At 37.1% G+C, this 72,089-nt stretch overlaps 2 protein-coding genes across 2 annotated transcripts; one reads left to right on the forward strand and one right to left on the reverse strand.

Annotated features, from left to right (window-relative positions):
• Nucleotides 1–217: 217 nt before the first annotated feature.
• Nucleotides 218–3,649, reverse strand: LOC149814725 (phosphatidylinositol 4-kinase gamma 4-like). The gene is made up of 2 exons (XM_089989180.1): nt 1,483–3,649; nt 218–1,063 (listed from the first exon to the last, which is right to left on the reverse strand). Exons 1-2 carry the CDS (start codon nt 2,851–2,853, stop codon nt 674–676), a joined length of 1,761 nt encoding a protein of 586 aa, XP_089845306.1. The 5' UTR covers nt 2,854–3,649; the 3' UTR covers nt 218–673.
• Nucleotides 3,650–22,183: 18,534 nt separating this feature from the next.
• On the forward strand, nt 22,184–58,876 carry LOC149814726 (SGNH hydrolase-type esterase superfamily protein). Its single transcript, XM_089989669.1, has 5 exons — nt 22,184–22,488; nt 55,930–56,057; nt 56,470–56,709; nt 57,640–57,895; nt 58,464–58,876. Exons 1-5 carry the CDS (start codon nt 22,191–22,193, stop codon nt 58,709–58,711), a joined length of 1,170 nt encoding a protein of 389 aa, XP_089845795.1. The 5' UTR covers nt 22,184–22,190; the 3' UTR covers nt 58,712–58,876.
• Nucleotides 58,877–72,089: the final 13,213 nt, after the last annotated feature.

The following is a 72,089-nucleotide window of genomic DNA, read 5'->3' on the forward strand; positions in this document are numbered from 1 at the left end:
TTTAGAAAGTCTTGTTTCTAGTTTCTAGTTTCAGTTTCTCAACACGTTTCTCGTTTCTGTTTCCCTTTCAGACAACCTTGTTCACAACTCACAAGACATGCGCATATAAGCATGAAACATAACATAGAATAAGCACAAAAATTCATTCTAACATGTAGTGAATAGCCACATCCAACCGTGCATTGCCTCCAAAACAAACAGAACGAATACTAATATCTTTTTGAAAAAACGACTACTAATATCTAGATAAAAGCTTCAAGCTCAAAACAGTCAGACGCTTGTACAAACAAAGCATACATATTATTTGAGCAGCCTACCTGTCTCAGAAGGCTAAAAATGAATTGGTAAAAGGAAGTCACAGGTTTTAGTGACAGTCAGTTGAACATCTCAACACATTTTCAGAGCATACAAAAGAAGACAGAAACTCAAAAACAAAGCTGCAGTCAGAAGTCTCTGAACAACCTCTCACCTCCTTGCGGTTGCAAAGACATATAAACAAGACAGAGGGGGGGCCAGTTCTAGTAGTATATATGCATACAAATACGCATGTGTATGCATTCGTATATACATATATATGTTCATAGATACATACATATATGCATATGTATATGCATGTACAAAATAAGCTTCGTGGTACTTAGCTTCTCCTCCGGTTTTAGGAGAGAAAAAAAAATTAAACCCTTTTTTCTGCAATGAGCTCATCGAGGCGACGATCCATGATCCGGGAAACATCATCCAAGAATGCTGTCTCGCTCATGCACGGGAGCAAGCCTTCTTGTGATTCATGCATGATCTCCTCAATGACCGACTCCCTGTTCAGTGTTTCCCGGCACATGATGCTCCCGATTGCAAATGGGGACATGCCTCGCTGCACGCCTTTCTTGAGAAGCATGGTAGAGATTCGAAGGGTGCGGGAGCAGTCGAGTGACAATTCCCAGCCATGAAATTTCAGAAGCGCTATGTCTAGCTCGGCATCCATCGACATAATGTATTCAACAGTTTCAGCACTGAATGGTTCCCGAGCTTGCGGCCAGTAAAGCCAGTCAAATGTGCAATCTTCAAACTGCAGCAGCAAACATGAATTGAATGAATAACCACATTTAGTATGGGCAGTAAGGATTGTCACATATATTTGTCAATTCAATTTTCTAATTACAGGGATAATTATAATCAGTTCTATGCAAAAGAAATCCCACGATAACATTCAAAAGAAATGATGGTAAAAATAAGAGTTCTGCAGTTTCACAGATCAAAATCTTGAGCTATGAATTCAATACATGTTCTATTTGTTTTCCATCCAGCAATAGCATTCAAAAGAAAAGATGGCAAAAACAAGAATTATGCAGTTTCACAGATCAAAATCTGGACTTGTGAATTCAATAGCACTCTATTTAGAACATCAAATAGAAAAGAAAAAAATGCAGTAAACTCATATCCCATATAATCTCAACAATGAGAGCAAAATAAGGCGTAAACACTCACATTTTCGGGCAGGCAGTATCCATGGTCTATAGGAATCAGAACGGTTCTCCCCTCATCCCCTTCCTTGCTGATCAAAATGTTTCCAGCATGTCTGTCTGCATTCGCCAGCCTCATATCCAATACAGAGATCTTATGAACCTCTTGAACTGGAAAAGCTCCAGGGCCCATGTCTTCGCAGCTCCCATAGTTCTTCACAAACATCTGCAGAGACCCAACCTTGACGTTCTTCGCAGACCCATCGTACCCGCCGGGATGGTTAAACCCGCCGTGCAAGCACCTGACCATCAACGTCGGAGGGACACCAGAAAAGCCTACTGCATTGTCAAAAAACTGCCGCCTCCCACCCTTGGGATGATCCAGAATGTAGGCTGAAACTTCCCTGTAAGCACCTTCACCAACTCTGGTCCCTCTCTTCAACCCCTCTCCATCCAAAGATATTGGCAGCCCCCTCGGATTGTTCACAGCCTTAGGCTCCTCATCAATGGGCTTGAACACCGCTGCATACCTGCTCCCGGAGGAATCACTCATGAAATAAGCACCGCCTGTGCCCTCAGAGGACCTAATCGGCGAGTAACCAATCGCCATTCCCGCAACAGCGGAATCAATCAGATCCTTTAGCACGCTGCCTAATCCTACCGCAGGGCTCATGATCACAGGTTCCAACCAGTAATCTCTCTCAAGGGATTTCCTGGTTGTGGCCTGAAACTCTGACTTGTAGCTCCAATCCTGCTCATCCCTCTCTTCATCGAACGGTTTCTCGCTCAAAATCGATGCAATGATCGACAATTCATAGTCTTTCTCCACCGGTTTCCCACTGATCTTGACGTTCTTCCGAACAATCAAGTGAATCACAGCCTCCCCATCTTGACAGATATCATTGACAAGGCTAAGATCATCCAGCTTCTCCCCATTACAGACGAGCAACTGATCTTTAAGATCCACATAACCCTTCCCCTTCCCGGAGATCTGCTGCTTGAGGTACCCTATGTTTCTGTACCGTTCGACCTGGAATTCGAGCTCCTTTCCGCAGGCGGTCTTGACCGTGATTGCCTGAAGATCGGACAAGCGAATGATCAGATGAAGAACATTACCGTCCGACACGCCGTAATCCTTGATCAAGCAATCGTTCCTCGCGAGCTCTCTTCCTCGATGAACCAACATCTGCTTGTTCTTCAGAAACCCCTTGAACGTCTGGATCTTCAGCTTCACCGAGGCGATTGAATCCGACTCCAACACGCGCATCGGAATTACAGAACCCGCAATGGAAAGGTAGATGAGGATCGATTCGTCCGGCCGCGGTAGGCTCCTCCCGCGGGTGAAACCCATTAGATCCTCGCCGACGGGGCTCAGAACGGCAGCAGCAGTCGACATCCTCACGATACAGAAAACAATCAAACCCCCTAAATTGTATTTACATAACCCAAACGAGGCAGCTGCCCCGACGACCAAACCCCTACGACTCCATTGAATCCAAAGTATCAAGAACCGACTCCTCCTTCAAAAGAAGGGTCAGAAAGATCCAATTTTTTCCTACAAAACCTTACAAACGCCCTCGAAATGGGAACACTATTTGCAAATCAAGGATTAAAGAGACTCCTTTTCCCTTCAATTGAAAGGAAAAGAAGCGATCTTTACCCTCGATGGATGAACCAAACCAGAAACCACAAACCATCAAAGGATTGACCCAAAGATCCTTCTAAAAGAAAGGGATACAGAAGAAATCTTGCCCTAGAACGATGATGGGACAGAACCCTAATCCAAAGACTAGGGAAATGCCCCAAAATGCAATGCGTCTCGTATGACAAGAGGCGGAAAAAAATCACTACCCACAAAGAAACTCCGAATTAGACGCCCGGCTCTTGATCAAATCAAGCAAACCCAAGGGAGAAACGCTAGAAACCCCGAAATTAAGGCGTTTTTGAGACGCAGAAGAAGGGAAAAGACGCGCAGAGGGGAAGAAATGAAGAAGATGGATTGGATTCTCAGCAGGCAAGAATCGAAGGGGTAAGGGATGAGAGGGCGGAACCCATAAAGGAGAGGACAGAGCCCCCCTGGGAAAGAGAGGGAGGGAGATATAGAAAGAAGGGGAGGGATTGTCCGCCGAGGAATTTCCAGGAACTTCTTGGATTACCCTCAAAGCGTACTTTCCCGAGTTTCTCTGTGGAACGAACGCTGCGGTCCCGGAAGGACGGTAATTTATACACACCCATATATGACTAATGACCGTTAGACTTAACGGGAGAAAATCGCTTGTGGGGCCAGATTACAGAATTGACCTTGCTGGCTTCTTTATGATTACTGGCGTACTATCTAATTAATATATCAGTCTAATTCGGGGATGAAACAAACCGAAGTCTAATTTGGGGATGAAACAAATCGGAGCTTTTGATAATCAGATCCAATCGGACCACCTCTTTGGTGCTTTATATGTCTAACTGATGGAGTGTGCTTACGTGTCATGCACAGAAAAAGGGATGCATAATCATATTTATGATGTTATTTTGATACCCAAATAGGTTGCTCAGTTAAAAAAATAGGATTAGTTTAGGTTCATGATCAAATAACAATCGAATGGCATATTCAATCAGTTTAGTAATGGCTTTTTTCATCTGTGTTCGGATCCAACTCCAGATCCAATTAAGCTAGATCATTTATGTCAAATTCATTACAGCCCTGACTCCTGCCGTTTCCATCCCATGCCTCAATTCTTATCATAATATCACAATAGTATGTTTTTCCCATGAATGTGACTATCCTAGGGGCAATTTGGGCATCTATGATATGATGGTCATTCTTAACATATATTTCAGTAATTTACAAAAATGATTAGGGTATTATCGTCATTTAAGGATAAACTAAATGCACTGTCCGTGGAAAGTCCGTCATTCTTGACGTCAGAATCGACCTGTCTCCTTTATCCGGAAAAACCACTTCTAGACGTTTGAATTTTCAAAATTCCATATATTTGAAAATTTAAAATCTAGATCTAAAACGTGGCCTCCAAGCTTGTCTTCTCCTCTCTCTTTTTCTTTTTTTTAACTTTTAATTAGTAAAACGAAACGGGTCCACACGCTTCTGCCTTAAAATACGCTTGACCATTTTGCCCGCACAAAAACATTATTTGTTTCTATATCTATATATATAGGGGTGTCAACCGAGCCTGGTTTACCCGGATTCGATCCGAACCAAACCCTAAAGGGTCCCGGTATGATGATAAATAAGAAGATCCGGTTAAAAACCTGGTCTGGACTTGAAGGTCCGATTAAAACATGGACTGGATTATAGCTTGTGAAATTTTATATCAGACTCAGACCTGACCCCAGTTTGGATTATGGCCTGTAAATTTTTAATATAAAATGATAAAAAATATGGTTTTATCAGAGATGTTCTGGGTTTGGTCCATGTAGATATTATTGGGTTCGGGTCTATATTTTATAATGGATTTGATTAGATCTGAATCCAAACTTGATACTCAAAAATATTCACCAAGTCTGAATCCAACTGGGTCCGAATCAAACCCGACCCGCTGACACCCCTAATGTATATGCACGTAGGCTAGGTTAAAATTGTGCCAGCTGTTTGTTAAAAGCATAGTGACAAACGTTAAAAACCGCAAAATCTTGTTTTTCAAAAGCTTGCAAGAATTTGAAAAATTTTCATAAATCTCACGTTTTTTCGGCAAAATCTTGGCAACAAAAAATAAATTAAAAATATATATGTAAATAAAAATACACAGCTTTTCATGATAAATAGCTGTTTAAAATGTAAATATCGCATTTAAATCACGGTATTTATATTTTTTCATAAATCTCATGATATTTTGAAAATCTCACGAGCGTTTTAAACTTTCAGGCAAATTAATTCTCGCAAGATTTTCATAAATCTTGCGATATTTGTCACTATGGTTAAAAGCATTGGCATCGGTTGTACGCATTATTGAGTGTTTTATATTTTATTTAACGTTTCACGTAATAGTTTTTTTATAGACAAAGCTGCGGGTTTGGGTTTACCCAGTGATGTTCGAACCCGATGTCCCTAGGTTATGATAGTAACCTAATGTCGTCTCTGATTTTTTGCACAAAAGAAAAAAAAAATTGTCCGTTTCGTCCTTCGTGCGGGGTGCAAGCTTGGGACAACTCTAACACGGGGACTGAAATAGCTCATCTAAAACATGTCGTTTGTTTTCTTCCCACCAATAGGAAAAGATTTCATGGGAAAAGCATCTACGTGTGAAAAAATGCACAAGTAAATCGGAGGGTGGTGACAAAGAGACCCACAGGAAAATAGAGTTGGAATGTTTGTTTCACCAACATAAAAAAATAAACTAACAGGGCTTCCACTTGTCTGGCAACTTGTGTTGGGACGTTGAAAGTTCAAATCCTAATGGTATTATTAGTTGTATAGAGTCTGACTAATCGAAGCTTTCTCTCGAAAAAAAAAACATACAAAATAGAGTTTCATAAGAGAAACCCTCATTTTCATATATAAACTGGGTGAAACAAATTAGGAGCTCAGGGAAAAGTGCTTCTTTAACTTTTTCAACTTTTTAATCAAAGTACATACTTGAGCTTGGAATAACGTGGCCAGATAAAATGGGATATTGAATTATGGTGAATACACGTAGGTTCTACCTAAAAGAAGATTCTATCAGCTTGTCTAAGCCGACCGACCTAGACCAAAGTCTAAATCAATTAACCTTGGCCAAATCTGGTAGATTGATCCAGTTTTATGATTATTTTGCTGTTAGGACTAAATCTGGATCAATTTACTTATATAAATAGCTGATCCAGATCTTATTCGTTTGAGTCCCTAGTTTGGTTAGCCACACTTTTCAAATCTGACTCATTATTGGGCTGATAGAAGAGAACTCATTCATAACCGACCCATTTACGCCTCCAAATTATTTACAAAATCAACCTTATTTGTGTACGTTAAAATAGAATCTCGCATCACTTAAAGTTGATAGAAAGTTTGTGAATTTCACAAACTTTTAATGAATTTTGCATCAAAAGTAGATTTTTGCAACAACCAATGTAAAACCTTTGACAAAATTTGTACTCTAATTGCGTATATATACACGTAAATTTGTATGCTAAAATGAATTTTCGCTTGTGAAAGCCCATAAATTCTGTAAAAACATGAATTTTATGTCAAAAGTCAAAAACAAAATTCATAAAAAAAAAATCACAAAAAGTATTGTGAATTTTATACTATTTGTGTGAAATACGTGATTTCTACAAAAAAAAATATAGTGCACATTTTATTTTAAATGAGATTTAGTAAGCTCATGCTAAGGATCAAAAAGACGGAACTACAACAATTGGACTTCACGAATTTCAAAATGTGTAAGGGTATTTGGGAAAACATGCCAATGTATCGTACAATATGATTATTTCCGAAAAAAGGAGCTATAGACGCCCCCCACAATAATTGTTTTCTTGAACTGATGCTATAATTGATAGGGCTAATTTCATAAGCAAATACTGTTAATGATGCTTAGATTATTAATAAAACACAATTTCTATAGTTGCGCCCAATCCCCATGATTTAAGTATAAACACAAATTGGATAATTACTACCATAAAATAGTGAATTTTTATAGAGCACCCAAATTCCCAAACTAAACCCAACTATGCTTATTGTTGGATGGCAGCGGATTGGGGCGGGGGTGGGTGTCTCAAAATCTGAACACTATGGTGTTCAATCATCAACAGGTCGTCAGACCGGGGGTCGCAAGGTCTTGTTCCTTCAGTGACAAGGTTTTGCTATATTGTGTACATGGAGCTATAATACGCTTTGTAGCACGCAAGGCTAAAGCAAAGTTTGTGCTTCTTTCGGAAGTGATAGCTAGTATGAGATGGTTGTGTATATAGCGGCATGGACAAAATGGAATGAGCGTTTGAAAATACGCTTGATCAGCTTCTGCTAGGCAGCTACGCACGGGGTGGTGTGCAGGGCCAATGAAAATGATTCAACACATGGAATGGTGTTGGTACGTGACATTTTGTCGTTAGGCTGGGCAGCTTGACGCATCACGGGTTTGCGAAGCATTCTATGCTCGTGATAGAGCAATCGATAGGCTTGCGGCAGTAAGAAAGGACCATCACGCCGCACTCGCTTAATGAAAAAAGTAAGCCCGTGACAATGGCTGTGCAAAGGACAAATCTAACACCAAAAATGACAGTGAAAAAGAAACCTTTAAATTTTTAGACGACTAAAAGACCCCAAAGTTTTTATCAACTTTTATGTTTGCCACTTTTTGATTTCTCTGTTTGTTTGTTTTTAATGACAAGGAACCCCCGTCGAAGCGAGGAAATCACCATATGCCTCCGAAAAACCCTGCCTTACATGGCCCACATCTGAAAGATAAAAACATACCCATACGCTAGTGGAGTTTGATCTGGTGCCTTCGTACAACCACCTTGTTGGCCAAGCGGTTTCTTTGGCTGTTTTGTTAAGAGAGTACATTCTTGTGAGCTATGATGCCTATTTGGGTTCAATATCTAAGGACTATGGTCTCTGTGATCCCTGTTCTCATATTCTTCATCGTACAAGAAAAAAAAAGAGGCACAATGTGTTTGATCGCACGGGATGCTACAAAAATCAAAATGTCGAATGCGGCTGTTATGCAGAAAATGGGACAAGGGGGACACTACTTTAAAAAAATCAAGTGGAGGGGTTCTAACCTTGTCCCTCTCTCATTCTTCTCTTCTCACTCGCTCCTATGAGGCGAGCAGTGGCGGCGAAAGGCCTGCTTTCTCTCTCCTTCAATTTTTTTCTCTCCTTTCTTCCGCCCTCTCCCTCCTTCCCTTCTTTAATCTTCCACCTCTCTGATTGGGGATCTTCTTAGATCTTTGAACCAAATTTCTTTAATTTGAGTTTTTTATATTTAGTTTAATTAGGGTTTTTCATTGATTTGATTAAAGTTTTTTTCCTTTTATTAGTGTTTTTTTCTTTGGTTTTCATTGATTATGGCTTTGATTCAAATATCTTTAATTGAAACCTTTGATATTTAATTTTATTAGAGTTTTTTTATTTGATTAGAGCTTTTCTCTTTGATTCTTTTATTAGAACTTTGAATCAAATTTTTTTAATTAGTGTTTCTTATAGTTAATTTGATTCGAGGTTTTCTTGTATTTGATTAGGGTTGTTTTCTTTTATTAGAGCTTGAAGTAAGACTTTTTATATTTAATTTTATGGTTTATTTTACTTGTATTGTTAAGTTTTATGGTTTATTTATGATTTTTTTTATTGTATTTCAGGGTTTTATGATTTATTTATTGTTTTTGCATTTGTATATAAAAAAAATATGAATTCTTATTTTTTTTCTCAAATTACCCAAAATTTAAATAATTTTTCGTACTTGAATCCAGCTTGAAATCCATATTTGGGCCTAAAATCCATAATTTTTTGATAAACTTTCATAATTAGATTCAATATGATACCGATTAAAACATTTATATATCAAAAAATAATAATTTTTTATTTTCAAATTACTTAAATTTTAAGTTTTTGATTGTTTTTAAATCTAATTTGAGATCTTTATCCAAAACTAAAATCCATAATAAACATGTTAAAACACCCATATAATAGAATGAATCAAGTTGTACAATCCAAAACAAACTTATCCAACCCATTATCCGTATATGTTTAAGCTATCTGCACCACATAAAAATCAAGCACAGAGCACAAGAAAGACAAAACATTTTATTCAGTCGAAACAGACATTAGATGTAGTAAAATTACAGAACTGAAGTCGTGGACGTGCGATCAAACACTCCCTATGAGAACAGAAAATAAGAGTTCTACACCGAATGGTAAATATAATAATTTGCACGGGTTCTGATGGCGATTAAAAAAAGATAGAGAACGTGAGCAATTGTCCGTTGAACGGTGTGGACAGACAAGTACGACAATCGCTCCCAGAAAAACAGACCAAAATTTACCATAGGCGGTCGTGCGCACTATCGACGTGGCGGTTTACTTGCGATCTTTCCACGTGGACTACCCTTCGAACCGTTGGGCTCAATCTGCGGAAGCTTTCGACGTGGTGAGTCTCAATTGGTTGTGGAACGTCACCCATGATGATCTCTTGAATTTGAACGTTCGGAAAATATCTCACGAGTAGTTTTTGTCGTTTTGGTTTTGGGTCCCGGTTGTTGTGAGGGTCCATTTTCTTTTATCCTTGTTGTGTCAACTTTTTCGTGAACGACTCAATTGTCGTCCTGGTTTTGGGCCAATGGACTCGATGCTCACTTCCAGTGGATCCAAACTCTCCTGGGTTTTTTTTCTTTCTATATTTTACGGCGAGGAACCTGCTTAGCAATGAGAGTCCCTTAAGGTTGTAAGAGATGATAAATATCATTTTCCCTTCTCATCTCCCGTTCCCAAACAGAGTCATCTCTTCTAAACGGTAAACTCAAATCAAGTGATCTGTCAAATCACTTTTTTAAAAAAATGATTTTGGCATCCTCACTGTCAACATTATCTTGTGGGATGAAGCAATGGACGGTGAAGATGTCAAATTACTTTCTTAAAGTGATTTGACAGATCACCTGATCTGCTATCCTAAAAAACTGTCTCTCGCCCACAAGAATACTTATGAGTATCAAACAACTCATGATAATTATCAAACAAAGCCACCCGCATGATCTTCGAGAGAATCAATCCTGAGTAAGATAGGGTTCCACTCATGATATATAGACAAATTATTTTACAATCCATATTGTGTGTCATCTACGTATAGCGTATGTATTGTTAATCTATTGACATTCCAAAATATATAAAGAGAAAAGTAAAATTAGGCCATTAAATCAATGTGCAACTGGAGTTTATCAGGTCCAGTGTAATTCAGCTTCATTGATCAAAATCCAGGTCCCGTTTCATGCCTCGCTCTGTTTGGACCGGGCATGAAACGGGGATGGAGGCGGGGATGAAGGTTAAAATCATGAAGGCGGGGATGGACTTAAGCTTTTTCCCGCCCCGCCCCATCCCAATCCCCGCCCTGCCCCGTTCCCAATCCTTTAAGGAATGACTATAGACTAAGGGGAAATGGGCCCCCGCCCCGCTTCGCCCCTGTTTGGACCGGGGATGGACGACATGAAATGGGGATGGAGGCAGGGGTGGAGGTTAAAATCCATCCCCGTGCGGGGATGGAGGCGGGGTTGGAGGTTCGGATTTTGAAACGGGGCGGGGGTGGAGACCTGTCCCCCGCCCCGGTCCACTGCCATCCCTAGTGATGAACCCCATTTTTGCTGGGGTTTTTTTTCATATTTTATCTCGAGAAACCGTGTCCGGGACTGGGGACAAAGTCCCCATCGATCTTAGCATGCAGGCTACGAACTACTTCGACCAAGACACGTTTTGCTGGGACCCCCAAAGGGAGAAACATTGTCAATTTATGAGTTGTATTTGAGAGCGGATCAGACTCAAACGGTTTACTGTCAGGGTCCCTTGGATGCCATTCAGCCATGGCAATGAAGGCATCATACTACTATGGAAGGATTCCTCGTGCCTCAGATGGGCCCCCACAAAAATTTTCAGACCTGTTAATGTTCAACATGAATGTCATCTAAACCATCTCCAATGCGCAGCTGAAAGCAAAATCTCCGACCACAAGGACTGGTAAACCATCCCAACGAGCCGAGCTTGAGTTGTTCAGGCTCGGCTTGTTAAGGATACGCCCCAGCTCAAGCTCGGCTCATGAGTTCATCACAAGCCGAGCCGAGACCGAGTGCGTTATGAGCCAATCACGAGCTTGCTTGTTTTCTTTAAAAAATTATTTTTAAACTTGATAATATATATATATATATATAACATATAATGTGTATATTATATATATAATATATATAAGTATATAATATGTAAAATGAGCTTATACAAGCCCAGCTGAGCCACGCTTGTCATGTTCTTGCTCAGCTCATTTACCTAAGTGAGCTGGCTCGTAGCTCGGCTCATCGAGTTCAATTTTGAGCCGAGCCGAATGGTGAGCTGCTCATCTAGTTTCCCAGCCCTACGACCATGATGATTTGATGTCGCTCATCTGTTGGATGAGCAGTTTCCATAGGACTCCTGAGGGGGCGTTTGCATGTCACAGGAGGAGGCTCTGCCCCTCAATCAGAGCATAAAAGTTTTCGCTGAAAGGGGGTTGTCCAATATTGATTTCAGGCTCCCTTTTCTTTAGGAAAGGGAACTCGATGTTTGTATTGTTGCGGTGGGCCCGCAGAAACCCATCAATGGGCGTGTTGGGGGCATTCCACAGCTCACAATGTCAAAGACGAAGCTTTAGAGGGACGACCTCTGCGGATTCCAGGCAGTAAGACAAGCGCAGAGAGAGAGAGACGTCTCTCTCCTTGACTGGTTGTTAGGGACGTGAGAGAGAGAGATCAACAACAAAGAGAAGGGAGAAGAGGCCTTCCCTTTTTAATCAGCTACTTGCAAAAAAGATCAAGAAGAAAATGGTAGAGAGAAAAACATGTTCCCTCGTATTAGGGTTTCTAGTACAAGAACAAAGAAAGGAAAAACTCAATAATCTTTATTCAAATAAATCTAGAAATACAACATTTATATATAATCTATCATAGGGGCAAATTAGTCTAATAAAATAAAGGATGCCCCACTATTGGGCTGATTTGGATAACAGGTATGGAGAGACAGTCCATAACAATCCACCCTTCTCAAACTCATCTTATCTTCAAGGCGAGAACTTCGAGTATTGTGCTACTAGTTAATCTTCTTCTTCTTATGTTGCTTCACCAAGGAGACCATCCTTTCTCTGTCTTCTTTTTTCCAATACTCGGGACGGTTGCGGTTGCAAAATAGAGGAAAGCAACTGGATGCAAGTTAGAGAAGTGTGTAGCAAAAAAAAATCAACAAAACAAATAATTAAAAATAAGAGAAGAAGAGAGAATTCTTACTTAAACTTTGAATTTTGCTCCATGGGAAAGCAACATTGCCTCAAACTCAGATATCCCATATCCTCCAATATATCAAATGTATACTTTCATTGAGAGAGAAATATCTCCTACTTGGATCGAGCCATTTCAATGCCCAGAAAATATTTTAGATTGTCAAGATCTTAATCACAAAATTTCTTAATGAAATTTCTTTTGAGGTCATTGATCTGATCAAGATTATCTCCTGCGATGATTATATCATCTACATACACCAATATGAACATTTGGTGATCATTCTTTGTACGTGAGAATAAAGAATAGTCTACTTTGGATTAAACAAATCCAACTTCCCTTAATTAAGATGAGAGCTTTGCAAACCAGTTCCACAAGGATTGTTTTAGTCCATAAAGAGACTTATTTAGGTGGCAAACTTGGTGCGTCACCTGACTAAAAAATTCAAGGGATAAATGCATGTATACTTTTTCATCGAGATCACCATGAAGAAATGCATTGTTGACATTAATTTGAAAAATATGCCAATTACGTATAGAAGCAATGGCAATAAGACGTCGAACTGTGACCATCTTGGCCACTGAGGCATACGTTTCATTGTAAACAAGACCTTCGATTTGAGTGTACCCTTTAGCAATCATGCTATTAGATCGATATTTAACTTTATAGACCCATTTACAATCTACAGGATGCTTACCTTCAGGTAAGTTTGTCACCATCCAAGTATTGTTCTCTTCAGGTGCTCAGATTTCAGCAGCCATAGTATCATGTCAATGTTGGTGTTTCATGGCTTGAACAAAAATCTTTGGCTCAAAATTTTGAGTGATGTCTGCCAAGAAAATTATATGGGGAGGAGAAAAGTGTTGATATGCAAGATAATGGCTAAGATGATGATGGGTACTTGGAGCCATATCACATGATTCATCTGATTGGAGTATGAGGGCTACATAGTAACACTTGAAATCCTTTAGGTATGAAGGTGGTTGGCGAGAATGATCAGATCTTCGAAGTAGAGGCATTCCTTGGGTGCTTTGGTCGGTGGTAGGATTGGATGGGTCGTCTGGAGTAGACGATGGTACTTGATCATTAGAGTCATTCGAGATGGTGGGCAAAGGCTCATGGTCTTGATGTTGTGGTAAGAAGTCTTGGGGTTCAAATATGGGCATGGGTATAACATTATCATCATCGATAGAAAGGCATGGGTATAACATTATCATCATCGATAGAAGGAGCTTTATGATCTTGAAAAGGGAAAATATTTTCATAAAATTTGACATCTCTATTGACAAATATATTTTGATATTCAAGATCACAAACTTTATAACCAACTTGATCATATGAATATCCTATAAAGATGCATTGTTTAGCACATATGTCAAATTTGTGGGTATGATTGATGTTAAATGAATAACATAAGCATCCAAATATTTGTAAATGATCATATTTTGGTGTTTTGTTGTATACCCATCAAGGGTTTTAAGGGGAGTCAAATTATAAGGTATGTTGCAGTAAGAACACATTTCCCCCAAAACCTGATTGGTAAATTGGATTAAAATCAGAGCACCCGCGATACATTCAATAAATCTTTATGTTTGCGTTCAACAATTCTGTTTTATTGTGGAGTTGCTATGCAACTATGTTGATTCCATTTTCTCTAAGATAGAGTTGCGTGTCATTTAAAAAAAATGGTTTCAGTGTCTAATCTAATGCTCAAAACATTGGTTTGAAATTGATTTTGAATCAACACGATAAAATTTTTGATGATATTGAATGTCTCAGACTTATACCTTATGAGATACACCCATGTGTATCTGTTGTAGTCATCTACTATGGTTAAGAAGAAATGAGCTCTTGACATAGGAGTTTGATATGCACCTCATATGTCACAATATAGTAATTTGAATGGTTTGGAAGATGATATGGTCTCATGGGGAAACAACAATCTAGTTTGTTTGGCCTTATGAGAAATGAAATAATGTTCATGAAAAAAAAATCATTAACTTTATTGGAATCAATAAGAACTTGAAGTCAGAAATTTAATAAATGTCCAAGTCTAAGGTGCCAAATGGAAGGAGATGAAGCATTCAAGGCATGGTTACCACTCTTCTCAAGGATGTAAAGATTCCCTTGCATCCTACCCATTCCAATCATCACCTTCGAGTGTGGATCCTAAAAAATACAATGATTTTCTTTAAACACAATGTCATATTTCAAACCATAACTTAATTTACTAACCAAGATGATGTTGAATTTGAAATGAAGAACATATAAGACATTATTCAAAGTAATTGTGGATGTCAATATGACACTGCCAATGTGAGTGACAGGGGCGAACATCCCATTAGGAAGGCCGATGGGTGAAAAAGAAATCGACACCGATGATGAAAGGTTGGATATTGAATTTATGATGTGATCTGTGGCACCTGAATCTATAATCCAATATTGAGAACTGATGGTTTGAGTATATTACTTGCAAGGTTGGTCCTAGATGGAGTGTTTTGGTTACCTAGATTGACAATGATCATAATCTTATCATATTGTTCTTGGGTAAGTTTGGGAAGGGAATGGTTGAAAATTAGCTTTTCGTGTTTGGTTGTGGAGTAACATGCACTAACATTAGCCTGGCTATTGAAGCGAGCATTGAAAGAACCCCTTGATCATTTAGGAAAACCACGAAGATAATAACATTTTGACTTGATGTGACCTAGACGCTCACATTGTTCGCATTTTGGTTTGGGGCTCATCTGGCCTATCTTTGATGTGTCAGCTTTGATAGGTTGATTGCCTCGATCGATTACCGTGGCAACTGATTCATGGGCTTGTGTGAGACAAAGTTCATGTTGTCGTTCTTCTTGAATGATCAATGAATAGGCCTTCAATATATTTGGTAAAGGTGTCACTGGGAGTAATTGACTCCGGATAAAAGTAAAACTGTCATTAAGGCCTATTAAAAATTGAATGAGCCTCTCTTATTGTTGGAGTTCTTGAATGACCTTCATGGCCCCGCACGAGCAAGGAAGAATCTCAATGTATGTGAACATTTTATCCCATAACCCCTTCAGTTTGGTGAAATATACCATTACTGAAGATTGTCCTTGCTTAAGATTGATTATCTTTTATTGGATTTGATATATTTTAGGAGTGTTCGATTGGGAGAACCTCTCACGAAGCTCTGCCCAAACCTCACCTGTGGTTAGAGCATAGATAACGCTAGTTGCTAGATCCTTGTGAATGGAGTGAGTAACGAGGATATCACCATATTGTTGCACCGCTCCCACATAGCAACATTTGGTGATGATGATTCACGTTTCGTGATTGATCCATCGATGAAACCCAATTTATTCTTGGCACTTAGTGCCATAACCATGGCTCTACTCCACATCGAGTAATTATCTCCAATAAGTTGTTGTAACACTAGGGATATCCTCGAGTTATCCGAGTGATGAAGAAAAAATAGATTGCCTGCCGATTCTTGAGTGTTCTCAGATGAACCGGCACCGCTGTTGATACTATTAGAAGCCATTGGGGACATCTTGAAAACATTGTGCACGGAGTTGATCTTCGGTCAACAAAAAAAATGTCTACTACGATGGGAAAACGAGAGTCACCAGTCAGAGACATCCCTGCTATGATACCATGAAAGAAGATCAAAATGTTGAAAGAAGATCAAAATGGAAAATCTGATTGAAAGTTTTTCTGAATATCTCTTTACAAAAGGTTAGAGAGTACATAAATACAACTTTGTGTTAGTCGACCTTGACTCCTCAAATGCAGGTAACAACAAATCGTTATCTATGCTAACTTTGTGTTAGTCGAACTTGCCTCCTCAAATATAGATAACAATAATTTGTTATCAATAGATAACGATTTATCTGATAAGATATTCCCTAAGATGTAGGTAACAAAATGGATGAGATAACAATTGGTTAACACAATATAACACGAGATAACGATGACAGTAGATAACAACTAATACATCATGAGTCCTAGCTTTGCACACATAGCACACTCGGGTACCTAATTCAAATCCAAAGCTAAGATCTCCGGAAATGGAATCACCCAACGTAATAGGGATCAAATCCGGCTAGCCAACATTTATTTATGCTTTCACTAGAATCCTGACGAAGTGGAAGTGAAGTTGAGAGGCAGTCCTCTCATCAACAACGTTCAACTTCTCATCAAGAGCTTCCACGATTAAGCAAAACATATCATGGAACCATACTGGAGGCGGGAGACCAAAAACCCTAACGAACCCAAACCGGAACTGATCTCAAGACATGGAACTTAGGAATGCCAGTCCCATCCCATGTCTCCATTAAGAGAGTCTTAACATCAACACTTCAATGCCCATGATGCATACTGATAACAGATCTTCATGTCCGCTGAAACAAACCAAGAATGAGTTGATGGTGGTGGTAACTAGGGTTGGTAGCTTGTTCAAGCTCGTCTTGTTTACCATTTAACCCAACTCGAGCTTGACTCATGCTCATAAGTAGGATCTCGAACCAAGCTAGAGTTACTCGAGCCGAAACATGAGCCTCTCGTGCAGGGGCGTAGCTAGGATTCATGTGAGGGGGGGGGGGGGGCAAATAGCAAAAAATTTTATTTGTGCGATAGTCGGGTGTTCGGGGGAAGCGCCCTCGAAAATCTTTTTTTTGAGATAAAATAAAAAATGGCTACAATTATTAATAAAAATCTATTTCATGTGGACAAATCAAACTATTTGCTGCAGTCAGGGCTGGGCTAGGACTGGGCTGCGCTAAAAAAATGGATAAAAATCTATTTCATATGGAATCAGGACTGGGCTTTTTAAAAAAGAAAGAAAGAAATTTAACTGTTTCGGGAGGCAGGACTGGGCTACAGCCCAGTCCTGCCCCCCCCCTAGCTACGCCCCTGCTCTCGTGTAAACAAGTAAACATAACATCAATGATGGGATTTGAACCTAAAACCTCTCTATTCCACAAACCCCTTGGACTAATCAGTTGTACAAATTTGTTTTTTTATGATAAATTTAACACTTTAAATTATATACCTTATTTTTATACAAGCTTACACGAGCCGAGCAGAGTGCCCACTTTTAATGCTCAATTCGTTTTCTGTTAACGTGCTGCTCATGGCTCAACTCACCAGCTTCATGAACTAAACATGAACGAGTCGATAACGAGCCGATCCAAGAGAGAGAAAGTAAGACCTATAAAGTTTTGATATTTATTGAAATGAATAAAAGTGATTTTTTCTCTATATTGGATATTTTATTAAATGAAAATTGAAGCCAAAGAAAAACCCTAATTCAAATGAATTTTAAAGGCTATAATAAATTTAACTTAAGTATTGTATTCGAGGAAAAAATGGATTCTTAAGGTAAATGGGAATTTAAACCAATTTGGTTTTGGATTCAATAAAAGTAATGTGGACCTAGTATATGGATTTGGATACAGTAATTGTATTGGGATCTCAAATAGATTTGAAATTCAGTTGGGTATTGGATTTGGATCTCAGATATATCCAAAATTCAGTTGGGTATTGGACTTGGATTCTTAGTTAATCCAAATAGAATGAGATCCAAATAGGATCCGGTACTAAATAGGAAACAAGATTAGATTTTTAAAATATTGTAATAACTAAGAGGATAGGGTGGCATGCTCCTACTGGGACCCACCAACCTAAGAGGTGAGGGTCGACCCTCTCTCTCTCTATATGACATGTATTTAAAAAATAAAGTAAGAAATTTAGAGAATAAAAAAGGTTTGAAAAAATAAGTAAGCAAGATAGAAAGAAATAAAATAAAAGGTAAGAAAGACACTTATCCTGTGCATGTAGTATCCCCGAAAAGGGAAGAGGGTGGCATCCTCCCCCTTTCCAAATTTTTTTTGGAAGCTCTGAAAGAAAAAGGAGCCTCACACACTGTTTCTTTTCTAAACTCTCTTCTCTCTCTTTGAAAATCAAACCTAGCTAGTTTAAACAAAAAAGAAAATAAAGTATTTGGGAAACCTTATCATTAAGTGAGGGAACTCTAGAAAAGAAAGAGTGTGGTGCCCCTCCCTCCTTCTCAAAGAGTCCTCATTCAAGTAAAACACGTGCAAAATTTATTTTTCTTATGATATTATGAACTTTTCATGAAAAACATTATATTTTTAGGGTTTTATAATGTTCATAATCCTGTTAGGGTGCCCTCCACCCAATTTTGCATTGTTTTGAATTCGTTTGATTTCCGAATCAAACTTTTTACCAAAATATTTTTTGAGAAACCCTAATTTCATTTCTGTTTTGCAATAAAGGTTAATTTTCAAGAGTATTTTGGCTATTTTTTCAGAATTATAAATTTCAAAGTTTTTTTTTTCTTCAATTCTGCATCTTTTATTATGTTTATTTCAGGAAAACATAGAAAATAGCTTATATCTAGATAAATCTTTCAATTTCAATATTGTTGGTTAAATCTAGAAAAGTCAATATATCTTCACTAACAAGTTTGCTAGTTTTGCAGGGACACTCAAGATTGTATTTTGCTTTATTTTTTTTCTTTATTTTAATTTATTATTGATGTAAGTAATAAATTTGAAATAAGAATTTACTTTCCTGCTTAGAATAGGGCTACATTGCATATAGTTTTATTTTCAATAATGTCAATGCGTGATGAATGTTGATTCATGCATATTCAAATTCACCCTGATCTACATACACGTGCACTCGCTTCTAAGAAGTCGATAAACTCGATTGAGTTCATATTTGTAGTCATAGTCAGAATACAAATGATATCCAGATTTATCATGTTTTTTTAAGCCACAAATGACCTACACTCTTAGGCATTTTCAGAAATCATGCATATTTTTCAAACTTTTTTAAGTATTTCCCCTTTTAGAACCAACTAAGATATATTCAATGCATATTCGTAGCCATAGTCAGGAATATGTGCAGAATTTATTTCATCTAAATTCTATAAGGCACATAAATTTTTTTAAAAAAGGTTTTTCTCAAAATTCTTCAGAAAATATTTTCTCAAATTGTATTCATACATCATCTAGGTTTAGATGACATCATAAAAGGATTTTACAGAGCCACACGCCCACTCTTTCGAACAATTCAAAGATCCTATCTCAAAAACATCAAATTTTCTCAAAGTCACTTGAGTTTTTCTCAAAATTGATTTTCTCAAAACATCTGCTTTTCTTTAGAAATCGATTTTCCTTTTATTCAAAAGCATTTTCCAATGTGATTCACGATTTTTAAAGTGTTCCTTTTCCAAAAATTTTCCAACATTTGAAGCATACATCATGTTTTCAATCTACATTTTCAAATCTTCACAACACATGCCTAATTCTTTATGCATTTAGGAAATAAAACATCGATTTAGACAAGTTGAACAAAGCAAAGTACATGATTGATCCTTGGTTCGATTATCCTGGTTATGGTGCCAATAATGGTTTAACCTCGTACCGACAGACGAGTCTCATTCAAATTAACTTTTTCGCATTTTAAAACGGAGGTGAGTTACTTTCAAAATATTTTTCAAAATGCCCCCCCCCCCCACCCACACCACCACACCCGCCTCACCTCGTTTGGACCAAGGATGGAGGACATGAAACGGGGATGGAGGCTAAAATCAAAACCCGCGCGAGGATGGACTTACACTTTTTCCTGCCCTGTCCCATCCCCGCCTTGCCCAGCTCCGCCCCACCGCGTACCCGATCCTTCTTTAGAGATGGCAGTGGGATAAAGAGAAACGGAACCCCGTCCTACCTTGCCCCGTTTGGACAAGAGATATAGGACATGTAACGGGGATGAAGGTTAAAATCAAAACCTATATCGGGATGAAGGCAGAGATGGAGGGCAGGATTTTGAGATGGGGTGGGGGTGGAAACCTTGTCCCCCGCCCCTGTCCCGGTCCACTACCATCCCTATAACTTAAACAAGGGTTCCACCACAGTTTACCACGAGAAACGTGCTATTCTTCAATTACAACAAGAAAGTTGCCTTTGTTTGTATTCTACCCACAGTAAAATCACCACTATTCGTTCAACACCCTTCACTCGGCACCCTATGGTTACAATCCACCAAAGACTCGTAGCTGTTGTTGGGGTGTCAATGGGTCGGGTTTACCCAGACCCAATCCATTCCAAACCTTATAGGATCCGGATATGGTGATAAATAAGAAGACCCGATTAAGACCTGGGTCCAGACCCGAAGGTCCAATTAATACATGGATCTAAGTATGGTTTGTGAAATTTTATACCAGACCCGATCCCAACCCGAGTTTCGATTAAGACCAGCAAATTTTCAATGTAAAACTGATAAAAAATATTATTTTACCAGGTATGGCCCGGGTCTAATTCATGTAGTTCTTATCAGGTTCAGGTATGATTTCTCTTATAGTGGGTCTGATTAAACACAGGTCTGAACCCGCTACCATACCCAAAAATCAGGGCCAGGTCTGGTTTCACTTGAGTATCAACCAAACCCGACCAGTGGACACCCCTAAGCTGTTGCATTTCGACTGCAGTCTACCCATCAGAGCTACCCACACTTTGGTTGTATCAAGGACAATCAGGACCTACCAAATTTGCACAGGGGAAGAGGTGAAGAGATGGCTAGTGAGTGAGATTGGTTCAGGCGAGGAGAGAAAAGGACTCTTACCACGGTGGCTTGATCCTTCATTGGAACCCTCTTTTTCAATCCATGGTCAAATCGAATTAAAAGGGTAAAAACTCTCAATTTACATTGGATATCCATGTTTTGACCGGAGTTAAAAGACATGTCTTTGAGAATTAATCTTTAAATTCATCTGACTCTTTGTAAACTTTGGAAAGTTGATCAAGTGTTTGTAAATATGGAAAAGTTAGTTAAGGATTTATAAATTATTATTTTTTAATTTATCACATGATTTTCCTGTGCCGAGAAAGTCTGAGGACATAACCTTTTGCCTTGTCATTAGGGATGTCAACGGGTTGGACGCTAACCCGATATCCGACCCAAATCTAAATCCAGTTAGTTGGATTCAATAACCAAGTTTGGATCTGATTGAAATTCAAATTTAAATTCAAATTCAAATTCTGTATTAATTTTTTTATTAAAATTCAAATTCAAATCCGATTAAAACCCAAACCTGATTAAGATTCAGATCAGATTAAGTGTAAATATCAGGTTTTGTACAATGTTGTCAGTATTTGTCCCTGTACCCTTTGGCCAATGATTCAGGTGAATCGGCCGATACTGATACTCAACTGAATCATTCAAAATCGGCCAAAAATAACTAAAATGTTACTTATCAATCAAAATGCGACACGTGTTAAAGCAATTAAAATAATAATAAAAAACAATTTTAAGTATTTTTTGTTACATTTATTAAAAATAGCTGATTCAGGAGTCAAGCCTATCGATTTTCTGCAGATACGATACTGACAACATTAGTTTTGGACTAGTCGGATACAGATTCGATTCTATCTTTTTTAATCCGATTAAGACAGATTCAGTAATGCTTAGATCCGACCCGAATCCGACCCGTTGACAGGATCTACGTGTCACTCACCCACGAGATTTTTTAAAAGCTATTTCCAAACTTGCGTTAACGAAGAGTGAAATATATATTTTTGCATCTTCCGACTGGCACTTGGTTTATGGGCGAAAATTTTCACATAAGCGGCCCCAGACATGTACAAATAAGAAAGGGACAAAAATGCCCTTCTTTTTTTCCAAAACGACCAAACATGCCCTCGTGAAGCTTCTCAAACAAGCTACTAGCCAAAGGCGGGAAACGCTATTTATAGGCGTTCCCTCCCATTTCGTCGAGGCTCAATTGAAACGACGATGGCGCTCTCCCTCCCTCATCTACTCCTCAACATCTCCCTAATCTCTGCAATCGGAGCCCAAGATACCATCGAGGCTCGCCGATCCCTAGCTCCAGCGGAGGTGACCGGTCCCGATGCTCAGAATTCCTCGCTTGCATCGGCCTTCTTCATCTTTGGCGACTCCTCCGTGGATGCCGGAACTAACAATTTCCTCGGCACGCTTGCTCGTTCCGATCTCCCGCCTTACGGCCGAGATTTCGACACTCACGAGCCGACGGGGAGATTCTGTAATGGGAGACTTGTCGTTGATTATCTCGGTAATATGTGCATGCTCGAGCATGCGTTATGCGTGTTGTAAGATCTAAGAGTTCTCTTCCTTTTGGAATTCGCAGAGAGTTTGTGAATTCCGTGTAAGAAATTAGGATATCCGTTGATTGACGATGGAAATGGTACTATAAAACTTGGATAATATTCTTTCTGCTCAACTATTTGCAAAAGTGTCTCCATTTCTATCTTCTAACAACACATTGAATTCATTGGAAGAAGATTGGATCTGTTTACCATAGGGCTCAGGTTCTTGAATATATCTGCAGTGAGATTATGACTTCCCTTCAAGAGATTTCTGTAGGTTAGGTTTATAGCGCTCATTGTAATTAAGATCTTTCTTTGTTATTGATGGAAATATGCGTTGTTTATGTTGATAACTAGGAGATACTTTTTTTTTGTCAAAGTGATAACTGGACAATTGAGTAAATGAAAAATAGGAAAATGTTAGGGGATCACTCACCACTCGTTCATTCATTTTCTGTTGCCATCCTCATTAGAGTGAATCGGTACTTCACTCCAACACCTTTTTTGTTTGCTTCGATGTAGCTAAGTTTGCCTAATGGGACTCAAATCACATGGAAAAAGACATGCCAAGTATTGAAACACAATAGTGTCTTTATTTTTATGAAATGGCAAATTATATTTAAGGAAATTCTTTTCTAATGAAAGTTCAATCTCCATAGTGTTAAGATGTATTACTTCCATTCTTGTTTCATAACTTGTTTGCTAATCAAAGTTGGAATGGGAAAAATCATGGGTGGAAACTCAAATACTTAAGATATTCTTAGATACTACTATGTCAATTCAGGAAATTTTTCTTTTTTAGCAGGAAATTACTGGATTACTGAAAACAAATTTGTAACTTATGAATGAAAACATAAGAATATTGGTTGCAGCGATTTTTCTATTTATGTTTTTTTTTCCCTTTTAAGATAAACTATTTGACTGGTCACTAGAATTGTTAGTTTGTGTTCCAACGAAGAAAACCCAAGAAGTTAGGATAAACGGCCGATGGAATGCATACTGTTAGGGAAATAACACTTGATATTGCTTTGAAGAAACCAAGAGGCTTATGAAATCTTTGAGATCTTTAGAAAAAAATGAAAGAATTATTGGACAAAATAAATTTTAAGAGAAGCTCTTTTAGGCCATTTAGGAAAAAAATGCATATAAATTGGATACTCTTCAATTCCATTAATTTGATGTAATTATAATGACAATTGGCTAAAAAAAATGTTCTTGAGTCAAAACCATGTAGGTATGACAATCCTAATAGCAATTAGATCTTGGAACTGTCCTCAATCAGTTGTGTGTGCAGATAATTTTTGCTTGATGCAAGTGTAGGAGGCTCTTGCTTGTTAGCAGGTTTGTGTGTTTGGAAAAAATGGTATGCGGGACGAGAATAGTCATGGTTCAAGTGGAATTAGAGAGGAGTAAACAATATAAGATTGTTTTTTTCCCAGAAGCTGTTATTGGATATACTGAAAATGGTGCAAGCTGTTATTGGGAACACTGTTCACAGGATGTATGATCAGTCTGTGTCAAATCCAACATGTTGTACACACTGCTTGTCATGAATTAGTTTTCACAGTCCATTTTAAACTAATGAGTGGAGTTGAAGGACTATAGAGACTGGAAAAGTACTCCAAAATCCAAAGAAAGGGAAGTGAGGGAAAACCAACTGTCAAAATTGCTTCCAGAAAAGCATAAAGCACTCAAGTTTGAGGAGAATGGAACCATCTGTCACAAGAATATGGGTGGGGAAACGGGACACAATGCGGATATGCTGGGTATGATACAACAGGACGCAGGGACACAGCAGTACACACACACATAATGTATATGTAATACATATTTTGTGTGTATATATATACATATATGTATATATATATATATATTTTATACTTTGGTTGTACATGTAATAGGTTATGCCCATTAGGAGCAGTCTTATAAATTTGTTTTTTGTTCCTTTTTTATTTTTTATTATTTTCTTTTCTAGCCGTTGAAGCTAGCCAACTAGCCGTTGGGCTAGTTCAATAGCTAGTCAAACTAACTGTTGGAGTAGCCTCTCTCTCTCTCTCCTTTGTATGCTCTATAAATAGGGGATCTTCCCCATTCATTTGTAATGCTTTCTGAATCATATTTGATACTCAATAACATTTATATTTTCTACATTGGAGCCCTTTAGTGGCTTGTGTTTGTGAGACTTATTATGAAGTTGTATTTCGCTCATAAGTGACACTTTGTATTTGTGTTTTTGCATTCTCTTGTATTTTTTTTTGTTTCATTCTGTGGTATTAGAGCCTTCAGCTGTTGGAGCTTGTGGACTCAAGATCGTGATCGTGTTGAAGGTTTGAGTGCTCATGTAAAAGCCTCTTGGTGGAATCTTCTTCAACTTATTTCTTTCATTCCACTTTTCCTCTCTCTCTCTAATGGCCAATAAAGAGGTTGTCACTATTGTTTCTATCAAATTCGATGAGAGCAATTTTAACTTGTGGGACACAACGGTGAAAAAAATCCTTTTGGGAAAAGGGTTGTGGCTATAAGTTGTCAAAAATTGTGCTTAGGTTCCGCCTAGGCAGGCTAGGCGCATGGCCACCATTTAGGCTTATGGGTTTAGGCGGTATGACCCCGTTTTTTGGCCTACGTTGTCTAGGTTGTCCTCGCCTTTAAGAAGACATTTTTATATCCATTTGATAAATGACTAGACTTTTTACAATAGCAATTGCTATGAGGGTTCTAGCCATAGTTACAAATATTGGTATCAGCTATATCTCGATGAGACTATTTCTCACAATATTATAGGTTTGGTGATAAATCTCAAAAAAATCTCGTGCCTTAAAAAATAACAAAAATAAGTAAGAAAACATCATGCTTAGACAAAAAATACATAAATAATAAAAGAAATAAGTAAAAAATATAAAACAAGAAAAACATATTTAAAATGTAAAAGAAATTTAAAAGTAAAACTAATTGATAATATCACGAGAATATCGAGATATTCTCATGATAATATCATGATGCCTATATTGTCGTTTGCTAAATTTACAACGATAATATTGTGATATTTTAAAAATATCACCGATATCTGTGACTATGGTTCTAACAAAGGCCATTCTAGTAACATGTGTGAAAGTTTCATCATAGTTTATTCCATATTCTTGGGAGTATCTTTTTGCCACTAGCCTGGCCTTGTATTTTTCTAACGTTTCATCACTTTTAGTCTTTACTTGGTAAACTCATCTACAACCTATGGTATTTTCTCTTTAGGTAGATCTTTTATTTTCCAAGTTTTAGATTTTTCAAGAGCCTTTAATTCATTATTCATTGCTTTTATCCATTCCGTGTAATTTTAGCTTAGTTATATGTTGTTGGTTTAAAGTAGGAAAGGATTTTAGCTAGGCAAGCTCTATACTGTGGGGACAATGATTCATACTATACAAATCTATTAAGGGGTCTAGAGATCCTATTGTAAAACCCAGTGTTAAAAAAAAAACGGACCCGGGACGGGTCTGGACCCGACATGGATCCATACCCGAGCCAGCCCCAGCTCGTCGAATGGGCTTTCAGGGGCTGGCAAGAGGTGGCATACAGGGGGCCGCCCACCCCCTGCGCCCTCTACAAAAGGAGCGAGAGAGAGGGAGGAGAGGCGTTCGAGCCTCTCCTCTGACTCTCTCTCGTCTCTCTCCCCTCTGTCTCTGCTCTCCCTCCCCGATTCCATCTCTCTCTCTCTCTCTCTCTCGTCGCTGAACCGACGCCGACGAGCCCTCTCCGTCGAGGCAGCCCGACGACCTCCCACCTGCCCAGACGACCTCTCTCCCTCCGACAGCCCAGGTAACCCCCCCTTCTCTCATTTCCCCCCTTTCTTCCTCTGGGTTCGCCGGAAGGCCGGCCGGCGGCCCCTGCCGTGCGTTCCTCTTCCCTTTTCCGACAAGCAAGGGGCCTCTGCCTCCCTTGCCTTCATCTCCTTTAGCAGTCAGGGGGCTCCGCCCTTTGCCCTTTTTATTGTTCCGGCAGGGGCCATGACCCCTGTCCCATGTTTTGTCGAGCAAAGCTCGACAGGGGCCATTTGGCCCCTGCCTCCTCTTTTGGAAAGTCGCACGGGGCCTTTGGCCCCTGCGCTCCCTCTCTCTGCTCATTTTTTCGGCAGGGGCCATCAGCCCTTGCCCTTTCTCTTTCTGGTAGGGGCCGATGCCCCCTGCCCTTCCTTTAAAACTAAGCAGGAGCCTTCGACTCCTGCCTCCCTTTTTGAAAACCCAGCAGGGGCCGATGGCCTCTACCCCCTCTCTTATTTGTCTGGCAGGGGCCGAAGGCCCCTGTTCTTCTTTTTATAAACCCGACTGCCCTTCTTTAAATATCCGGCAGGGGTCGATGGCCCTTGCACATGTTTCCTTTTGTGACATGGGTCATTGGACCCTACTCCGTTTTGTTTCAAGTTTGCAGGGACCGTTGATCCCTGCCTTGTTTTGCAGAGAAGCCGAGACCCCAGTCCTTTGTTGCCGTTCTCCTTATTCACTTAAATGCATGCTAATAATGTACCTTTGCAGTTTGCGCAACGGAGCCCGTTCGCGCCCCGCAAACTGAACCAACGATTACCTACGCTCGTAGATGACCTCTTTCTCGCAATACCCCGAGGTAGGGGAAATTGCACAAGGACATAAATAACTGAGGCTAGCTTAAATAATTAAAGGCTGAAAGAACAAAAATATATATTTATATACGTATAAGTATATAAGTATGCTTTTAGCTCAAGGACGCAGTGTCATGATCCTTGTCCTTTATTTACATATTTTCTTGCTTTCTGTCTTTAATTTGCCGCCGCGCTTTGCGCCAAGGCTTTTACTTTCGCATTTCCTACTTTTTGTCTTTAATTTGCCACCGCGCTTTGCGCCCAGGCTTTTACTTTCGTATTTGCTGCTTTCTGTCTTTAGCTCAAGGACGCGGTTTCACGATTTTTGTCCTTTGCTTTCGCATTACTTGTTCTATGTTTGCCGTCGCGCTTTGCGCCCAGGCTTTTGCTTTCGCATTTCTTGCTTTTTGTCTTTAAAATTTGTAACCTCGATGGATGAAAGGAGTCATTTTATATCAAACATACAGTTTTGCAAATAATATTGGTTTGAAGCATCACAGTGGGTCATCCTGAATCAAGCATTCAGAAGGAGTAGTTTTTCTACTCTGTTTAGTATTTTTGGCGCAGCTTGAGTTTTTCCAAAATCTGGGACTCGAGCAAGCTTGTGAGCGTAATTTTCTCATGCGAAATACGCATTTACCGTTTATCGTTATCAGTGTTAAAATTGGTGTTGCATGTTGACACTACGATAACGAATGTGAGATTCGAGAAAATCACATGCCATAAGTTGGCACATGATATTGGTCATTTCAAAAGTTTAGAATGATGACATTATATCTTTGCAAATTATGTTGTTGAGGCTCCTATTAAGGACCTAGAACCCTTCCTCGAGTCAGAGGTAGCGGCATGATTAGAGAGAATCTACTTGGGGGCATGACTTTGTGTCACAAAGACAATCATGAACACTCAGTTCTACAGAAGTATTAGGGACATGCCCACCTAGGATATAAGAGACCGTCCTGGTCTCCTTAAATTCTTTGAGTTGGGGGACCATCGAGGCATTGCCCCTCATAGTATAATAAGAAAGAATAGGGCTCAAAGAGTTTTATACCACCTACCCTCTTTAAGGTAGACCACCAACCATTTTGTTCATCATACCTTGGTAAAGGCATACCCGAAAATATATCACAGGGTTATCTTTATTAATTAGGCCATAGGTAAATGCATCTACCATTTAGGCTAGTGCATTACCATCTGACTGTTATCTCTTTGGAACCATAAATTATTATTTTATCAAGCACCCTAAGTGCCCATGCAATTCTATGAGATTTATATAATCCTGCATGCATTTCACAAATACTTCATCTTAAAGCATAACATGCATTCTCATAAGTAAGGAATCATGTCAATATGCTATTCAATAATTTACTCATGCAGTATCATATAAATTTTGATATTCAAATCTGAGAACCACAATTCTAATATCATTGTCAAATTATTTAGGTCCCGTGGCTAGAGTAGCCTGAAATCACACAACCAAAACACGTTGCCAATTCACAATACAATCAATATGTTCATATCCATATTTTCACATGCTTTGCAAATACAATTATGCTCATGCTCAATTTATCATGAAAATAAACACATTTAAGTTGTCATAAATAAATTTAGTCTTAAATCTCAAATACAATTTGTGTAGGAGTCTTTTTGTCAGAAACATGGTAACCTTACACCATAACCATAACTTACCAATTGCAATATAATCCACTTTTATCTCTATCATAAATATGTATATCAGATCTAATATGATTCAAAACTGAATTTGTGAAAAGTTTAGATAAAACATCAAGACATAATTAAAGTCATAAACTCGACTTTCCCCATAAGAGCTCCCATAAACACTAACCGAGCAAATCGACATGACTCCAATTAATGTCGTAAATTTTTTTTTATTTAAATCATATGAAACCTAATTTAAATATCTATAACAACAGATTGAATAAATGAATCTACTAAAACTAACCCATAACCAAAAACACATAAGTTGATTTCTTCGAGCCAGGCCCCTATAAGCTCAAATGAGAAAGACTCGTATATTTTTAATTATGTTCAGTTATAGCCATGCTTAAACAATGTAAATACATATAACTTAATTTAATTCATATTGTACATAACTTAGAAAAATCATATTTAAAAAACTTATGCATTTGAAAGAATCAAAATTCAAGAAAGAGTTAAAAACCCTATATCGATTTTTGAGAAATCAGGGTTTTGATTCTCTCAAACACAAATCATTAAATCTTCTTTAAGTCAAGCATGAATTTGGATATTAAACAAGCTAAACATGTTGAACATAATCATATAAATAAATGTACTGTCTTTTGAAATCAATCAAAACAGTTGATTTATAAGATAAATCAAGATTTGGTAGTATCTTTCAATTACAACTTGCATAACTTCAAACTCAAATCTCCTTTATTGACAATTTCTTTTGAATGCATGTACATATTTAATGTAAACCAATTTAAGTTTTCATCTCGACCACCTCCCACAGATACTGGCACGGGTAAACCCCAAGGTCCAAAGTAGATCTCAGTTGTATCTTAATCACACACAATTGTATTTTATTATTAACTAAAATCCTACACATATCTCTTAATTGACATCAGACATCCACACCCTAGGCCGTAACATCGGGCATCATCACTTAATGTTGGAATGATAAGGGCATCCACACCCAATGTTGGGATGCCAAGACATCCACACCCTTCGATGTCACTTTCTTGGTATACCAATATGCTACAATTGAGCCAACATCACTATCCTTAGGCAAACTGGTAGAAAGTTCTATGCAACCATGGCTAGGAACACGAACCTCCATATCTGGTTATTGGGGTAAACAATGAAATTGGTGTTCAGTACCGTCATGGTTCCCCATGATTGTCATCTAATGATCCCACCATAATCAAAGGGTAATCAATGAATCAAATTAATACATTGTTCAAGTCTCTTATATATTTTTAAAATTTGTTATATGTTCTTACCATAAGAACAAAATGAACTCACAAATCCACAACATGTACCTTACCATGCATCATCTAATTGGGCTACCACCCCGCTTGGTCATAACAATATATCATTGTGTGCCAACAAGTGCAATTAATCATATACATCATAACACAAGATAAGTAATGCATTCACATGATTATTACAACAATATTGTACTAGTATACAACCTCAATAGGCCCACATGTAGCTCAACTATAAACCACAATACAATCTGGTTCACCTTTTGAACCGTCTCATGCATTCAAGTTAGCCTTACGCACTATATGACATATCATTCTCACAAACCGCATACCATAACAACATGATGTACAGATCAACATAAGCACATAAATCATCACATTATGCTATACATTATTATCATGTTGCACATAATACACCTGGTTCAAATATGAAACCATCACATGCATACAATTTAATACATCACATGAAAACAAGCCAAAATTTTTTACAATCAAAACTGTAAAAAAATAGTTTTTTTTTTGTCAGTGTCAATTTTGTCATGCCTTACACCGAATGAAATAAATTTTATGATTTTTACATATTAGCTGTCTATAAAAAGAAACCCTGACGTAAACTCATTCCGGATTAGAAAATAAAATTTTTAGAACCACTGTTATTTTTTAATCACTGAAGAGTCTGGTTTGGTTCTGTCTTTCTAAAGAATCATCAGTTATGCATTACACAAAATAAAATAAATTATAATATTTTGGGTTTTTGGATTTAAATGCCTTATATTAACTAACAAAAATGATAAACTTTCATCTAGGGCTATACCATGTGTTTTTCTTAGATATAGTGAAAATCAAAAAGGGATTTAGATGTTATGATTCAAAAAACGTTAAACTTTATGTCTCAAGAAATGTCTCATTTATAGAAAAAGAAAGTTCTTTTTATCATAATGTGCTTAAGAAAGCTACTGAATATTCTTTCTTATTAAAATTACTACCTAAGAATAATGATGAATATGAGACCGATGATTCTATTGTGGTTGATATTGCTAATGAAGAATCACAACTTAATATTCAAGATGGTGAAAACAATTATATAATAAGAGTTACACCTACCTTAATTCAATATAGTAGCATAGTGAATGATAGACAAACCAGTGCCCTAGAAAAGTACTCTGAATTAGAAGGACAAGAGCAACATAACCTTAGAAGTTATGATAGGTGTAACGCCCCAAAATTTCGAACTTGTAAACCTTTTAAAAATGGTTTAAAGGCTAGAAAATCCTTTTTCTTTTCAGAGTTTATTTATAAAACCAGCGGAAGCATTTCTTTAAAAGAAAAGAGGGCAGGTCGACAATCTTGGGCACGTTAGCTAAAAGAGCAAAAAGACAAAGGCATAACTTGCAAATATCTAGATGAAAACATTCGTATTATAAATAGTTTTTAAGTTATACAAAATTTGGATTTCCTTAAGAAATCCGTATCAAAAACTCAAAACGATCAGGACAAGAGCTGCGAGTGGTAACAGTGGATCCTGAAGACATCTCGCAATCGCGTCATCACCTGCTAAGCACCTAATCATCACCTGTACCCATAAAATGGGTTAGTTTCGTGAAAAACTAGTAGGTGCACAAGTAGACAAAAATGTCTGAAAGAAGCATAAATAATTAACTATGTATGATGAGTAACTAAACAGTTACTGAACTAACATGAACAGTTTATTAGCATAAGTAAAAGTCTAACTAGCACATGTTGCACGATGTAACAAAACATTTAATAATAATATGAGATCACTGAGCATAAAACACAATTCTATGATTCATCAAGTAGAGTGCACAAGTTACTTTATGTTCCATCATTAACTGGCCTGCGGGTACGCGCAGACACGACTCGTAGAAACAACTGAGACTGATTCGAGCGTCTATTATTCTATGTATTTTGAATAACCCGAATAGCTAGTTGAGTTCGTTCCTAAGGGGACGACCGTTAGCCGAGAGAGGATTCCCCAAAGGCGTTCGTGGCTACGGATGCATCCTACTTCTGCAGAAGTCCAAAAGATCTACCACCAATGATAATATCTGGTAGTCTCATCCCCTAACTCCGATGACTGGGGACACCGAGTCTTTGCTCGTAGAATGGTTGTTAACAACATGTCCATCGAAGTGTGTGTACCTATCCGTCCTCTCTCTTAACAGACAACGAGAAAACGAATGAGTGTGTCAGGGGTTACTTAACCAATGACCCATTCTACATGCTCTGGTCTTTTGACTCAATCGAGCATCTTACCAATCTGTAAAGTGGTTTACCAATGTGCTCATAGCACTGGTCGAGGTCGAATGACCGTCTCAACATTCGTCGTATTACTCGCATGCCATGCATGTCTATGAGCACGTAGAATAACTTTGACCCAAAATTCTTTTGGTACATGATTTGAAATGAGAAGAGTTTTTGCTGTTTCAATTATATGCCTATGCTTTCTTTTGGCCAAGCCATTTTGCTGAGGAGTATTGACAGAAGATCTTTTATGCAAAATACCATTAGCTTCTAAATAGTCTTTGAAATCATTTGACATAAACTCTCCTAAATTTCAGCGAAAGATAAATATATTAAAATTAAATTGATTTTGACTAGGTTATGAAAAATTTTAAATTTTTCAAAAACTTCATATTTGTGCCTAAGGAATTAAATCCAAGTATATTTAGATAGCCATCTACAAATATGACATAATAAGTGTATCCACCTTTAGAAGTAACTGGAGTAGGACCCCAAACATCCGAGTGCACTAATTCAAGTGGTTTGTGTTAAAATATGTGTACGTACATATATATATATATATATATATATATATATATATATATATATATATATATTGTTTTGTCCAAAATACCTGATAGGGGTATTTTGGTCTTTTTACATAATTGTTCTAAAAACAATTATTTAATTAAGTTAGACTTTTTTGTATTTCTTTTTATTTTTTCTATTTTTTTCTTTGTCTTTCATGACATTGGGGGTCCCACCATAGAGTCGTTGGGACCCCTAACGATCATAAATATGATCGGTGGGGGCTCCCAATGATTCCATGTGGGATTCCTCAATGGTTTTTCACTTTCTCCTTTTTGTGTATAAATATGGGGCCTCTCCCCTTGTATTTCTTTAGCTTTTGATCTCTCTAAATAAAGATTTTATGCACATACTTTCCATTAAGAATTTGGTGGGTTGATCAAGTCATCTTTGAACTTGATAATATAGTGACTTTGATATGTGCATTTTGTTGATAAAAATAGTTGTCTTTTTATTGTTGTTTCTTGTGCATTAAAAAAGATTTTAATTGCTTCATACATATATATGTATAGCTTGGTTCACATAATTATATGCATGAAGTTAATTAGCTCTTTCTTATGCTTGGTTGAAATGCTTAGGATATTTTTTATGCATAATTGTTTATCTCTTCTTCTTCATGAATCATGTTTTTTAATGATCAAATCTTTATGATCAATGTTATGGTTTCTTGAAAACTGAGTTGATGATTCAATTCATCTTTAAGGAATACTCTTGATTCTCTTAAATGATTATCTAATGATTCAAAAAATTATTTCTATTTTGTTTGACAAATTTTATTCTTATTTTAAAATATATTGGTTTTAAAACTTTATAACTATTGGGCTAAGATGTTTTTCTTGTATACTTGGAGTCTTTTGGTTTGTTCTTTTTCTATAGGATCTTAAAGATGTGATGGATTGAGAAAAGAATACTTTCAATACATCATAGAGATAGCCAATGAAGGTGCTTGGGAATGATCACCATTAAAGACAATTGAAGACTTATATTTGCAAAATTCTCTGATATACCATAAAGATGGAGATTTCCCTTGAAGACAATTGAAGACTTGGATTCCTTCCTTTAATGCTTTTTGAATTTGCAAACTTTTGGTGTAATTTCTCTTCGTAAAGTTTGAGGAAGGGTGTTAATATATATATATATATACTGTTTTATCTAAAATACTTGATAGGAGTATTTTGGTCTTTTTACATAATTATTCTAGAAACAATTATTTAATTAGGTTGGATTTTTTGTATTTCTTGTTTTTTATTTTTTCTATTTTTTTTCTTTGTCTTTAATGACATTGGGGGTCCCACCATAGAGTCATTTTGGGACCCCCAACGGTCATAAATATGACCATTGAGGGCTCCCAACAACTCCATGTGGGAGCCCCCAATAGCTTCTCACTTTCTCATTTTTTGTGTATAAATATGGGGCCTCTCCGCTTGTATTTCTTTAGTTTTTGAGCTCTTTAAATAAAGATTCTAATATTTTTTACTTGTATTGCCTTTTTCAAGGCTTGACTATTGTTCCATCGTGGACTTTGTGTTCGTATCTTGCTTATGCCATCGTGCATGTCCATTATTGGACATGGTTAATGTTTGTTGCACTCTTGTTTTGTATTTTCGCATACTCTCTAACAGTTTGGTGGAGAAGACATTTCGTTTTCCAAATGGTAGAGTTCATTTTATAAAGAATACAACCCGTACAATAAAAGTCTTCCTTACAAAAAAATTCAAATGAGGTATATCGTGTAATTTGGATAGCTAGGATGTCCTAGCCTTTTGTGCAAAAAAAAAAACATTTGTATTTTGTATATTATTGAAAAGAAGTCGTCATTCATATCTGGGTTTGGATTTGAGATCCAGACCCAACTCAAGTTTATTATGTCACATATTCATTAATGGCTCACTTGTATTTTAGTCTATTGTGTAGAGGGTATTTTAGTACCCTAATATTTGTATTACAAATACTTAAAGAAAAGCCTAATACGCTGATCTCTATTGTGGGGTTTTCAGTAGCACACGTTCTCCCCTCCATTCTCTCTATTCTTGTGGCTGAACCTCGGAACCTTCAATCTCTAACATGGTATTATTAGATAGTGTAGTATACGTGTTTTGTATTTACAGTTTGGATCCGGATCCAAACTATTTGTATATAATGGCATACTTGTAAATAACCCCAGCTTATTAGGGTTATCGTAAATGTTATGTATTAGGGCTTTTGCCTATATACTAATGAAACAGGTCACGATTTCTATCTAATCAGAAATCGTGACTCATTGCAGCCTCTCTCTCTTCTCTTAGTTTCTCGTTTGCAGGCTTTGGAGAAAACTCACATGGTATCAAAGCACGTCTGATCCAAGAGCTGAAATTCTTCCTTCCTCGGTGTGGCTGCTGCAACACGATCACGAGCCCATATCTTCCTCAATCTTTTCATCTACTGGAATAGGAGCCCCAAGTACTTCTTCCTTCAATCTCTTTTAACCCAAAATCAGTTTCCTGATATTTTCTTAGCCCCACCCACTTCTTCACTTCTTCCTTCATTCTGTTCACGGTATTTTTTTAGCCCCACCCACTTCTTCACTTCTTCCTTCATTCTGTTCTAACCCAAATCAGTTTCACGATACTACTTCTTCCTTCATTCTGACGATACTTTCCCAAATCAGTTTCACGATACCACTTCTTCCTTCATTCAGTTTCACGATATTTTCCCAAATCAGTTTCACGATACCCAAATCAGCCATTTTTCGATTTCTTTGCTTTCACATATTTGGGTTTTATCGGCTGCTCACTGATTTGTACATCAGTGATATTCCTTTTATTTCTGCTTTATTATTGTTGTGTGCAATTTTTATATATTTTTCAAAAAAAAAGGAAGGCAAAGTCTTAGCTTCTTTTATCAAATCAGATTAGACTTGATAATCCGGGTATCAGTTCTGATAATCAGATTCACGCTGAATTCTCAGCTATCTACTGTTAAAAAATAAAAATAAAAATTTGCTGCATTTATATACTGATTGCACACGCCAATAATATTCTTTTTCTTGTTCTAAGTCATGGATTCTTCTTCTCAAACTTTTCTCTCATCCAACTTTCTTGGCCAACTCATTTATGAAAAACTTACCAATTCCAATTTCTTCAATTTCAGCCCCTCCAGAATTTATCATAAAAGAAACTAACGATGGAAACGAGGCTGATTCTATACAACGAATACCAAATCCCCAATATGAAAATTGGCTGAAGCGTGATCAAGCTGCAGTTGCTTTCCTTATCTCCACTATCTCTCAAGAAGTATTGGTGGGAATTCCAGATGAGTGCTCAGCAAAAGAATTATAGGACCGGCTAGTGAAGACATATTCTCAGATTTCAGAGGCTAGAATTTCCTTTCTTCAGCGTGAATTTTAACTCCTCACTAAAGGTTCCATGTTTGTCATGGAATACTTGAACAAGGTCAAGAACATAAGCGATCAACTAGCTGTTGTCGGGTATGAAGTGACAGACAAAGATAAAGTCAGGCAAGCCTTGAATGGATTAGGATCGGAATTCCATGTTCTTTCGACCTCATTGTTATGTCTGCCCAACTTACCATCGTTTAAAGACTTGCAAGCGAAACTCCTTCAATATGAGATGACCTTAAAGGGGATGTCACATGACACTGGTGGACAGGTTCTTGTTACTAGTGTTTCCTTTGGCCAGGGACGCGGTGATAGTCATTTTGGTGCAGGCAGAGGACGAGGACGAGGTACTCCAGGGGGTGTGGGTTACTACCCACCCCGAATGCCTCTCCTTATAATATGAAAAACGTGCCCACCTGTTATCTATGTAACAAGCGAGGTCACGTCAAAGCCAACTATTGACACAATCTACAGAACAAAGGAAAGTTCCAAAAGGGTGAGAGCTCGTCAGGACGAAAGGAGAACCCTTCAAAGTTTGGTGGCGATGTGAAAGAGCTTCTTTTGGCTGCATTGTCTGAACTTGATCTGAAACGCGATGATAAAGGAGTCTGGTACATTGATTCAAGGGCAACTACTCATGTCACAGGTAGTGCGGGTAAATTCTCTATTTTAACTCTTTATTTTGGAAAAAGTAACATCGTCACTGGAGACGGGTCACACCACCCCATCACTCACATTGGAAATGTTTCTATCCCCTTGCCCAAATCCCCACTTCATCTTTCCAATATTCTTCATGCCCCAAATATTACAAAAAATATTGTTTCTGTTTCTAAACTTGTTGATCATACCAATTCTTCTGTTGAATTTACTCCGTCTTTTGTTTATGTCAAGGATCTACAAATGAAGAAGACGTTCGCTAGAGGGGAACGCCGGGGAAATATGTATGTCTTCCAGGAGGACCCTTGTACTTGTGTTCGACCTACCTTGAAGTCATCTCCTCAGTCTATGTCGTCAAAGCATGTCCATGTGTTCAATTTGCAATCTTCAAATAAATGTAATAAGCCTGATTTTTGGCATTTGCGTCTTGGTCATTGTGGTCGAGTCTTCGTTGAGCGACTCGTATCTGATGGTCTTATTCCTGAGTCTGGCCTGATTCCTAGACCAGATAATAAAATGTGTTCAAGTTGTCAAATGTGTAAGAGTCATGTTCTTCCTTTTCATTCAATAAATGAGAGAGCTTCAAGGCCTTTTGAAATCGTCTGTTCCGATGTATGGGGACCGGCTCCTAATCCTTCTAATTCTGGCAGCAAATATTATGTTATTTTTATTGATAATTTCTCTCGCTTCACTTGGATATATTTCATGAAGAATAAATCAGAAGTTTTCTCTATTTTTCGTTGTTTTCATACATTTGTCAAAACTCAATTCTCTTGTAATATTCTACATTTCCAATGTGATGGTGGGGGGGGGGAATACTCCTCCAGGGATTTTATCAATTATCTCCAAGATAATGGGATAAATCGTAGAGTATCTTGCCCGCATACACCCCAACAGAATGAAGTTGCAGAATGGAAACACCGTCATATTGTGGAAAGCGCTATGAGCATGATGCACGGAAGTCATACTCCCATAGGACTCTGGACAGAGGCCTTTCACTCTGCTGTTTACATTATTAATCGTCTGCCCATGAAGCTTTTAGAAAATGAATCACCTTTTTTCATTCTATTTGGGAAACATCCTGATTATGATGAACTAAAATTTTTTGGCTGACTCTTCTCTGCGAAACAAGTTTCAGGTTAAGGCATCCAAGTGTAGATTTGTCGGATATGCATATCACCACAAAGGGTACAGGTGTTATGATCCTGACAACAGACGAATTAAGATATCTAGGAATGTAGTTTTTGATGAGAATGATTTTGGAGATGGAGAATATGTTTCTACCCAAACCAATATGAATACTCTATTTTATGATCCATGGCTCAGTGCAGAGCTCTTTCTTGCAACCAATGATGAGTGTTCTTCCTCTTGTGCTCAAGGTATCAGGTTTTATATCTGGTACAACATCTACAGGAAACAGGGTGCACGAGAGAGAGAGAGAGAGAGAGAGAGAGAGAGAGAGAGAGAGAGAGAGAGAGAGAACAATGGCTGGGGCGGCTTACGATAGCTTGACCTCCAAGCCCTAACCATTTTATATATGAAGCAGCTATACAACTATCCCTGTAATATCAGAGATATTACAAGGATGCCATTAATAAGAGAAATACAACATGTGTTTCATTAACATACCATGCGTATGGATCTGGATCCAGATCCATACGCAAGCTATATTTTAACACCCTCCCTCAAGTTGTACGTGGTTTTGGATCATGTACAACTTGCTCTTCAATAGCCAAAATTGACGTCCTGTTAACCCCTTGGTAAACAAGTCTGCCACTTGATCTTCTGTTCGAACATGACGTAGTTCTATCTCCTTCATATCGACTTTCTGTCGTATGAAATGTTGATCAATCTCAATGTGCTTCGTTCTGCTATGCTGGATAGGATTACATGCAATGTTTATTGCGCTTTGATTGTCACATAGAAGAAACGATCGAATAATTGTCTCCTCAAGATCACTCAATAAGTGTCTAATCCATGTGGCTTCTGCCGTGCCTGCAGCCATCGATCTGTATTCAGCCTCTGTACTCGATCGTGCCACTGCCTTTTGTTTTCTGCTGCTCCAGGACACTAAATTGTGTCCAATATATGCACAATATCTAGAGACAGATCGTCTCTCATCTGGATCTCCTGCCCAATCTGCGTCTGTATAAGTGGTGAGTTCATGTCCTCTATGCAAATTATCGTTCTTGCGATAGACAAGTACGTCTCCTATAGTTCCTTTTAAATAGCATAGAATGCGCTTCACAGCTTCCATATGACCCTCCGTTGGAGCATGCATAAACTGGGATACCTGATTGACAACATAAACTATATCAGGTCTGGTAAAGGTCAAGTACTGTAACATTCCCACGAGACTTCTATACATTGTAGGGTTGACACAAAGATGACCATCTTCAGAGCTTAGCCTTTGATGTAATACACTAGGAGTACTGACTGATTTGCAATTCGTCATCCCGGCTCTTTCCAGAAGGTCAAGAGTGTATTTTTGTTGCATGAGTGTCAATGTGTCTTGTTGTCTGTCAACTTCCACACCAAGAAAGTACCTCAACTCCCCTAAATCTTTCATTTTGAAAGTTTTCATTAAAAACTGCTTCACGTCTTGCACATGATTATCTGAACTCCCAGTGATCACAATGTCATCAACATATATAAGAAGTATAACAATGTCTGCCTTTTGGAAAATAAAGAGTGAGTGATCCAGAGAGTATCTTCTAAAACCATAACTTTGAATTTGCATAGAGAAACTTTCAAACCAGGAACGGGACGCCTGTTTCAACCCATACAGAGATTTCCTTAGTTTGCACACCCAGGCAGTAGGATCCTTCTCGGCATAACCAGGAGGTTGCTCCATATACACTTCTTCCTTTAAAGTTCCATGCAAAAATGCATTTTTAACATCCATCTGGCTAAGGCTCTAACCTCGATGGACTGCTAGGGATATGATGACACGAATAGTACCCATTTTGACTACCAGACTAAAAGTTTCATCGTAGTCTTCACCATATTGTTGTGTGAATCCTCGAGCAACAAGTCGTGCCTTATATCTATCAATGCTTCCTTCAGGCTTATACTTTGTTTTATAAACCCATTTTGAGCTAACTACATTCTTTCCTTCTGGCCGAGGGACTATTTCCCAAGTCTGACATTCATGAAGAGCTTCCATTTCTTCATTCATAGCTTCAGTCCAATGACGGGATTGAATAGCTTGATTAAAACAAGTGGGTTCAACCTGTTTTGTGAGCTGAGACATAAACAACTGGAAATCAAGGGAGAAGGTCTCATAACTCACCCATCGTTGAATAGGATGCTTAATGCGTGACGGCCTTTGAGTCGGATCATTGGCGATGCTTTCCACATTTCTCGGCTCTGTATTTTTGTCCCGTCTAGTGTATATCTGCCCAGAGAAGCGTTCTACTGGGGGTGGCTCAACTGGAGATGATTCAACATGTATTTGTGAGTCATTCAACTCCCTACTCAAGCCGAAGGAAGGACAATTTGTCTGACAAGTTTCTCCTGTATTAGCAAAAAGATTTGCGCTCATCCATGGATCATATACTTCTAATTCTCGGGATGGCAACGCTGCAGAGTCATTGACCTAAAAATTTTGTTCGTCAAAAACAACATTTCTGGAGGTCCTAATACGTTTTTGTAGTAGGATCATAGCATCGATAACCTTTGTATTCATCTGCATACCCAACAAATCTGCACTTGACAGCCTTGTCCTGAAACTTATTTTGCAGAGATGAATCAACATGTACATAACATACACAACCAAAAACACGCAGCTCATCGTAAGAGGGATGATGCCCGAATAAAGTATAATAGGGAGATTTCCGATCCAAAAGTGTCATAGGAAGACGATTTATGATATGAACAGATGTGTGAAAAACTTCTGTCCAGAGACTAACGGGCACATTGCTATCATGTAACTTGCTCATCGCGCTCTCAACAATATGCCTGTGTTTCCTCTCTGCAACCCCATTTTGTTGAGGAGTATGAGGGCAAGAAACCTGTCGACTTATTCCTTTATCCCGAAGAAAGGCAATAAACTCGTTCGATGAATACTCTCTTCCACCATCACATTGTAAATGCACAATATCACAAGCAAACTTTGTTTTGACCATCGAATGAAACTCTCAAAATATTTGAAAAACTTCATGCTTGTGTTTTAAGAAATATATCCAAGTATAACGGGAATAGGAATCAATAAGGATAACATAGTAACGACTGCCAGAAAGAGAAGGAATAGGTGCGGGTCCCCAAACATCAGAACAAATAATCTCAAATGGCTTTGAAGCTCTTTTATTTATAATATGAAAAGGAAGAACATGACTTTTGCAGAGTTCGCATGAAGAACATTTATTATTATTATCAGAAAATGAACATAAACTAGACTTTGGAAGGAGACCATCAGATACAAGATTTTCAACGAAACCTCGACTACAATGTCCCAAACGACTATGCCAAATATCTGGTTTATTACAATGAGATGAATTAAAAACTTCCAATGAAGGAAAAAACAAAGACTCTGAAGGCGAAGACACTGAAGAATGCTTGGACGACTTCAACTGGAGGACTGAGACTGAAGACGAAGACACTGAAGGAATCTCCTTGAAGACGTACATGTTTCCTTGTCGCTCCCCCTTAGCGAACGTCTCCTTCGTTCGTAGATCCTTAACATAAACAGAAGAGAGAGTAAATTCGACGGAAGTATTCATATCGTCAACAAGTTTAGCTACAAAAACAATGTTCTTTTTAATATTAGGAGCAAGAAGGACATTGAACTAGTGAAGTGAGGACTTTGACATAGGGATATGTGCATTGCCAGTATGACTAATGGAGTGATAAGTTCCATCTCCCGTAACTATACTACCTTTTTCAAAGTAAGGCAATAAGTGAGATAACTTACCCGCATTACCCGTAACATGTGTGGCGGCACCTGAATCAACATACCATTCACCTTGTTCATTTTGCTTGATCGTCATCTGTGACAATGCTGATAACAAAAGTTGTTGCACATCTGTGGATGACCCTTTTATGTCCACAACAGTAGCGGATTTATTTTCAATTTTGTTTATTTTTCCTCTATTATGTAGATTGAACCAACAATCAGCTTTCACATGTCCTCTTTTGTTGCATAAGAAACAAGTGGGCACTCTCCTCTGATTCCCTGTATTAAAACCTCCTGAAATATTAGGTGTAGGCAAAATACCACGTCCTCCCTACCCAAAACGTCCGCGGCCTCTGCCTCCTTGATGCCCTCCATTCCATTATCCAAAACCTACAGAAGTGTTCATGGCCAAAACTGAATGAGGACGAGCTGATTCATTTCCTTCTGCCCTTTGCTTCATAATCATCTCATGCTGGAGAAGTTTCGCTTGGAGGTCGTCAAAAGTGGGCAAGTGAGGAAGGCATGATAAAGCTGTGGTAAACATGTCAAAGTCAGGACCCAATCCATTGAGAAGTTGTTGAACTTTATCTTTATCTGCAATAGCACTTCCAACAACAGCCAATTGATCAGTGATACTCTTTAAGCGGCCTATGTATTCCATGACTGTCATGGAGCCTTTCTTCAATATTTGAAATTCATTTTTTAAGAACATAACTCGGGATTCTAATACCTGAGAGTAAGTCTGTGACAACTTACTCCACAGATTCGCCGCAGTGCAATCATCTGAAAGAGTAACCAACACTTCTTGAGAGAGTGTTGACGTAATATAAGCAACCAAAGACTGATCCCGCTTTCTCTAAACTGTATACTCTGGATTCTTAATGGAAATGGTAATTGTGTCACCTTTCTCATCCTTGGTTTCCTGCAAAATAAGCCGTGGTGGTATAGGAACTAAACCATCCAAATGTTTAAGAAATTGGCAGAGGGACCGGATGGTGAAGACGAAGATTAATCTATATCAGTGGAATAATGAATAAGCAAACAAGATGAATGAAAAGAAATAAACATATTTGAGATCACTTAATCAATCAGTAAAACTGTAATAAGGCATATACCTATACGACTAAAAGTGCTGCACAAAGAACACTAAAACAACAATGAAGGAAAGGAAAGGAAAGGAAACTTGTGGAATCAAAACTGGTTTGAAATAAAAAGGGAAACAACAGTCGGTGATGTTTTAAAAAAAATTGGAACCAACACAGACGATAGAGTAACAGAAAAGAGAGAACTTGGGATGAACACAGTCGATGAGCTGCTGTTCACGATCTGCGTTCTCGATGAACACAGTCGATGAGCACACTGTTCACGCTGAAAGGAAAAGAAAAGTACCAACTTTCAGAAGGGGAGATTTCAGAGGATGAGATTTTAAAGGTTGCTGTTCTCGATTTACTGTTTCAGAATTTCTTCACACACAGGATGTTCACGCAGTGCTGCTGCTCACGCTGTTCTCGATGAACACGCTGAAAGGAAGAACACACAGTTCACGTTCTGCGAAAGGAGGAACACGCTGTTCACGATCTGCTGTTCCAGAGCTTCTTCACGCACAGGATGGCCTGTGCTCTGATACCATATCAGATTTTATATCTGGTACAACATCTACAGGAAACAGGGCGCGCGCGCGCGCGCGAGAGAGAGAGAGAGAGAGAGAGAGAGAGAGAGAGAGAGAGAACAATGGCTGGGGCGGCTTACGATAGCTCGACCTCCAAGCCCTAACCATTTTATATATGAAGCAGCTATACAACTATCCTTGTAATATCAGAGATATTACAAGGATGCCATTAATGAGAGAAATACAACATGTGTTTCATTAACATACCATGCGTATGGATCTGGATCCAGATCCATACGCAAGCTATATTTTAACACAAGGAACATCCTGTCAAGATGGATACAGTGGCATACAGGAACTTGAAATAGAACATCCTCCAGAGATTAACAAGTTTGCTGGGCAAGTTTATAGGAGAAGAGAAAGGGAGTCACTCTTGACTTCAGATGATATTGAACACGAAGATCCATCCAACGACTTTACTTCTTCAATTTCTAATACCGTAGCTATTCCGATCAGATGGTCTGAAAGAGCTCGGCATCCTATTGAAAAGTGGGTCAGTTATGAGAATTTCACCATGGATTTTCAATTATTTTTGTCACAGATTGAGAAAGAGACCGAGCCTAGACATTTTCATCAAGCCATTAATTCCAAAAAATGGATTCAAGCCATGAATGAAGAGATGGAAGCTTTGTACCAGTGTCAAACATGGACAGTTGTCCCTCGACCTCCAGATAGAAATGTTGTTGGCTCACGATGGGTTTACAAGATCAAATACAAACCGAATGGAAGTGTTGAACGATACAAAGCTCGTCTCGTAGACAAGGGATTCACTCAAGAGTTTGGACAGGACTATGATGAAACCTTTAGTCCAGTTGTGAAAATGGGTACAATTCACATTGTTCTTTCATTAGCTGTCGATTATGGTTGGAGAATAAGTCAGCTAAATGTGAAGAATGCCTTTCTTCATGGGGATTTGAATGAAGAAGTATACATGAAACAACCACCAGGATATACAGAAGTAGATTCAAAGGAATATGTATACAAATTAAATCGGGCTCTCTATGTACTGAAACAAGCATCTCGATCTTGGTTTGAGGGTTTCTCTCTAGAAATTCAAAGACATGGTTTCTATCGATCGCAATTGGATCACTCCCTCTTTATTCTTCGAGGTAAGGAGTTTACTACCTTCTTGTTAATATATGTTGATGATATAATTATTACAGGAAGTAGTGAGAATCATGTTCAAGAAACTAAAGATCTTCTGAGTCAAAGGTTCAAAATGAAGGACCTTGGAAACCTTCAGTACTTTCTTGGAGTAGAAGTGGATAGTCAAGGAAATAAACTTACTTTGACCCAACATAAATACACCCTGGATCTGTTAGAAAATGGTGGAATGAAAGATTGCAAGCCTCTTGCTACTCCTAGTGTGCTTAATCAGAAACTAAGTGTGCAAGACGGAGACTTGTACCATGATCCCACCAAATATCGGAGTCTAGTGGGAATGCTTCAATATCTTACTTTTACCAAGCCTGATATTACATATTCAGTCAATCAAGTTTCTCAATTCATGCATGAGCCAAGGACGGGACACATGGATGCAGTAAAAAGGATACTGAGGTACTTGAAGAGTACTGTTGGAGATGGACTTTTGTACACCAAAAGCAGATCCATGAATACTGCTTATGACATAATTGCTTATTCAGATGCAGACTGGGCTGGAGATCCTGATGATCGAAAGTCAGTTTCAGGGTATGGCATTTTCATTGGTGCCAATCTTGTTTCCTGGAGTAGTAGAAAACAAAAGGCAGTGGCTAGATCTAGCACAGAAGCAGAATACAGGGCGATGGCTGTTGCTACGGCAGAAATAACATGGACTAGACATTTGTTAACAGAGCTCAAAGAGCCGATTACTAGTTGTTCTCTCTTTTGTGATAACCAAAGTGTTATTCAAATATCTCTTAATCCCATTCATCACAGCAAGACCAAGCACATTGAGATTGATCAGCATTTTATCAGGCAGAAGATTGAAGAAAAAGAGATTGAGCCCCATTATATTAGAACAGAAGACCAAGTGGCTGATTTGTTCACTAAAGGACTCACAAAGTGCCATTTTTGGTTTCTAAAGAGCAAGTTGTCCATGATCCAAAATCATGCACAACTTGAGGGAGACTATTAGATAGTGTAGTATACGTGTTTTGTATTTACAGTTTGGATCCGGATTCGGATCCATACTATTTGTATATAATGGCATACTTGTAAATAACCCCAGCTTATTGTTAAAATGTACCTATTATATATATATATATTCTGTTTATTACATCAATACCCGATAGGGGTATTTTTGTAATTTCACAGTTGTTTTAGAAAACAACTATTTTTTCCTTTTTGATCAAATGTATTTTTTATTATTTATTTTTTTATTTTTCTTTTTATTATTTTTGAGGACCAAAAGGGGCTCCAACATAGAAGTCGTTGGAGCCCCCAACGGTCACAAATGTGACCGTTGGGGGCTCCCAACGACTCTATGGGAGCCCCCTTTTGGCTCTCCTTTTGAGGCCCTTTGGCCCTCCTTTTTCCTCCTCCTTCTCTTGTATAAATAGGGGTGATCCCCTTGTGTATTTTCATCTTGGAGAGCTCCTCTCTCATTTCAATAAGAGGCTTTGTATATTGTTGCCTTCTTAAAGGCTTGTGCTTGTATTGTCTCTTCGTGGACTTGTGATATTTTCTCTTTTATTCATTGTTGTATGTGCTTGTATGCACTCTTTATATTTTCGCAATATCTCATTACATGGTATCAAAGCCACTCGATTCTTGAAGGAAAGGTGTGGTTCGTGTATCTCTTATTTTGGTGGACATCTTCTCACTTCTTGGCAACATCATGGAGACAAAGATTGATCTTTCTTTCAAACTCAATGGAAAGAACTATATGATGTGGGCATCGGCAATGGAGAATAATCTCAAAGGGAAGAAGCTTTGGGGTTATGTCATGGGGACCGTTCCGGAACCGAAGCTTATGCTCACAAAAATGGAAGATCAAGAAAAAGCTCTTGAGGGAGATGCTCGTCTCAAGGCCATTGAAAATCATCAAAAGGAAGTAGAAGATTGGGAAAGCAATCACGCAAAAATCCTTGCGTGGTTTATGAACAATGTGGAGCTTAAGGTATGTGCTAATATAGCTAAATTTCGTCGAGCCAATGAGGCTTGGTCCTTTATGAGGGGTATGTATACCCAAAAGGATCTTGCAAGAGCATACTTCTTGCAAGAAAAAGTTAGAACCACCAAGCAAGGTGATTCTAGCATTCAAGACTACTATAGTGCCCTTAACCCACTATGGGATGAATTGGCTCTTTTAGAGCCAAAGTGGGTTTCTATGGAAGATGTTGATTTAAGACAAAAACAAATAGAACAAGAGCGATTGTTTCAATTTCTTTTTGGGCTACGCCCCGAATTTGAGCAAGTGAGATCCTCACTTCTCCATAGATCTATTTTTCCTCCTATTGAGGATGCTATTGCCGAAATCACTCAAGAGGAGACAAGGCTTGGCATGAGTAAGCATGTTGATGAAGTCCTTGCCGTATCCAAACCGGGTAACAATGTTAGAACCTATAAGCCTCCTCATTTTGGGAAACAAGGGAACTACAATGGAGGAAGAAAAATGATTGTTTGTCATTATTGCAATGAGCCGGGTCACATTAGACCCGTTTGTCCAAAGCTTATGGGAGCCTTCAAGCCTAAAGTAGCCTCTCTTGAAGAAACCACCTCCAAAGAAGATGAAGGCAAAAACAATGACATTAAAGAAACTCTTGGACAAATATCTATGGCTCTCCAACAAATGCTTAAAGTTTCTTCCTCCACATCGGGTGCGGCCGTTGCTTCGACATCATCACCCGGTACGTATTCTTGGATCCTTGATTCCGGTGCTTCTTTTCATATGACCCCTCATGAGAATGCACTTAGTGATGTTTGCATCAATTCAAAGGACTCTTGTGTCTCAACGGCCGATGGAACTTTTTTGAAAATTTCAAGTATTGGCTCTTTTAAAGATTCTCAAAATTTTTGTGTTCCAAAAGTAAGAGTTGTTCCCAAATTAAATTTAAACCTTTTTTCGGTTTCTCAAATTGCCGACCATGGATGTGAAATATCTTTCTCATCTAATGGTTGCTTTGTGCAGGATCTCCGGTCCGGGAAGCGGATTGGGCAAGGCCATAGAAAGGGAGACCTCTATTATATGGACCATCTTGATCTCCCTACAAATTTTTTTTGTTCTTATGTCCAAGAAAAAAATATGGAAACTTGGCATAAAAGACTTGGTCATCCAAGTTATTCCAAAATGTATCTCTTTCCTTTTGGAAACAAATTTTGTAAGGAAAAAGAAATTAATTGCAAAGATTGCATTTTTGGAAAAATGAAGTCTATTCCTTTTCCAACTAGATCTTTTTTCTCATCAAGGCCTTTTGAATTGGTGCATTCGGATGTTTGGGGTCCTTCTCCGGTTATGTCTAAAGGGGGTTATTCATATTATGTTACGTTTGTTGATGACTTTACTCGGTATGTTTGGATTTATTTCCTTAGTCATAAGTCGGAAGTATTTACTTTCTTTAAAGATTTTCATAAAAAGGTTCAAAATCAATTTCAAAGTAATATATCTATTTTAAGATCCGATTCCGGTGGTGAATACTTATCTCACGAATTCCAAAATTATTTAAGCCAAAATGGCATTTGTCATCAAAAGTCATGTCCTAAGACTCCCCAACAAAATGGCCTAGCGGAAAGGAAACATAGGCACATTATAGAAACCGCTAGAACATTGCTTGTGTCTAGAAATATTCCAAAAAAATTTTGGGCGGAAGCCGTTCTTACCTCAACCTATCTAATCAATAGAATGCCCTCCTCTAAGTTAAAAAATGCTTCTCCCTATGAGAAACTCTTTAAGTTTTCACCCGATTTTAATCGACTTCGTATTTTTGGTTGCAAATGTTTTGTCCTACTACATAAAAGGGATAAGTTATCTCCCAAAGCAATTGAATGTGTATTTTTTGGATATGGTGAAAATAAAAAAGGGTATAGATGTTATGATTTTAAGAATGATAAACTATATGTTTCAAAAGATGTAACATTTCTCGAAGACGAAAACGGTTTTGATAAAATAGAAGAGACAAATGAAATTGATTATGTATTCTTATATGATCTTATTGATGACATACAAGAAGATTCTCTTGAAAACATAGATGACACTCACGAGGTATCCCCTCTTGACATAACACTCTCAAATGATAATAATTCAAATACAAATGTTCATGATAGCAATGCCAATATAAATGTTTACTCAAGAAGAAATCAAGAAAAACCTATTAGTGCCCTCGAAAAATACTCTCAAATTTCCGAATCCATTGAGGAACCACAAGTTAGGCATTCTTCTAGAATATCAATACCCCCAAATAGGTTTGTCTCCTATGACTCTTTAACTCCCAACTATCGGGCATGTTTGATAACTCTACACTCTTATTTTGAACCAACCCACTATAATCAAGCTAAATCTATACCTCATTGGGTTGAAGCAATGCAAGTTGAACTAAATGCTTTAAAAAAGGCCAATACTTGGGAAGTAGTTGATCTACCCTCACACAAAAAACCTATTGGTTGTCGTTGGGTCTTCAAAGTTAAAACTAAAAGCGATGGCTCGTTGGAACGATATAAAGCAAGATTGGTTGCTAAGGGATACTCCCAAGAATATGGTATTGATTACGAAGAAACATTCGCCCCCGTAGCTCGTATGACAAGTGTCAGAACCTTAATAGCTGTCGCATCAACCAAAAAATGACCTATTTATCAACTTGACGTAAAAAATGCTTTTTTAAATGGAAGTTTAAGTGAAGAAGTTTATATGGATCCACCACCCGGAATAAATATTAAGCAAGGTCAAACACTTCGGCTTTTAAAGGCATTATATGGTCTTAAACAAGCTCCTAAGGCTTGGTATGATCGTTTTAGTGATATCATGATAAAATTAGGATTTCATTCTTGTTATACTGACACTGCTCTTTTTGTTAAAAATGCAGGTTCTAGTATCGTAATTTTGTTGCTTTATGTTGATGATATGATTATCACTGGAAATGATCAAAGTAGTATTATTAATGTTAAAAATATGTTAAAAGATAATTTTGATATGTCTGATTTAGGTTTTCTCAGATATTTTCTTGGAATTGAGGTTGCATATTCTCCTAGAGGATATATTTTGTCACAGATGAAGCTTGCTGCAGATATATGTTCTAAGTCTGGGATTTCTGATGATAAGAAGGTAGAGACTCCCGAGGTTATTAATGCCAAGTTACGGTTAGAAGATGGGGTTCTTCTGGAAGATCCTACACCGTACCGACAACTCATTGGGTCTCTTACATATTTAACCATCACCAGACCAGATATCACTCATGTGGTTCACTCAGTTAGTCAATTTCAGCATGCTCCTACAACCGTGCATATGAGTGCGGTTCTCCGAATCATTCGCTACATTCGGAATACCATCAATAAAGGGCTATTTCTATCCTCCTCTTCCCCTTTGAATCTTCTTGCTTATACTGATGCAGATTGGGGAGGTAATCCCAATGATCGAGTCTCAACTACTGGTTTTTGTGTCTTTTTAGGGGACTCATTAATTGCCTGGCGATGCAAGAAGCAGCAAAAAGTTTCACTCTCATCCACTGAAGCTGAGTACCGGGCAATGGCAACCACAACAATGGAACTTGTATGGCTTCGCAGTTTGCTTAAAGATATGGGAGTTGATATTACTGAAGCCTCCAAGCTGTGTTGCGACAATAAGAGTGCCATCTATATCGCAAGCAATCATACTTTTCATGAACGTACGAAGCATATCGAAATGGATTGCCACTATGTTCGTGACGAATTTTTACGAGGAACTATTGCTCTGCCATATGTCACTTCAGAATATCAGTTGGCAGACTTCTTCACCAAAGCTCTTCCAGCTCCTCGGTTAATGTTTCTTCTCGGCAAACTTTCCGTCCTTCCCCCGTAAAGTTTGAGGGGGGGTGTTAAAATGTACCTATTATATATATATACATATATATATATATATATATATATATATATATATATATATATATATATATATATATATATATATATATATATATTCTGTTTATTACATCAATACCCGATAGGGGTATTTTTGTAATTTCATAGTTGTTTTAGAAAACAACTATTTTTTCCTTTTTGATCAAATGTATTTTTTATTATTTATTTTTTTTTATTTTTCTTTTTATTATTTTTGAGGACCAAAAGGGGCTCCAACATAGAAGTCGTTGGAGCCCCCAACGGTCACAAATGTGACCGTTGGGGGCTCCCAACGACTCTATGGGAGCCCCCTTTTGGCTCTCCTTTTGAGGCCCTTTGGCCCTCCTTTTTCCTCTTCCTTCTCTTGTATAAATAGGGGTGATCCCCTTGTGTATTTTCATCTTGGAGAGCTCCTCTCTCATTTCAATAAGAGGCTTTGTATATTGTTGCCTTCTTAAAGGCTTGTGCTTGTATTGTCCCTTCGTGGACTTGTGATATTTTCTCTTTTATTCATTGTTGTATGTGCTTGTATGCACTCTTTATATTTCCGCAATATCTCATTACACTTATCAGGGTTATCGTAAATGTTATGTATTAGGGCTTTTGCCTATATACTAATGAAACAGGTCACAATTTCTATCTAATCAGAAATCGTGACTCATTGCAGCCTCTCTCTCTTTCTTCTCTTAGTTTCTCGTTTGCAGGCTTTGGAGAAAACTCACAGGTATCATAGCAGCAGATCCAGCATTGAAGATCGTGATCTTCTTTTGTTCATCAAAATATAATTTCTCGTCTTTTTCTAAGGTAGCTTTCTATTCAATCTCAAATCTCCTTCTTGTATTCTCTCTTCTTATCGATTTTCAACCCTTTTTTCATTTCTTGGTTTTTAAATCCAATCTTGGATTTGTTAGATGTGCTTTCTTTTCTTTTCTTCGATTATCTGTTTTCCTCTTGAGTGTCTTTCTAATCTGAATGCGATCTTTCACAAACAAGACTCTGGATAATCGCATAAGGTCAGTTTTTGATCTAGGCGTGATTTCAAAAATTGAAAGGATCACGTCAAAGTTTTATTTTTCTAATTTCCGAAATATATGCAAAGCCAAACTTTGATCTGGGCATGATCTCCTCTGCCCTTTAATTAATTATAATTCTCTTTGCTGATCAATCTCTTGAATTCCTCTTTTCTTTCCTTTTAATTCAGAAAACACGTCATTTTCAAAGTGACGTGCTCAGTACTGATTGAGTCTTATTTGAAACAGATTTTACAGCAAAATCTGATTTACTGTTTCTGGTCTGCGAATCGTCTGGATTATAAAAAAGAAAACAAAAAAAGGAAGCAGAATTTGTTTGGAATCTAATTTCTGTTCTGAATTTCTTTGAGTTAGACTTTTACTTGCCACCTTGATCTAAAATCATCTTTCTCTGTTTCTCATTTCTTTTTTATTTCGATTTCCTTTGTCTCTAGAGTATGAATTCATTTCCTCTTCAATCTGGTCTTTATTCAAGCTTTCTCAGCCAACTCGTGTTTGAGAAATTAAACTCCAATTTCCTAACCTGGAAGAGACAAATTATTTCGTTCATAAGAAGTCAGGATCTTTCCGAACATCTGGATGACTCTGTCCCAGTTTCTTCAGAGTTCATATCACAAGAAGACAAGAATGGTAAGGGAGATTCTTCTATTACATATATTAGAAATCCAGAATATGTATCCTGGATGAAGCGAGATCAGGCGTTCGTGGCCTATATCACTTCTACTCTGTCGTAAGAAGTGCTTGTGGCAATTCTTGATGACTGCTCCGCTATGCAGTTATGACACCGACTGGTTCAGACATATTCTTAAGTTTCTCATGCCAGAGTACTCTTTTTAAAGGAGTTTCAAATGTTGAAAAATGATTCTATAACTATCATGGAATACTTGAATAAAATGAAGACTATTACAGATCAATTAGCCATCGTGGGGTGTGCAGTTAGTGACAAGGATATGGTGCATCAAACTTTGAGCGGGTTGGGACCCGATTACCATATGATAGTTACTTATTATGTTTACCAGACTTACCTGCATTTGAAGATCTTCGTGCCAAGCTTTTTCAGTATGAGATGACTTTGAAGGGATTTTCTGAAGAGACTCATATTCCCATTGGAGCACAAAACATGCTTGCCACAAGGGTTGCTTATGGGCGAGGACGTGATATGTATGATTTTAGAGAGAAGGGTGGTCAAGGAAGGAATGAACAAGGAAGTCGTGGCATATTACCTACACCCAACATTCTTCCCAATCCATAGAGACAAAGGACGATACCCACTTGTTTTTTATGCAACAAAAGAGGGCACATCAAAGTTAATTGTTGGCTCAACCCCCAAAATAGAGGAAAGCAATTAGATACAAGAAAGGGGACAAATAGTTTGAGGAACAATGGAGAAGTCAAGGAGTTGTTGTTGTCCGCTTTAACTGAATTAAACTTAAAATAGAATGATCAGGGCACTTGGTATGTTGATTCTGGTACAACCACTCATGTTACTGGTGATGCTGGTAAGTTCCTAACTCTTGTTTCTTATGTTGGTAGAAATAGTATAGTCACTGGGGATGGATCTCACCACCTCATTTCTCACATTGAAAATTTTGTTATTTCTATGTCAAAATCCTCGCTCACTCTTTCGAATGTCATTCGTGCTCCTAACATAAAGAAAAATATTGTTTCTGTTTCTAAGCTTGTTGATGATATTAATGCTTCAATTGAGTTTACTCCTTTTTCTGTTCGTGTCAAGGACCTTCACAGGAGGGAAACGTTCGTTGAAGGTTTGTGTGATGTAGGAAAAAATAAAATAAAAAAATACATGAATATCCTAAAATTACATTCTATAAAAGACAAAAATACATAGGACCAAATATACATACATTAGTATATATATACATATTTAATGTATATATATACAAGAAAAATAACATATTTTAAATGGTGTGTCCAAGTGACATGTCATGTCAAAACAAGATATGCATGCTAACTGAAGGTTTGTGTGATGTAGGAAAAAAAGTTCAAAAATCATTAAAAGAGTTTGCAAACTATAGAGACATACACTTTCCATGATATCAACATCCCAAAGCTCCTTGCAGATGAGCAGAGCAACTCTATGGATTGAGGAGAAAAAGGCATGATTGCAAGACAACCCTAAGTGAGCCATAAAAGAGATAGCTAGTAGGAATGCACACTTAAATCACAACTGAAACACACTTCATGCAAAAAACTGAGAAACTTATGCAGTTAAAGGTGTTGAAATGTGGCTATTAGACAAGTGCCTAGAGGAAATTTGAAAGAATTTTTTTTACATATAATGTTAGCAAAACACAAAAGCATAATTTAGTAATTTATTCAACTTAAGGTATTTCAGAATTTAATTAACCTTTTATTTGAGTTTCCAGGTGAGGCCTAGTGATAGCCATGGTGTTGCTTCACACTTTTCACTACATATGTTATTAAATTCACAATGAAGCAGTATCCAGTCATGGCTAGCTTATATCAAGCCTCTATCTTGTTCTAGTCAGGGTCATGTTAAAACCAAATAAATGAAGTGATCAAACCTATCTTAACAGACGATATCATAGGGAGACTACAATTTCTGTGCAAGTGATCCCTTATATACTATTTTTAGCAGGAAACTACACAAGCAAGTGATCCCTTATATACTATTTTTAATGGGAAAGTGCACAAGGGTAGCATGTCCTCTTGTCCTTTAACTATGTCTACATGACATATTTAATAGAATCTAGTTTAGTTTTATCTTTCTCAAGAAAATCAAAGGACTCGGGCCAACTTTCGTTGAGTGGAGTCAATGATCTCTCATCTAGGTTTGAAGCATTGATAAAAATCGCATTATAAATCATATTACCAGCCCATATGATAAACCTCTCCTGGCCATATCTTAATATATGGATGATTTTTTAATTTTAATTGATTTTTTGGCAATTCCCATTTAGTTTTTTTTTATAAAAACTTTTAATGAGAATTTTTTAAATAATGAAACTTTCTTAAAGTCTTATTTACCTATTTCAGAAGCTAAGAAATTAGTTTATTGTGATTGGTAAAGACAAAAATAAAGAGAGCTATTATAGGAAAAGACTATTATTTGATTTTTGTGTTTATTGTCATCAGTGAAAGTGATCTATGGAAGACATTATTACTTTTTTTTAATACTTAGCACCTGGACTTTTTTATACAGTTTAATAATTACTAAAACTTGCTATCTCTTGAACTATGTCACATAGGTGTGGGTGCGGATACGGGTGTGGATGCAGCGATGCGGCACATTAAAAAAACTTGGGTGCGGGGGTGTGAGGAGGGTATATATATAATTTTTAACAGTTTAAGGTTAACACTACGTGTATGTGTGTGCATTTATGTTTTTATATATATAATATAGATAAAATTGGACTTGGTTGTGGTTAACTAAATCTACTTTTGGACTAAAATGGACCTCAGTGTGGTTGACTTCACCTGACACAAAGGAAGCCGTGCAATGCGGGTGCGGTGCCCTGTTAGAAGAGTCCGTGTTACATAGCTCTTGATGTAAATGTTTAGTAATTGATGCTTTATATACAATTTTATAGTGTGAAAATACTATTTTTTATTTTTTGACATTCAATCTTAGACCCCTCTAATACATGTAATAGATTATTATTATGACTGTCATGTGTTATTGCTAATTGTTACATATTTATTCATGCTTTGTAAGTTTCATAATTATGATTGCTTAATGTTTAATTATCTGGTCAAATGTGCTTTTTTTGTGGTCCAACTTTCAAGTTTTACAAATATTATTATTTTTTATTTTTATTTTTATTCGATTTTGAATCCTTTTGTGCATCTTACAGTACAAGACAATACAATATGATGAACCTGTATCTTAGACATTGGTTTGAAGTGCATCTATTAAACATGAGAATAAAGATTCAATTATCATATCTACAAGTCATAATTTTCCTTTAGAATCAGCACATTGTAGCGACGCCATTCTCAACAATGGAACAGCCTGCTAAGAGCATCCAATTATTATAACTTTTCATATTCTTGAAATTTAGCTTTCATTACCTATTTGGAATTCAAATTTTTACACGTCCATATATGATTTGTGATCTTCATTCATACTTAAATATTCAAATTCTTGAATATGGGTCCACATGATGTGCTGTAGGCTCAGACATATAGCCTGCCTTGGAGTATGGACACATGGTCTTCTACGGTTGTTCATTGGCTGGATAGGCTAGAATAGGAATAATGAGGCTAGAGCAATCAAGTCTAAATGTTTCATGAATTGTTAAAAATGTTTTATTATTTGAAAGGTTAATAGGGCTGAGGTCATTTGAGATAAACCTCATTTAGGGAGGTGTCCTGTTTTCTCTACAGCATTACGCATGGGAATTCCCTTCGTGCCTGCATTTCTTGGACAAAGTGGGGAGGTCCGCAGCATGATTCACGGAGTCAACTATGCTTCTGCTGGTGCTGGAATCCTCTTCACAAGTGGCTCTGATCTGGTTTTCTCTCTCTCTTTCACGCCCATACACATGCACATTTGCACTGCATAACTATAAATTCTTCTTGAGGACTGGCTGAGTCGCCTGATTTAACACTATTCGGATGGTTAAATAGATATGACACTATGGAGAATTGAATTACTCTTTCATAATCCATATGGATTTGGACAGTAATCCTCATTGCGGAAACCAGACTCGGCTAGGTTAACAAGCTACAGTCCCTGATTGAACCTCGGTCATAGAGAAGTCGTGCATCATGTCTTGAATATTAGAATATCTTAGGTAGATGCAAAAACACAAAGTTCAACATTTCCATGCTGAAGTGCATAACATTTATTTAGAAACATGTGCATGCTTATTTGTATTGTGAGACCTTGATTTGCAACTTACATGCAAATATATGATTTTCTAGGGGCAGCACATTTCCTTGACGCAGCAGATTGAGCAAGCGGTGGATACATTTCAGCTGTTGACATTGAACCTTGGTGAAAAGAGAGCTGACAGATTACTGGCAGACTCTATTTTTTTCATGTCAGTTGGTAGCAATGATTACATTCATCACTACCTTCGAAATGCATCTGGCATTAAATCTGTGTATTTACCTTGGGGATTCAATCAACTGTTGGTCAACACTGTAAAGCACAGATTGAAGGTATGGGTGTTTTTTCAAGCTTAAAGAATATTAAATATAATATAAATAACGAATATTAACAACATTAACAACAACATTACTATTAACACGTTATCATTGATGTTGTTTAGAAAGCAAAATTTGGCAAGACCCAAAGACCTTGGTTTCATCCCATGACAGTTCGGTTGTTCCAGAACTTGGACAATCCTTCACTATAGCCAACTCGAAGGCACACTTGGGCTATCCCTCACAGTTCCCGGTACTTTGATCCTGTCACATGGGTGCGGGTACGGGTGCGATATGGGTACAGAGCAATTTCAAAAATTTTGGACACGGGGACATGGCTATATATATATATATATATATATATATATATATATATATATATATATATATATATATATATATATATATATAACAATAATAAGATCCGACCCCGATATCGTCTTGGATCCGAGTCAGGACCGGACCCGACCCAAGTCCAAATTAATTTTAATAAATGGACAAAAATAGACTCGGTCAAAGTTGACCGAGTCCAAAATGTAGACGGACTCGGCCCTGGTGCGTTGACCGAGTCTGACACTTAGTTGACCGTGTCCGCCCTGTGTCTGAAGCCGCACCCGTGTTGAGGCGTGTCGGCGCGGGTGCGTCGACCTTTTAGCCGAGTCCGTGTGACTTATCTTTGATCTCTAACTTGTGAAGTAGCAAACCTAAAATCAGTACATCATCCTGGTCTCAAGTCTACCAGTGTTGTCTCTAGTTCATCTTTCCAAAGGCTGGAAGTTAGCAACAAAATATCAATGTATAATCTCCTTAGGATACCACTTCTTTGTCACTGATAGTTTTGGAATTTTACAATTCCTTCATATGAACTGCAGAATTCATTGCATCTTGGAATTTTTTTTTTGTGTGTGTGTGCATACGTGTGCCAATTTACTTAACATTTTGCAGACTCTCTACACCATAAATGCTCGGCGCATAGTGGTCCTGGGGCTGGCGCCTCTTGGTTGCACTCCTCACTTTTTGTGGCAATACAAGAGCAAAGAAGGGGAATGCATTAAGGAAATAAATGATATGATCCTGGAGTTTAATTTTGGAATGAGATACATGATAGATGAACTGAATAAGGAGCTCAAGGATGCCATGTTCACCTTCTGTGATGTTTTTGTAGGTTCAGAAGATATCATGATGAACTATCAGCGCTATGGTGAGATGCTTTCCATTATGACATTCTTAATAAATGTTTTAACCTTTTATTAATTCATGTTGCACAGACTGATTGGACAGAGGACTCAGGCACCCAGCCTTTGTCAACAGTGGCAGGGACCAAGAGGGTCCTGATAGACTGCTGGACTGGGTCAACATATAATTTTATATGGCTTTTTGAGTAGTTTAGTGTCAAGACTAAGCTGTGCTGTACTGCTATGCTGGGTCCATGTTATACTGTTGTCAGAATTGGTTTATCAATTGAATCAATTTTCAAAAAGATTCAGTGAATCGGCCGATTCAGGCTTGAATTGATACGGGCTGAATCGGTCAATTTGTTTTTTTTAAATTAAAAAAATAATAAAAAGAACAAAAATAAAAATAAAGAAAAGATAGAAAAAGGAGGCCGATCTCTAATCAGGGTTGAATTGGCCAATTTTTTAATAGGACCCTATTTGGTGCAGCCTGAATTGGCTGATTCAGGCCATTTTGATTCAATTCTGATAACATTGCTTCAAATTGTAAAAGCATATTGGATGTTAACAGCTAATAGTTAATTTCTGATGAAGGTTTTGAAACAGTAGCTGAAGCATGCTGCGGGCTTGGCCAGTTTGGGGGATGGATTATGTGCATCTCCCCTCAAATGGCATGCAACAATGCCACCACCCATGTCTGGTGGGATCAATTTCATCCTACAGATGCAGTCAATTCCATCCTTGCTGATAATATATGGTCTGGCTTGCATACCAATATGTGCTATCCCATGAATCTCCAAGATATGATGCCAAAGGTGCGTACTGTTGCATCTCTTGAATGATGTGATCAGGCATTTGAGGATGATAGACTTGCTTCTACACATCATCATTATCATGTTTGCAAATGATTCACTTCCTGTTAATCTTTCATCTTTACAGTCACGACATGCATCTCTATATTATAATAAAGATAGTATGAAGCAGGGTTACCGGAAACTCTACCTGTACGTGGACCCGTTTCCTAGGAAACCATTTCCGAAATGTGAAACCAACATTTCGAAAACATGTATAGGAAACTTTGTGGGAAACTCATGGGAAACACGTTTCCCATTATGTGAGAACCTGTTTTCCATCAGTTTTGAAACCTATTTACTTTGTATGAAAAACACATTTTTTGTATTTTTCATGCCTTTTATTTAAAAAACATCTTTTTGGATAAAAAAAGTTGATATATATATATATATCACTGTCATCGATATCGGCGATATTTTGAAAATATTGTGAGCAATATCGATATTTTACGGTAACTGATATTAAAGGTAATATCTCGCGATATTTTCAAAATATTGCCACAAGACAAAATATTGTGATATTATCACGATAATATAATGATATTTTGGGAAAAACTCTTTTTTTTAAGTTTGCATTTCCTATTTTTTTGTTTCATATTTTAAAACCTTTAAAACATGTTTATTTATATTTTTAGAAGAAAAATAATGCAAAACTTATTATTTTCTTAGCTTTTTTGTTGTTATCTGTATTTTTTTTCAATTTTTTAAACTTCTGAGATATTCCCGAGATTTATCAACTTTTGAAAATCTCTCTGAGAAATACCCTTGCCGAGAAATTATCTTTAACGATACAGGTGACTAACGATACACATGGTTCCCCATTTCGTATGAGCTTAAAAAGGTCTCGTCAAGATGTTTTCCCATTTCTGTTTCCCTTCCTGGCAACCTTGTAGAAAGCCCAAGGGTTCAATTAACAATTCCTAGAATCCTCTTATGTGAAATGTTGGCACTTTTAGGCTTAACAAATAAGCTGGTGCTATAAAAAACACAAAAACCATGAAATAAAGGAATCCAAGATTTTGACCAGGTTAGAGATCAAATCATGGAATGATGAAATAATTAATATACAAGTGAAGAGAAGATCTACATAATCGAAACACAAAGAGAAGATCTACTATGTACAAGGATTGATAATTATAGGTACCATCAAGTTACATATATTTGCATGTCACTTTTGCAGCATAATGTTTCAAAATATCATGGCTGCATGTAGAACAACTGATGAGAAGTTGCCTGAAGATGTGAGTATTTCTAGGGAAGCAAGTAGTCTTTTTTCATCAATTTATATGCAGCTTTGAATGATATTAAACACTCATAATTTACTGACGTTGCAATGGTTTAAAAAAAACTATCAATGGGCTATTTTGTTCTCATGTTAGTATGGTGTCTTCTGTACTCTGACTTCTTAAGCATCAAGAAGTGAACCTTATTAAAGAAGGAACCACAAAGTAGGTTGAGACCTGATATATCAATTGCACAATTGCAAGAAAAGAGCACCAAAGTTGAAAGATTGCTGAAATATGTATCAGTATCACATGACTGTTTGAAAATGTCACTAGGTTATAGAAGAGAAAGCAAAGAAATAAAGGGGATAGCAACAGAATGAAATCATAGAAAGGTTTTTCCTCTGTTTCTTCTATACGTTTGCCTATCTTTTGCAAAATCTCAGAGATGTGCATTGGTATGTAAACCATAAATGCAATCAAATGGGTAAGAATCATGTACAGGTTATCTACAGTGTCCAATTTTGAACCTAGCCGGCCACTTGATGCTCTCTGCCAACAAATTGAGGCGGAATTTAATAGTCCTCAAAAACGGCCAGTTTATATGTTATTTTTTCTTTCCATTTTAGGTTTAGATTTTGTAAATTGACAATAGAACTTTGTTTCGTAATGCAATATGGGTTGGCTCAACTGCTAGTGATGGTTACAAAGGGTGCTTAATCCATGGTGGCGCTAATTATAACCATATCTTGGTAGTTATTCTCAGTGTTGGATTATACATCTATCCTTGTTTTCAGCTAAAGTCAGTTTGAAGATAGACACACTCTCCTAAAAAAGGATTATCTAGTTCATGGAGTTTCATACCTTTTATATGTATGATGGAAGTTTCTACTAAAACCAAGATTTATTGTTTTTGGGGATTTTTTTATTCATCTATTTAAATCCTCATATTTTACTGAGACTTCTTTTTAAACCTACAGTGTCCTGACTACTGAGTAATTTTCTGACAAGATATTGTGAAGGCTAATGCCTGGGTGACAAACTGATGACAATTGTTTCGATGTTCTTGATCTTTTGTGCTTTTCACAAGTAAAACTGGCTTCGGAAAACCTTAGTTGTCAAAAGTGTTAGTCGGAGCCTAGGCAGAAGACACCTAAAAGGACTAGTCGGAGCCTAAGCGGGACTAGTCGGAGCCTAAGCGGGACTAGTCGGCCTAGATTGGATAAAAAAAATAAAACATCAAGAAAAACAAAAAATATTACAATAAATAGTTAAATTTAGGAACAAACATATGATTGTAACTATGGATGAAGTGTGTAATTCAGCGTAACATGTCGCAAAATTCATCAAATTTCATATTATTGAACATACACCAAAACTTGGGGCACACCATCCAATTACTCTCTCTATATATATATATATAAAGAGAGAGAGAGAGAGAGAGAGAGAGAGAGAGAGAGATTGTGTGTGGATTATACTGCCCTTGTTTCATTAGGACATTGTTAGGACCCTCCAAAAATCATAGCTTTTAGATGCTTTATACTCTGTCTGAACCGTTAGATGTGTTTATGATTGTTATTGAATGAAAAACATGTAATTGATTAAGCATCTTTATGCTCAGATGTGTATTTTAAAGAGGTAAAAAAAAATCATCGGTTGATATCTTACTAAAATTTCATGATAAAATGTTCACAAAAAGAAAAAAAAGGAGAAAATGAAGAAAAAAAGAAGAGAGTGGAGGAGTGACGGTTAGAAGAAGAAAAAAGAAGAGAAAAAAGAAAAAGAAAAAGAAAAAGAAAAAGAAAAAAAAAGTTGAAAAAAGAAGAGAAGGCAGAGGAGTGAAAGGAGGAAGAAGAATAAAAAAGGCGAGAACAAAAAAATAAAGCTTTTGGGGCTGGAGGAAGAAGAAAAAAAGAAAGAAAGGAAGGAAGGAAACAAAAAAAGTAAAAAAAAATGGCAACCATGTCCCTGCAGCCTAAACGCTGCTTTTGACAACTAAGTCTTCAATTAAGCTTTTAAATATTAAAAGAACAATGCCCATGTGGCATCTCCTTGTATGAATGAAGGCCTATGGTCATGTCTAGTCAAGTCGTTATTATCTTAGTATGGCCAAACTCATCTGATCTCATCGAACAGTTTACTTAATGATTTACTTCCACTCTCTTGCACTGCTTTTGAGGATCATCCTCACGTTTCAAGGTCTTGATGTCATAATTACTGGTTCTTACCATAAATCTGCTAATTACGCTTGTCAGTATTGGTCAGTAAAAATGCTTAATTTAGTTTTCAGTTATAAACCAACTAAATTGTTTTTACTATTCATAAGGAACAAAAGTCAGAAAACTCACAGAAAAATAATGAATCTCATTGTATGTTAAAAGCTAAGCTTGTTTGTTTATCACCAAACACTATTCATATAATGACTGTATTTCCAGTAATCAGGCCAGGCTTACAAAATCATTAAAACTATGAGAAATGTAGAAATGTAGTTGTCACATCGGTAAGAAAGATACAAGCCCTGTAACAGAATTAGAAGGCGTCTTCCCCATTGTGAGCCACTATTTCAGAGATGTGGTCAAGAACAACTGAGTTACAGTATGCTTGGAATTTGACCTCTTTCAGGTGGATGAGTTTCTCATCAAGTGTCTTCAACCTCTGATCTAAAAACAAAACTTGGAAATGCAGTGGTGATATCCCTGCAGATCAGAACTTCTGAAGATTATTTTGCCTGAAATAAAATAATTAAGCATTTAATAAGCTACATTGGATCCATCTTCACACCTAATTATATCATTGTATGATCAGGTTTTCTTGAGATTTTTGGTTGCTGTTACTGGTAAATGATAACCATCATATTAACAATTTCTAGATGCTATAAAAATGTTATATTTGACTTAGTAAAAAACAGCCATTGTAGGGAGATAAATACATCCCAGTTACATATGAAATTGACTATGAAAAGAAAAATTGACATATGAGCTCATGACCATAAGTTTGAAATACAAGAGACATTTCTTGTTCATTTGAAACCAACACTACTGTTACAACCAAGGTTGCTAGAAAGGAAAATGGAAACCAAAAAGGGGAACATCATGGAAATCAAAAGCAGAAAGCAAAGTTTGCTTTCTAAAGCTCGTGTGGATCAGGAAGCAAAAAAAGAGAAAGAAACAAGAAATTTTTGAGAAAATAATGTTTTTCATTTAAAATTTTAAAAGGCTAAAAAAATTAATGGTATAATACATTAACCTACAATGATTTTCCTGAATTTGTCGTAATTCCTAATTGATATATCAGTATGGAAATAGGCTTTTACATATATAACAAACATACAAAATTACAAAAATATGAACGATATGCATAATTGTAAAAATTTACACAAAAAATATTTGTTCACCAGCATTGTGGTGACTAGACGTAGGTTAAATCAAATTATTGAGTACCCTCTTATATAACATTACCTTATTTTTTAATTAAGATTTTTTATCTTTTCAACTTCATGTTACACAATTTTGATTTACCATTGTGTCCAATGTTGCCCTACCAATAAGAAAACATCTCTCCTACCTAGGAAAGTACCTCCTGTTTGGAGAAGGAGCAATGTGTTTCAACACAGGGAAACAATTTCCCATCTAATGGAAAATACATTCGTCTCCTGATGGATGCATATTTTCCTGGGTAGTTTAAACTCCAGTAGTCCTTTACTTAGCATCCACATGAATGGTGAATTGCACAATCTTGTCTCTTGACTTCTCTTTGTCAGTTAGCATGTCATTTTCCTGGAATAATGATAATGCAATTTACCTTCCACGAATATGAAGAGGTGCACTAATATAAAGCATATCTTGGCTGCTATGTCTTGTAACTTTTTGGAGATGGCTTGTTATCTACTAGTGCAAGTACACTTCTAAGTTTCTTAAATCATCCAAATGATGCATGTTCATTCCATCAAGTGTGGCAAAGTGCACTTGAATTAGTTTTGATATACTTAGAATAAGGCGGCAAGGGATTGGTTCTCACAGGTTCTTATAAAATAGAAGTTGTTTCCCCGAGTTCTATGTTTGGATCAATGTTGCCAAATAATGGAGCCGAACCAGAAAATGGAAGCAAGAAACAAGGGGTTTATAAGTGCATGTGAAGTGTATGAACCAAGAAATGTTTTTATTTTTTATTTTTAACGATACAACAACTACGCCTTCATCCCAAAACAATTGGGGTCAGCGATATGAACCAAAAAGAAATTCATTTTGGGTCTTCCACATGAATCCTTTTCCTCCAATCATTTCTATCCAACGCCATGTCCTCGGTGAGGTTCAAAGCATTCATATCCTTTCCTATCATCTCCATCCAAGTCTTCCTAGGCCTACCCCGACCTCTTTTAACTAATATATTTTCCCATTTCTCCAACCTTCTAACTGGAGCATCATTAGGCCTTCGCCGAATATGTTCAAACCACCGTAAACGATTCTCTCGCATCTTATTTTCAATGGGTGCAACACCTACCTTCTTACGTATCTCTTCGTTCCGAATCTTATCTTTTATTGTATTTCCACACATCCATCTAAGCATCCACATCTCAGCTACACTCATTTTTTGAATATGATGTCTCTTGGCAGCCCAACATTCCGTACCATATAGTAAAGCGGGTCTAATAGTCGTCCTATAAAACTTTCCCTTCAACCGCAATGGCATTCTACGATCGCACAACACTCCAGTAGCACTTTTCCATTTCATCCACCCAACCTTTATCCTATGATTTACATCTCCATCAATTTCTCCATACTTTTGAATGATGGATCCCAAATATTTGAAATAATCATTCACCGGTATATCTTGCTCACCAAGCTTCACTACACTCCCATCACTACTTCGTTGCTTACTAAACCGACATTCCATATATTCAGTCTTACTCTTACTCAACTTAAAACCTCTAGCTTCCAATGTCTGTCTCCATAATTCTAACTTAGCATTAATCCCAGCTCTAGACTCATCAATCAAAACAATATCATCAGCAAACAACATACACCACGGTACATTTTCTTGAATTGATCTCGTAAGTTCATCCATCACTATCGCAAATAGGAAAGGGCTTAAAGCAGATCCTTGATGTAACCCAACCGTTATCGGAAAATTGGTTGTCACCCCTCCACAAGTGCGGACATTGGTTACTACTCCTTCATACATATCTTTAATTATACTAATGTACTTGAGAGAAACACCTTTCTTCATCATTGTCCACCAGAGAACGTCCCTAGGTACTCTATCGTATGCCTTCTCTAAATCAATAAAAACCATATGCAAATCTTTGTTCATCTCTCTATATCTTTCAATAAGTTGTCTAAGAAGATGTATAGCTTCCATAGTTGATCTTCCAGGCATAAAACCAAATTGATTCTCCGATATCATGACAACCTTCCTCAACCTAGACTCAATCACCCTCTCCCAAAGTTTCATAGTATGACTCATGAGTTTTATACCACGATAGTTTGTGCAATCTTGTATATCACCCTTATTCTTATATAAAGGCACCAAAGTACTCTTCCTCCACTCATTAGGCATCTTATTTGTTCGCCAAATCAAGTTAAAAAGATTTGTCAACCATTCTAAACCTTTCTCTCCCAAGCATTTCCAAACCTCGATAGGTATACCATCTGGGCCAACTGCCCTTCTTGATTTCATTTTCTTCAAAGCCTCTGCAATTTCTTTCTTTTGAATCTTGCGCATGAAGTCACGATTTATCTCATGAAAAGGAATGGAGAAGTCTCCAAGATCTTGAGCATGACTATCATTAAATAGCTTATCAAAATAATCTTTCCATCTCTCCTTAATCTCCTCATCTTTGACTAAAACCCTTTGCGTTTCATCTTTGATACATCTAACCATACCCAAATCCTTCGATTTCCTATCTCTCATCTTTGCAAGCCTATAAATATCCTTCTCGCCTTCTTTGGTATCCAACTTGTTATAAACCTCCTTATATACCTTAGCCCTCGCGTTTCGAACAACTTTTTTAGCTTCCTTCTTTGCTATCATATACTTCTCCAAATTCTCATTATCACGACTCTTACTTAGATTTCTATAACACTCTCTTTTAACCTTAATAGCTAATTTGACATCCTCGTTCCACCATGATGTATCCTTACCTAGTGGTGCACCGCCTTTAGACTCACCCAATACCTCCTTAGCTACTTTTCTCATACCACCCGCTATCTTATTCCACATTGATTCTGAATCCTCCTCGAGACACCAATCAACTTCCTTAACTACCTGCTCTACAAACATTCATTGTTTAGCTCCTTTCAGTGCCCACCACTTAATTCTAGGATCTATCCTATGTCTATCCCTTTTGCGGCATTGTCTAATTCTAAGATCTAAAATTAAGACTCTATGTTGTGTAGCTACACTTTCTCCTGGTATAACCTTACAATCGATGCAACAACCCCTATCTCTCTTTCTAAGTAGGAAAAAATCTATTTAACTCGTATTAACCCCACTTTTAAATGTTACTAGGTGAGACTCCCTCTTCCTAAACCAAGTGTTTGCTAAGATCATATCATAGGACAAACAAAAATCTAAAATCCTTTCTCCACTTTCATTTCTTTCTCCTATACCATAGCCTCCATGGATATTCTCAAATCCATCCCTACTAATGCCTACATGTCCATTAAGGTCACCGCCGATGAAAAGATTTTCTCCATAAGATGTCTCTTGTACTACTCCATCTAAATCTTCCCAAAATTGATGCTTAATGGAATCATCTAAACCTACTTGAGGTGCATAAACACTAATAATATTAATAATATCCGTACCTAATACTAATTTAATAAGTAAAATTCTATCACTCTTCCTACGGACCTCAACTACATTATCTATAAACTGACGACTCATAACAATCCCTACTCCATTCCTATTCCTATTTATTCCTGTATACCAAATCTTATATCCCCAAGGTTCTATCACTTTAGCTTTCTCACCTACCCATTTGGTCTCTTGAAGACATAAAATATCAATCTTTCTCCTACACATAACATCTACTAACTCTACCAACTTACCAGTTAAAGACCCTATGTTCCAAGTGGCTAACCTAATTTTATGGTCTTGGACTAACTTCTTTACCCCCACCCGTCCAACAAAGTGAGGGAACCCTTGCCTATTTGACACCACACCCGGGCGCCGGTGTGACGCGTCGCTTCTGGGCGACGACCTAGCAACCCTTGCACATTTATCACTGCCTCCGGGCCTAGAGAGTACAGCGCGTCGCTCAGTAGGGAACGCCCCAACGAAATTCTCATATTGGTTCATTTTCATAGGATATGACAAAGTTTTTATGCTGGCTGTCAAAGGCCTACCGCAACCCTCCTCCTTTATCCGGGCTTGGGACCGGCAATGTATAACTACACAGGCGGAGTTTTTTTTATTTTTAACGATACAATAATAAAATTAGTTTGTTATACATACGTGAAAAGAAAAAAAAAATCAAGTTTGAACATATCTAAGGAAAAATCAGTCTAGTAGCGTTATAATAGAGCAATAAATAATATATTAAGACTAGTGTAACACACATATGAATTATATACAAGAGACTGCATTATAGTACATGTTATAATGAGAATAAGATTTGAACATCTGTGCCTTGACTTCTGATTTTAAAATAACAACCTAAAATACCTTTGGGTTTAATAAAAATGAAAACACTAGTATTCTAAGAAATTTTAGAAAATGTATTGTTCTTTATGATTTATTTTTCAGTTTAATTAAATGCCTGATGTTTAAATAAGCAGATCAACTATGACATCGTTTCATAAAAATCAAAATTCATTACAACTTAAATGTCTTTTAGTGAAAGTTTAATTTTTATATGGAAAATTTGATATTTTTGGAATTGCATTTCCCATAATTAAGGAACTAAGCTTTGGAAGCGCTTAGATTCTAGCCTATATCACGATGATTTGTGGACTCAAGGACATGAAATTCAGATTCATCGTCAAAGTTTGATTTTTTTTTTCCAAAAATGGGACACGAGTACATGATTTTTTTTTATTTTTTAATCAATGTAAAATATTTTTGAATATTTTAGCATAAAAAATATTTTTTTGTTAAAATAATATTATTTAAAAAATATTAAAATAATGATGCATGTGACGGTGTTCATGTCAGCGTGTCACCAGGGACACGCAGCCAAATTACAGGTCCCTGTGACATAGCTTCTAGTTTCCAAAGTGGCTTACTAGGAAGCAAGCTTCCCAAAATAGGTACATGCTTCCGGTAAACATGGTTTGAACAAATAATAAATATCTTGCTTATAAGCTATCATCCGTTGCTCTTTGTATACAGACGTCAACCAATGTACAAAATCATGTGAATGGTGCCTTGTTCATTTTTTACATCATACCTTGTAACACGAGCATAATTTTTAATGGGTTCATTCTGATTTTTTTCAGTTTTGAAAAAGTTTCATTTTTATTTTGACTTTGATTGGGACATATGGTTCAAGTTTGAACTGATTTAACCTCGAGGTTTCCTCTGCATTTGTTATTCATGGGGATCGTGTTGGTTATTATTGGATATAATAAGTCTACCAGGAAGATATTCTGACATCAATTTTGGATCAAACTGCCTTGGTAATGAACCCGCATTTGAACTCGGAAGTTTCAGCTTTTGAATTTTTGCACTGTTCTGGGGATGATGCCTTTTTTTTTCAACAGATTTATCTCAACACTTTTTAAACTTTGTCATGTCCAAATATCATTGACTACGTCATTTTACCAAGAGGATTGAAACTGCTCTACTGCTTGTGAAAGTTCTTTACCTTTCATTCATTTCTTTGCTAAATAAATTATTAGTGTCCAATCTTATTCCTACCCTATTTTTGTTATTCACAATCAAATATTGGCTTAAACTATCAAGAAGAATTTCCTCATTCTATCCAATATTCAAACCTAATGCTGATTATGCAACTTATGAGATTAGTTAGGCTTACCTCTTAGCTAGCAAAAGTTTCTTTGTATCTTGATGGAACGCATATATAGGCAAACATAACATGTAAAAGCCAATCAAAATTTCTCCTTGCTACTTGGGGAACCTACCATATCCAGATATTAGTTAATAAACAGTGTAATTTACGAAAAATTTGTCTTTGTTAGCAAATTTTCACATGGCCATATTTGACTAGGCATGCTAAAGAATAACGGACGACAATTTTTTGTGCCCAAGGCATGAACTTAAATTAGATATGTAACAGTTCCAAACATATTCTTATTGCAAAGGACATGCTTACTTTAGATATGGAATAGTCATGTTCTGTATCGATGATGGATTTCTTGTGACAAATTCCCTCCACTCATCTAGATCAATCTTTCCATCTCTTTTAGAATCGGCATTAGCAAATGTCTAGGTGAAGGAGAGACACATTTGTATCAGACAAGAAGCCACTATTCATCTAGATATAGAATTAGATGCTTTGCTTTGAAGCAATCATCAATGAAATACACACCTTCAAATTTTAACCAAAAATTATGTGTATTTTGGGAGATATGATTTTTACAAAATACTTTATCTCTGCATACTCGCAATCATGACATAATTTTTGTACCGACTTGCATACGACATATCTCTCAATCCATAACTCATCTGGACTTTGATCTGGGACATCTTCCACATGTATGTAAGATCCCCACCAAATTTTAAGATTTATAGGTCTATGGTTTGGGAAAAACAAAATTATCTTTATGACTGGTCGGATCAAAATACCACATAACAGAATATAACAAGAATCAATAAAGAAACTTCAAAAAAACCATCCAATAATTTCTAAATACACCAGGAACACATCAAATTTATTCATACAATTATTTAACATGTATTTACAAAAATCTAACACATATCATGAATATAGAACCCCAAATCAACTATTTTTTAAAAGAAAACAAGTTTGCTCTATTCTATGAATAAAGTCCTTTTTACGAAAGAAATCTAGGTTTGAAATCCTCTCTGCATAAAACAATTTTAATTTCTACGTGAATCTAGGCTGACATACATACTGATACGCACCCAGTGAGCACCCCACAACACACACGTATACAATTAAGGTGAACCTTTCATAGATAATTAGATCCTATCAACACTCCTTCCTTAAATTCATCCCTGTTGATCAACTTCTTACTACTAGCTGCATAACCATGGGGAGAGCAACCACATCCTAGGCGTCTATAGAGGGTTTTCAGAAAGGGGGGTGAGGGAGGAAGAAGAGAGAGAGATGTGTAAGAAGGTGAAAATGTGTGTGTGTGAGAGAGGCCCCTAGTCTCCTATTTATAGATGGGTCAAGGCAAGTCTCATCCCAAGGACAAAAAGACTCTTAAATTAAATAAAAAAATAATTTATGCAACCTACCTGATTAGGACTTCTAATTAAATAAAGAAACAATTAATGCAACATAACTAATTAGGACTTCTAATTAATTTGGCTAAGTAGGAGGAAAAAAAGGTGGACTTGTGCTTGGGCTTGAGTCACTCTTCACATTGACTCATTTAATCCCCCCTTAGGCTCTCACTCTAAGATGATCAACATCTAATGGGACGTCCCACCCCTAGCCCAGTTACAATATTTGAGGTCCACCACTAGATCTAGGTGCTAAAATTGTAACTACTCAAATTAAAATCCAAACAAGAATTGAAACATGAATTTCATATTTATTTCTTAAAAAAAGTATCAAAAAAATCTCAGGTGTTACAAGGAGTCAGGTTCTATTATTTGGTATAAGTGTATCATTGTTCCTAGCAAGCTATGCTGACCAACATCCAGCTCAATCGATGCAACAAGGGCCCACATCCTTCCCGGTTCCGTTCAAGTATATGTCAACTCTCGTGTTGATTTTTTAGTTATATTTGTTCTCGTTGCATTGGATTTTTATCGTATAAAGAGTTATATAAGAACCAACACTGATCGAAGTTGAATCCTAAGGATTTGCTTTCATCTCTCGTGTCCCCATTTTATTTTTCTTGGGTTTTTTCATATAGCCAAACGACATTCTCTACAACTTTGTAGTTGTGAGGTTGACTTTTCTAGCCCGCACCAAGCCATATACGTATCCTGGTTTAACCTAGGTACTTTTAGGAGGGTCTAACCAACCCAGGTGCTCGATGTTGTCCCGAGGTGTGTTTGTCTTGTATACGAGAGCCTCACACCTACACAACCATTGTACACACGGTGCTTTTTGTACCATTCAAAATAAATATTAGTATTTAATAACTTTTAAGAGCAAAACAAGTTTGTTACAAATTAATTCCTTTTTGTGATCAAGAGAAAATGTATAGAAATTGCAAAGTAATTATGGGAGAATGTGTATTATTATTGTTAGTTTTAGATTTACACATAAAGAGTAAGATAATTACAAGAGATGTCAAGAAAAATAAAAAATTAGGCAGTGAAATATCAAATGTGATAATATAGAGAAAGTAAAAGAATTATTACTTAAATGAAAAAAAATAATGGAATTGGATGGCAATTGTTAATCAACTTTGGAGGCAAAGGTGATCTCTAAACAAGTGCTCATGAGGCAAACATATGCATAGAGAAACTTGGTGGTAAAATGAATAAGTTTAAAAATTAATCAAGGATAAGAAAGTATCATTTAAAGTATGACAGAAAAAGTACGATGTATTGGAAAAAGACGAGTCAACAAAGACAAAAAAACCAAGTAGGACAAAGTATGTTGTCTATGACAAATATATACGGATATACAAGACAGTGCAAAAGATGTATACAAGCTAGCTAAACGTATAGAGAAAAGCTAGAGATTTAAGGTAAGTCAAATCTATTAGAAATGAATATAAAAAATGTTTTGGTTAGGGACGATCAAATTAAAGTAAGATGGAAATAATATTTTTGCCACCTATTAAATGAATAATGGAATAATAGAATAGATAAATGGAGATAGTAACTAGGGAATGGTAAATAGAGTTTGTGAGGAGGAAGTAAAAATGATTTTGAAGAAGATGAAGAGAAACAAAGCACTCAACGAGACAATATACCTATTGAATTCTGCATTTCCATGGGTAATATTATGATAACATGGTTAACTAAATTGGTCAAAAAAATTTATATAAAAAATACGAGAGGAGTGGATGAGTGTTTTGATTCTTATATATAAA

Source organism: Nuphar pumila, chromosome 15 (assembly GCF_984573655.1).
Source record: "Nuphar pumila chromosome 15, dmNupPumi1.hap1.1, whole genome shotgun sequence".
Classification (NCBI taxonomy): domain Eukaryota; kingdom Viridiplantae; phylum Streptophyta; class Magnoliopsida; order Nymphaeales; family Nymphaeaceae; genus Nuphar; species Nuphar pumila.

Coding starts and splice junctions, on each gene's coding strand:
- LOC149814725 (XM_089989180.1), bottom strand. CDS start 2,853: ATGTCGACTGCTGCTGCCGTTCTGAGCCCCGTCGGCGAGGATCTAATG. Junction 1,064..1,482: donor GATACTGCCTGCCCGAAAAT/GTGAGTGTTTAC, acceptor TTGCTGCTGCAG/TTTGAAGATTGCACATTTGA.
- LOC149814726 (XM_089989669.1), top strand. CDS start 22,191: ATGGCGCTCTCCCTCCCTCATCTACTCCTCAACATCTCCCTAATCTCT. Junction 22,489..55,929: donor ACTTGTCGTTGATTATCTCG/GTAATATGTGCA, acceptor TTTTCTCTACAG/CATTACGCATGGGAATTCCC. Junction 56,058..56,469: donor TCACAAGTGGCTCTGATCTG/GTTTTCTCTCTC, acceptor ATGATTTTCTAG/GGGCAGCACATTTCCTTGAC.